Source organism: Neolamprologus brichardi, chromosome 12, assembly GCF_056152115.1.
Source record: "Neolamprologus brichardi isolate AB-2024 chromosome 12, ASM5615211v1, whole genome shotgun sequence".
NCBI classification, from domain to species: domain Eukaryota; kingdom Metazoa; phylum Chordata; class Actinopteri; order Cichliformes; family Cichlidae; genus Neolamprologus; species Neolamprologus brichardi.
Genome location: NC_142115.1, coordinates 10232979 through 10305067, shown reverse-complemented (window position 1 = coordinate 10305067; position 72089 = coordinate 10232979). Strand labels below are relative to the sequence as shown.

General features: G+C 38.0%; 3 protein-coding genes across 3 annotated transcripts; all 3 read right to left on the bottom strand.

Annotated features, from left to right (window-relative positions):
• Window positions 1-12899: 12899 nt before the first annotated feature.
• LOC148100162 (uncharacterized) lies at window positions 12900-24167 on the bottom strand. The gene is made up of 11 exons (XM_087848817.1): window positions 24003-24167; window positions 22350-22485; window positions 17214-17349; window positions 17031-17121; window positions 16499-16919; window positions 16098-16266; window positions 15787-16004; window positions 15336-15407; window positions 14813-14979; window positions 14457-14708; window positions 12900-14213 (listed from the first exon to the last, which is right to left on the bottom strand). The coding sequence occupies exons 1-11, from the start codon at window positions 24165-24167 to the stop codon at window positions 12900-12902; spliced, it is 3141 nt and encodes a 1046-aa protein (XP_087704943.1).
• A 7522-nt stretch (window positions 24168-31689) lies between these two features.
• On the bottom strand, window positions 31690-41718 carry LOC148100161 (uncharacterized). The gene is made up of 14 exons (XM_087848816.1): window positions 41600-41718; window positions 41321-41509; window positions 40833-40915; window positions 38024-38050; window positions 36742-36877; window positions 36560-36650; window positions 36028-36448; window positions 35627-35795; window positions 35316-35533; window positions 34324-34395; window positions 33801-33967; window positions 33445-33696; window positions 32175-33201; window positions 31690-32033 (listed from the first exon to the last, which is right to left on the bottom strand). The coding sequence occupies exons 1-14, from the start codon at window positions 41716-41718 to the stop codon at window positions 31690-31692; spliced, it is 3315 nt and encodes a 1104-aa protein (XP_087704942.1).
• Window positions 41719-49971: 8253 nt separating this feature from the next.
• LOC148100160 (uncharacterized) lies at window positions 49972-67428 on the bottom strand. Its single transcript, XM_087848815.1, has 11 exons — window positions 67330-67428; window positions 58213-58348; window positions 58031-58121; window positions 57500-57920; window positions 57032-57200; window positions 56721-56938; window positions 55525-55596; window positions 55002-55168; window positions 54646-54897; window positions 52558-54402; window positions 49972-50040 (listed from the first exon to the last, which is right to left on the bottom strand). The coding sequence occupies exons 1-11, from the start codon at window positions 67358-67360 to the stop codon at window positions 49972-49974; spliced, it is 3471 nt and encodes a 1156-aa protein (XP_087704941.1). The 5' UTR covers window positions 67361-67428.
• Between the last annotated feature and the right edge of the window lie 4661 nt (window positions 67429-72089).

Sequence of the window (72089 nt, the reverse complement as noted above, 5' to 3'; positions counted from 1 at the left end):
TATATTAATTCCTTTTGGGAATCTTGCTAGTGCAATGTTTAACTCTTTTGAAATCACATCTTGTAAAAGTGATCTTTGATTCTCAAAATTCTTGCAGGTAGAGTCGCGTAGGGAGCTGCTCACGCTGGAAGTGGTGATTGAGGAGGAACCAAGACACGGGGGACCTCACCAGCCAGTGGTGAAGGTTGGGAAGAACAAGGGAAATTCCCGGCCCGAAGTTGGGGTGCTGGCTTGACTGACCTCACTTCCACCCAAGACTGCGTGCTTTGCAGTCCTGCACAGCTGTCAGTGAGCCACGGCTGGATGGCTCATGGGGCTTAGTCAGGCAATCGGAATATGTGGTGGGGCATGGATTGTAATACCACTGCAGGTGAGATGGACGCACCTCTATGATCTTGCCTCGCCAGCTTAAAAGCTGTATCGGGTCCTGTGTTGAGGGTTGTTGCAGAGATGTGAAATAAAGCATGCTGAAACGCTTAAAAATTGACACTGGGCCTTCAGTGGTTTGTTACTGTGGTGCCAAAACCCAGGATTGTGGGCACTGCAGACCCACAACTGGACTGGCAAGGGGAGGAGCACTGCCACTCCCCCAAAGTTTGCTGTTGTACTCACAATGATCTTTTAGCCAATCAGAGAACTGATTTCTGCTATCTTTTAAAGGGTACTGGACCTTGGAAAGCAAGAATACCCATTAGGAATTTTGTGTGTAAATAATACTAAATTATTAGCAAGATTTAAGCTACCATTAGGAAATTGTAGCTTAAATCTATATATATATATATATATATATATATATATATATATACCTTGTAAAAGAAATCAATAAACTTTGACTCTGTACTACTGAATTAAAGGTTTTACAAATGTTCAGATATATAAAGGATTGTTATCTAAGTTGCTATTGTCATTATTAGTAGTGTTAGAAGTGGTTGTAGTAATATATATTATTAATTAGTATCAGATACTTTTATTAATCCCGAAAGGGCAATTTATTTAAAATTATTCACAAAACCTATAAAAATTAATAACCATACAATTAATCGATTTGACCCATGTCAGAATTAAATAGTCTGACAGCTGAATATTAGTAGAAATACATTACACTGCATTTTTTACTTAGTCTTCGGAACAAAATGAGAATCACATTTGGATTCACTTGTAGTTTTCTTTTCTTGTGTACAGTTTGAACCACCATCTTGATGTTACACCAACTGAACTTTGCCATCCTGCATTAACCCAGTGTGAGAATGAAGACACTCCATTTTGACATTTTTAAAGAGAAAAAACAAACTTTATTAAACTTCGTTTTAATGTGCATTTATATGATTAGATGTATTTGTTGAAATGGAGCAGGAGCAAGACCAACAAATAGAATAATATGGCTAAAGCAACTGTTGCAAATAGTATCCACCAGGTGAATGGATCCATTAATCGCTCAGATGTCCACCTACAAAGTTTATGGGAATAAGAAGATGTACATGTTACTGATTTTATTGTATCATTGTGGAAAATATCTGTATAAAACAAAGAAAAACTTTTTCATACCTGCAAAGTTGTCCTGTAGGATTCTCATCTTGTAAGCTCCGACCAATGCTTGCTTCATTGTCAGCATTTTGCATCGGCATTTCCACTGCATGAAGCACAAACATTTGTAGATCTAACACACTGGCACATACCTGACATTCAGAAAGTAGGAATAAGAAAAAAATAAACCAATTTCCAAAGATAAGATGCATACAGATGGAATTATCATTATTATCTTGGAAGGATTGGAAGGACTTGGAAGTAATTTCTATTCTATAAGTGGAAGATCTATCACTCATCTATCAGTAAAAAATTGGAAGAATTACTGATTTGAATTATAAAATTTTAAGATGTAGGGATCAAGATTTTTTAAAAAGCCAGAAGAATTAGTAATTTAGAGTTAAGGAATGGTGATTAGACTTCCCATTTATCAAATCACCCTTCTCAGGACTTCTACTCAAATCACTGTCGATTAGCAAATCAAATAATCCATTACTAAACTAACTTGAAATCAAGGATGATTTTTTTGTGAAATTAATGCGACAAACCTAATTAATGGCATTTGTATATCATCCTTGTAAGTGTACTGCAACTTTGATCTGGAATTACACCTTCTCAAATAAATTAATGAACTATTTAAATAAAGTGTTGTTTTAATCTACAGTTGAGAAATTGGATTTTTAATCTAAAATCCTTCAAGTAATGCGCAGGGCTATCAGTACAAAAAGGACATCAGCACAATGTTTAAATCATTAGTGATTTATATTCTTTAACGGGAAGAACTAGAGATTAATATCATAAAAATGAAAGCATTAGTGATTTTGATTGAACTTACCTTGAAGTAAATCTTTTCCAGTCTGCTGTATTCTTACCACACTCTGACATCACTGCCCCTCCCACCCAAACTCATGACTACAAAGACCTTTCAGCCAATCACATTATTAATTTTGCCTATATTACAAGGTACTAGTACTTGGAATTGAAGATAATTTGCTTGGAGTCTTTTCTGTAATTATAATAAATAACATTCAGTGAATCTGTTTTGTGAATCTTATTAGTGTACTGTAACTTTAATCTGGAATTACACCTTTTCAAAGAAATGAATAAACTTGTTTGTTTTTTTTAAGTGTTGTTTTAATCTACAGTTAAAATGGAGTTTTAATCTAAAGTGCTTCAAGTAGTCAGTAGGTATATAACAGAACTTTATAAGAAGGATTACATTACAATGCTGCTCCTCATGTTGTGATTCAGCTGCAAATCTTTGCATTATATTCTTTCTAAATACCATGAGTGTTGACTTTTCCCATCCTCCATCAGTGTGAGAAAGAAAACACAGGATTTTGCAATTGAACAACAAGAACTTTATTGAACTTTATCTGAACATTGTTGTATATGAACATATGTGTGCAGGTGCATGCATGCTTTTGTGTGTGTGTAGCTATGTTTGTGTGTCTTTATTGGCAGTCATTTTCCTTTCCCATCAGCAACACCGTTTGCCTGCAAAGACAAATGAAGAGAGGAGATTCTTAGTATTTGTTGCAGTAACTCATTTCATCTGGTATTTCACTTGTTGTTGGCTGTGTTACTCTGTTAACTTACATTCACTGGCACACCATCATTGTTGGACTGAGGCTCTTTAACGGCTTCAGAAATCTCCAACTTCCTAGTTTCATCCTGTGACTCCAGGTCATCTTTTTCCACCAGTGGTGGTTTATTGCTTTTCACAGGGTCCTCAGGAATTGGAGTCCTCCCTCTTCTATCCATTTTCCTCTTCTTGTAAGGAGCCCACTTTACTCAGGACTTGCAATACTGTGTTTAATGAGAAATTATTTTTAAAACTACATAAAATATAAACAAAAACATCAAATGCAGTTCAGATGTTTGGTGCACATAGCGTGGCATGTTTCCAAAGACGCACTGCATACAGAGGACATCAGCACAATGTTGGAAGCATTAGTGATGTATATTACATAACTGGAATGTCGAGGGACAGGGATGAAAATTATGGAAGTTTAGCTATTTGTATTGTATCATTGGAAGGACTAAGGATTAGGATCATAACAAAAGGAAAGAATTAGTGGTTAGGATTGCACTTACCTTGAAACAAATCTTTGCCAGTCTGCTGTACTCTCACCACACACTGACGTTATTGCTCCTCCCCCCAAAGTTCATGACGAGGCAGATCCTTCAGCCAATCACACGGTCTAATTTACCAACATAGTTGATGGTGCCAGTACTTGGAATGGAAGATGACTCATTTGGAATCTTTTCTGCAATTAAAAATAAACTAAATATAATTAAATTAATATATTAACAGCTTTTAGGAATTGTTTTAGTGCAATGTTTAACTCTTTTGAAATCACAGCTTGTTAAAATGATCTTTGATTCTCAAAATTCTTTCTGGTAGATACGCCAATAAAATAGCTTCAAACAGACGTGTTTATGAACTCATTGGCAGCAGTACACTAACTAGTAAAAATTAACAACCGTGTGAACGTAACAGCTTAATATAATTTGTAGATAACAATTTATAGTTAAATTAATTTCTTATCTGGCTATTGGACATACAAAGTTATGTTGCAATGTAGGAAAAAACATATAAGAACAACAGAATAGTTGGTGCTGATGTCAGAGATAAACCAGGGTGAAAGGCATCGCCATCTGATCAGTGTGATGTGGCGATTAGGAGAAAGTAGGTGGAATGAACTACACTAAGTGTGACAGGAAAACAATGACAATTAAAATAGAAATAGAAAAGACAATACTACAAAGGAAATAGTGTTATAAATACAACACTTTGTATCTCTGATATGCAGACAGAATCCCAGCCAGTCACAGCACATGGCAGCCCCTCCATGAGCCTGGTAGTGCTGGAGATTTCTTCCTGTTAAAAGGAAGGTTTTCCTTGCCGCTGTCGCCATAGCTTTTGATCTTTTGTGTGAGTGTGTGTGTGTGTGTGTGTATGTGTGTGTGTGTGGTGGTCATGTTTGTATGTCTTGCCTAGCATTTATTTTTCTTTCCCATAATTAGAACGCCTTGGCTGCAAAGACAAATTTATGGTGGTGATTCTAAGTGTCTTTTGCAATCTTTTTTTTTTTTTTATTAATGATTTGTTGTGTTCTTGTGCTCCATGAATTTACAGTAGATGGAAGATCATTGCTCTGAAACTGAGACCCCTGAAGAGCTGCATCAACCTCCCTGGTTCCAGCTTGATCCACTAACTCTGATTGGAGAACCTTCAAATAAATCCATCTTCTCCATCTTCTCCTAAAAGGTAACAACATGGACTCCTAATTCAAGCCTGTTTCCACTGCCACTCCTCCAAAGTTTGCTGTTATACAACAACCGTTCAGCAAATAAGAACACTGAATTCTGCTGTCTTTTATAGGATACTGGATCTTGAAAAATAGGAATATCCATTAGGAATTTAATATGTAACTAATACAACTAACTTAATAACAAGATTTGCACAACTACCATTAGGAATCATTTTATTTGAAATTATACCTTGTAAAATAAATCAATAAACTTTGACTCTGTACTATTAAATAAAATGTTGCACAAATGCCCTTTTTTTTCTTTTTAACTAATCTCACATAACTTTATTATTCCCAAAAAGGGCCATTTTTGTCTGCTCATTCACACAACCTATAAAAATTAATAATCATAAATATGAATCCAAATGACCCCTGTCAGCATTTAGTAGTCTAACAGCTAAAGATTAGTACAAATATATTACATTGCATTGTTTACTTCGTCTTGGGAACAACAATGAGCATCACATTTGGATTCACCTGTAGTTTTCTTTTCTTGTCTGCAGTTTGAACCACCATAAATCTTGATGTTAGACAACCTTTGACATCCCGCATTAACCCAGTGTGAGAATGAAGTCACACAATTTTGATATTTGTAAAGAAATAAACTTTATTGAACTTCCTTTTAATCTGCTTTTATTTTCTTAGATGTATTTGTTGGAATGGAGCAGGAGCAACACCACCACATACAATAAAATGGTTGCAGCTGCAACTGCAAGTAGTATCCACCAGGTCAATGGATCCGACAATCGCCCACATGTACACCTAAAACATTTATGAGGATAAGATGTTAGTGGATGTATTCTTTTATTGTGGTAAGTATCTCTGTGTAAAAAGACAAACTACTCTTGCCTGCAAAGTTCTCCTCTAGGATCCTCATCTTGTAGGCTCAGACCAATGCGTGCTTCATTGTCAGCATTTTGCAGTTGTATTTCCACTGCATGAAGCACAAATAAAAATCTCGGGAATACCATGTGGGACCACTAAATCTCAGGAATCAAACATATGTAGAACTAACACTTGTACATACCTGACATTGTTCTTCCTTCTTCTGCATGTGATGAAGCAAAGTTTCCAAAGATAAGACACATACAGAGGAAATAACCGTTACTATCTTGGAAGTGATTTTTATTCTATAAGTGGAAGACCTAGTATTAGAATGGAAAATTTGAAATCATTAGTGATTTATATTCTTTAACTGGAAGAACTAGAGATTAATATCATAAAAATGAAAGCATTAGTGATTTTGATTGAACTTACCTTGAAGCAAATCTTTTCCAGTCTGCTGTATTCTTACCACACTCTGACATCACTGCCCCTCCCACCCAAACTCATGACTACAAAGACCTTTCAGCCAATCACATTATTAATTTTGCCTATATTACAAGGTACTAGTACTTGGAATTGAAGATAATTTGCTTGGAGTCTTTTCTGTAATTATAATAAATAACATTCAGTGAATCTGTTTTGTGAATCTTATTAGTGTACTGTAACTTTAATCTGGAATTACACCTTTTCAAAGAAATGAATAAACTTGTTTTTTTTTTTTAAGTGTTGTTTTAATCTACAGTTAAAATGGAGTTTTAATCTAAAGTGCTTCAAGTAGTCAGTAGGTATATAACAGTACTTTATAAGAAGGATTACATTACAATGCTGCTCCTCATGTTGTGATTCAGCTGCAAATCTTTGCATTATATTCTTTTTGAATACCATGAGTGTTGACTTTTCCCATCCTCCATCAGTGTGAGAAAGAAAACACAGGATTTTGCCATTGAACAACAAGAACTTTATTGAACTTTATCTGAACATTGTTGTATATGAACATATGTGTGCAGGTGCATGCATGCTTGTGTGTGTGTAGCTATGTTTGTGTGTCTTTATTGGCAGTCATTTTCCTTTCCCATCAGCAACACCGTTTGCCTGCAAAGACAAATGAAGAGAGGAGATTCTTAGTATTTGTTGCAGTAACTCATTTCATCTGGTATTTCACTTGTTGTTGGCTGTGTTACTCTGTTAACTTACATTCACTGGCACACCATCATTGTTGGACTGAGGCTCTTTAACGGCTTCAGAAATCTCCAACTTCCTAGTTTCATCCTGTGACTCCAGGTCATCTTTTTCCACCAGTGGTGGTTTATTGCTTTTCACAGGGTCCTCAGGAATTGGAGTACTCGGTCTTCTATCCATTTTCCTCTTCTTGTAAGGAGCCCACTTGACTCAGGACTTGCAATACTGTGTTGAAAGAGAAATTATTTTTAAAACTACATAAAATATAAACAAAAACATCAAATGCAGTTCAGATGTTTGGTGCACATAGCGTGGCATGTTTCCAAAGACACACTGCATACAGAGGACATCAGCACAATGTTGGAAGCATTAGTGATGTATATTACATAACTGGAATGTCCAGGGACAGGGATGAAAATTATGGAAGTTTAGCTATTTGTATTGTATCATTGGAAGGACTAAGGATTAGGATCATAACAAAAGGAAAGAATTAGTGGTTAGGATTGCACTTACCTTGAAACAAATCTTTGCCAGTCTGCTGTACTCTCACCACACACTGACGTTATTGCTCCTCCCCCCAAAGTTCATGACGAGGCAGATCCTTCAGCCAATCACACGGTCTAATTTACCAACATAGTTGATGGTGCCAGTACTTGGAATGGAAGATGACTCGTTTGGAATCTTTTCTGCAATTAAAAATAAACTAAATATAATTAAATTAATATATTAACAGCTTTTAGGAATTGTTTTAGTGCAATGTTTAACTCTTTTGAAATCACAGCTTGTTAAAATGATCTTTGATTCTCAAAATTCTTTCTGGTAGATACGCCAATAAAATAGCTTCAAACAGACGTGTTTATGAACTCATTGGCAGCAGTACACTAACTAGTAAAAATTAACAACCGTGTGAACGTAACAGCTTAATATAATTTGTAGATAACAATTTATAGTTAAATTAATTTCTTATCTGGCTATTGGACATACAAAGTTATGTTGCAATGTAGGAAAAAACATATAAGAACAACAGAATAGTTGGTGCTGATGTCAGAGATAAACCAGGGTGAAAGGCATCGCCATCTGATCAGTGTGATGTGGCGATTAGGAGAAAGTAGGTGGAATGAACTACACTAAGTGTGACAGGAAAACAATGACAATTAAAATAGAAATAGAAAAGACAATACTACAAAGGAAATAGTGTTATAAATACAACACTTTGTATCTCTGATATGCAGACAGAATCCCAGCCAGTCACAGCACATGGCAGCCCCTCCATGAGCCTGGTAGTGCTGGAGATTTCTTCCTGTTAAAAGGAAGGTTTTCCTTGCCGCTGTCGCCATAGCTTTTGATCTTTTGTGTGAGTGTCTGTGTGTGTGTGTGTGTATGTGTGTGTGTGTGGTGGTCATGTTTGTATGTCTTGCCTAGCATTTATTTTTCTTTCCCATAATTAGAACGCCTTGGCTGCAAAGACAAATTTATGGTGGTGATTCTAAGTGTCTTTTGCAATCTTTTTTTTTTTTTTATTAATGATTTGTTGTGTTCTTGTGCTCCATGAATTTACAGTAGATGGAAGATCATTGCTCTGAAACTGAGACCCCTGAAGAGCTGCATCAACCTCCCTGGTTCCAGCTTGATCCACTAACTCTGATTGGAGAACCTTCAAATAAATCCATCTTCTCCATCTTCTCCTAAAAGGTAACAACATGGACTCCTAATTCAAGCCTGTTTCCACTGCCACTCCTCCAAAGTTTGCTGTTATACAACAACCGTTCAGCAAATAAGAACACTGAATTCTGCTGTCTTTTATAGGATACTGGATCTTGGAAAATAGGAATATCCATTAGGAATTTAATATGTAACTAATACAACTAACTTAATAACAAGATTTGCACAGCTACCATTAGGAATCATTTTATTTGAAATTATACCTTGTAAAATAAATCAATAAACTTTGACTCTGTACTATTAAATAAAATGTTGCACAAATGCCCTTTTTTTTCTTTTTAACTAATCTCACATAACTTTATTATTCCCAAAAAGGGCCATTTTTGTCTGCTCATTCACACAACCTATAAAAATTAATAATCATAAATATGAATCCAAATGACCCCTGTCAGCATTTAGTAGTCTAACAGCTAAAGATTAGTACAAATATATTACATTGCATTTTTTACTTCGTCTTGGGAACAACAATGAGCATCACATTTGGATTCACCTGTAGTTTTCTTTTCTTGTCTGCAGTTTGAACCACCATAAATCTTGATGTTAGACAACCTTTGACATCCCGCATTAACCCAGTGTGAGAATGAAGGCTACGTATTTTGACATTGAACAACAAAACTTTTATTGTTTTTTGCTCAGTGGTTTGTGGATGAACTCATGAAAAGTTGTTGTTATAATAAAGCAGTAGCAAAATGATCACGTACAGTCCAATGATCGCAAAAACAGCAATGAGGATTATCCACATGAACAGTTTGTCCAAACGTCCACATCTGCACCTGAAAGTTATCAGTTTATACAAACAAAATGTAAACATCATTGGATTTATTATAATGTGTAAAATATAAGGGTATAAGAGAAATTGCTCTTGCCTGCAAGATTCTGCTCCAGGATGTTCAGCCTGGTGGCTCTGGATTTGACCAAAGGGTGCTATATTGGGAGCAACACATTGCATCTGCATTTCCCCTGCAGGAATTACAAATGACATTTCAGGAGCATCAGTTGAGACCACTCAATCTGAGAAATCAAAGAGGTGTAGATCGAACACACTGGCACATACCTGACATTCTCACAGGAGGAATAAGAAGGAACAAAAGACCCAATTTCAAAAGATAAGCTGCACACAGAGGAAATATGAATTAGTATCTTGGAAGGATTAGTAATTTCTATTCAATAAGTGGAAGATCTATGAATTAGAGTGAAAAAACTGGAATTGAAAGAATTATTATTGATTTGTATTCTAAAATTGGAAGCCTTAGGGATGAGGATTTAAAAAAAATAGAATTAGTCATTTGGATAGAAGGAATTGTGATTAGACTTACCATTAACCAATTCACACCTCTCGGGACTTCTGGTGACATCACTCTGACATCAATCTTGATTAGCAAATCAGACAATCCATTTCTACAACACTTTGCAGGACACTGTAACTTGGAATGAGGGATAACTTCTTAATGAATTGCATTTGGTTATCATCTTTAGGAATCTTGTTAGTGTACTGTAACTTTAATCTGGAATTACAAAGAAAAGAATAAAACAAATTTTTGAATAAAGGATTGTTTGAATCTACAGTTAAAATGGGACTTTTTATCTATAGTGCTTCAGATAGTCAGTAGGTATACAATATTATTATATAAGGATTTCATTACAATGCTGCTCCTCATGCTGTGATTCAGCTGCAAATCTTTGCATTATATTCTTTCTAAATACCATGAGTGTTGACTTTTCCCATCCTCCATCAGTGTGAGAAAGAAAACACAGGATTTTGCCATTGAACAACAAGAACTTTATTGAACTTTATCTGAACATTGTTGTATATGAACATATGTGTGCAGGTGCATGCATGCTTGTGTGTGTGTAGCTATGTTTGTGTGTCTTTATTGGCAGTCATTTTCCTTTCCCATCAGCAACACCGTTTGCCTGCAAAGACAAATGAAGAGAGGAGATTCTTAGTATTTGTTGCAGTAACTCATTTCATCTGATATTTCACTTGTTGTTGGCTGTGTTACTCTGTTAACTTACATTCACTGGCACACCATCATTGCTGGACTGAGGCTCTTTAACGGCTTCAGAAATCTCCAACTTCCTAGTTTCATCCTGTGACTCCAGGTCATCTTTTTCCACCAGTGGTGGTTTATTGCTTTTCACAGGGTCCTCAGGAATTGGAGTCCTCCCTCTTCTATCCATTTTCCTCTTCTTGTAAGGAGCCCACTTGACTCAGGACTTGCAATACTGTGTTGAAAGAGAAATTATTATTAAAACTACATAAAATATAAACAAAAACATCAAATGCAGTTCAGATGTTTGGTGTACATAGCGTGGCATGTTTCCAAAGACACACTGCATACAGAGGACATCAGCACAATGTTGGAAGCATTAGTGATGTATATTACATAACTGGAATGTCCAGGGACAGGGATGAAAATTATGGAAGTTTAGCTATTTGTATTGTATCATTGGAAGGACTAAGGATTAGGATCATAACCATAAAAGAATTAGTGGTTAGGATTGCACTTTCCTTGAAACAAATCTTTGCCAGTATGCTGTACTCTCACCACACACTGACGTTATTGCTCCTCCCCCCAAAGTTCATGACGAATCAGATCCTTCAGCCAATCACACGATCTAATTTACCAACATAGTTGATGGTGCCAGTACTTGGAATGGAAGATGACTCGTTTGGAATCTTTTCTATAACTAAAATAAACTAAATGTAATCAAATTAAATTAAAATAATATATTAACAGCTTTTGGGAATCTTATTAGTGCAACATTTAACTCTTTTGAAATCACAGTTTGTTAAAGTGATCATTGATTTTCAAAATTCTTGCTGGTAGATACTCCAATAAAATAACTTCAAACAAAAAACGTAAAAGAATTGTTGGTGCTGATGTCAGAGATAAACCAGGGTGAAAGGCATTACCATCTGATCAGTGTGATGTGGTGGAGAAGGTAGTTGGAATGATCGACGCTAACAATGACAGAAAAAAGGGAATTTTTATCCAGTTATTGGAGTGTCTGTTAATGGAAGTGAATACCTCCTGTTAAAAGGCAGGTTTTTCTTGCCACTGTCCCCAAAGCCTTTGCTCATGATGGCCATCATCAGTTTTTTCCTGATTTCTTTGTATTATTTTCGGGTCTTAACCTGAAATTAAGCAGCTCGAGACAACTGTTGGCGGGATTTGTCACTATATAAACAAAATTGAATTGAATTGCATTCACATCTGACAATGAATACTCAATCACCAACTAATTAGATATCTTTTTCTGACTAACTTTTTCACGGTCAGGACCTGGCGGCAGTGTCGTTGCAATTCTGGTGTCCGACCACGGGTCCGGTGGTAGTGAAGGAGCTATGGTGGACTGCCATGTAGCAGTTCCGATGGGCAATGGTGAAGCACGGTAGGTGGTTTGTGATTAGCAGGCCATGCTGGACGTAGAGGTCCCTCCAGTGCTCTGACCTCCAGCTCCGACTGAGCAGGTCACTGGGGTGCGCTGACCTCCAGCTCTGACTTTGCGGGCCATTCCTGCACGCTGACCCCCTCGGGCAGAGCGGGCCCCTCCGGTAGCGCCGCAGCTGCAGACAGTTGATCCAATGGTGATGATGGTGTAGCAGCTGCAGGCGGCGGAGATGGTGGTGGAGCAGACTGGTGGTAGATTCGGCGGTGATGTATAAGCAACAGGCAGGTGAAGTGATGTTGGCGTGGTTATGGCAGGCAGTTGAGAGGATGTGGAGGCGTTCAACTGAGGTGAAATATGACTGCTCAGTTTGGGCAATGGCAGCGATATACAATCCTCAGCAAAACTTTCTAGCTTCTCTTGTTGCTTCTCAATCTTCTTCATGCTTTTTTTCATTTCTTTTGTGTTAATCCAGCTAATGTTATTAATGACATCTACATATCATCCTTTAGCAGCCTTGTCTGTATAAAATGTGAGTTGTTTGGAATTACAATGAAATCCATGAATAATGATTGACAAGCAAACAAAGACACAAAATTTTCAAATTGAACAGAAAAGTCTTTATTATTGCATTTGGCATCATTTGTTGTCAAGAACTTATGTATATCAGTATTTGTCCTTTTTTTTTTAAAAAAAAAATTACATTTTAAAAGTAAAAAATAAAAACAATTCGCAAACATAAAAAGACCTCACATGACCAAAATGAGTAAAATCTAAAAAAAAAAAAAAAAGGAAACAGTCAGAGTGTCTGTGTAAAATACGTAAATAACAAAAAACCTCACATGATCACAAAGTTTTCAAAAATGTAGTAAAACAAACATCAAAGTAAAATCAAAAACAACCGAAAAACTCTTTTCCTCTGAGTAGTTGTATGGCTTTTTATCTTTTGTTGGTATCTTTAGGTGGGTCTTTGTTCTTGTTACTTCTGAGCATCTTTGGACTTAACAACTGTCTGGCAGTCAGGCTCTTTGGTCTTTTTCTTTCTTGCTTGTTGCCCTTTTGCTTTATTTCTTTGCTTTCATCACACTTTGTCAAAGACCTTTTCTGCGTAAGAGATTTTTTCCTCATTTTTGGGTGTGCCAATGGAGACTCATAGCTAGTCCCAGGGCTATCTTCTTTTACTCTAACTGTGTCTTTGTTTTCATTTGTTCCTTCTGATCTCAAATTGCATTTTCCCTCGGTTGTCGTCTTTGTCTGTGGTCCATGTTTATCTCTGCCTATGTCCTCTGTGCTCATTCCTTTTATTTTTTCTGTAGTTTTTCTCACTAGTCCACTGGAAACTTCTTGGTCTATGTCTGTTGTGTTCAACAAGGGACCATTTTCATCTTCAGCTTTGTCTTCTTCATTATCTGTAGTCACTGTTTGCATACTGTTTTCATTTTCACTCAAACTTTCTGGCCTCAAGGCTTCATTGTCTTCATCTATTGTCTCTGTCTGTGTTTGGTTCACACCCTCAGTTGTTTCCTTTGGTCTAACAACATTTTGCATTTTTCTTTGGATTGCAATTCTTTCTGACATAATTTTAGGAGATTCCCAACATTTATTCTTGTTTTTAAGAAATTGAGTACGACTATAGAAATGTCCTGTGTCCTTTGTGGCTTTTCCTTTTCCTTTAGCATTATCTTTACCTTTGGTGGTTCCCAATGTACCTGCTGCTGTAAGGTCAATGGGTTCACAGTTATCATCATAATCTTCACCTTCACTACTCTCTGTAGTCACCATCTCTGACATATCTTCATCACCTGTTGTGTCTTCTTGTACCCTCACTTTTGCTCTTGCCCTGCCACTCTGTTTATGTGGGTGTTTTCCAGATGTGTTTCCTGCTGCCGGGTCAATGATTTTCCTGACTTCATTGTTACTTTCATCTTTGCTGCTGTCTGTGTCAATGGTGTTTGCGTGCTGTTTGGTCTTCTTTTTCACAATTTCTTCTCTTGTGGCATTTTGACTAGACTTTCTTTTCTTCGGTCCAGCATATCTTCTCTGCAACACATCTTTATTGTCTTCTGAGGTTGTAGATTCCTCAGACTTTCTGGTTCTATTGTTCACAGCAAGTGCCTTTGCAGCATTGTTGCGGCACTTGAAGGCTTCGTCCAAGTTTAAATCTGCCTCATAAAACCTTGCTGCAGTTGCATCAGAATGGCACATCATCCGGTGGACTTGTACCTTGCTTTGGGTTCCCAAGAATCTCCCACTCTACAAATGTAAACATTAAATAATGTTATTAATTGCACTAACATTTGACATTTTCAAGATTTGCAGAGCTAAGGACAGAACCACAAAAAGAAGTACAACAGAAGACAATATAAAGAAAAAGAAATGTCCTTCCAACATTAAAACACTGGGAGTAGAACCAGGAAGGGTGACTGTTTTATATCATCCCTCTAAGAGGATAGGAAGGTAAAAACACTGAATCACCATAAAGTGGAAACTACTCACAAAAGTGCTGATGCTGCTCCTAATCATAGAGAAGGTTGGTTTTCCTGGGATACCAAACTTCCTCCATGCATCTTGAAATGATGTCAGCATCTTAGAATAAGGCCCTCCATTGGTGTTGGCAAAAATCAATTGTGATGATCCACCAAGGTATCTGTGGCGGTGGTACACAAAGCGGTGAAACCATATGTATTCGTCTTTCGTTAGGGGAACAAGTGCATGGCCAAATGTTTCTTTGGTCTTGTGCTCTTTTACCTGTAAAAGAATCAGCAACTAAATTACATTGCACACAGTCATTGATGTCGCTGGTAAGAAAACATCTTTAATCAGGGAGAGAAATCATTTCTTAATGACTTTACTCTGATTATCCGCCGGCCATCACCATCCGCTTCAGCAGTGCCAACTTCGTCAACTGTCATATTTGATATGACGGCTCTTCTGTGTCCAGTTGTGCAGATGACAAATCCAGCCAGAAGACCATAGAACCAGTCTAGGTTCACAGTTGTGGGATTTTTCTCAAGCTCGACTATTGAGTAACATAGAGGTTGCACGGTAAGACACAAGGGATAGTTGAGCATATCCCTTATATTGCTATATACTCCCCCTAATATAATCCTATATAAACATCACAAATGCTACTGTTTGTATATGTATTATATATTTGAACAAAAATCAAAAGTCCAACAACTGATTATAAATGAGCAGTCTGTTATAATTGAAAGCAAAAAGTTCTGTCATATAGTTCTGTAAATCTGAGATTCTGAACTATATATACATACAGATTACAGCTGGTAAGTAAATATTATAAAAGAATTCTCATTAACAGAGATATTATTGGGGTTATTAGAGTTGTCCTTATGGAGAAATGAACTAAACACTTACCAAGTGCTTCAGGGATGTGTGTGGTGGCCTTCTTGAGAAAATCAGTGATGTGGACAGGATCTACAAGCATTTCTAAAAGACACAGAATGTTTTTATGTTCCTGTAGCTCCAGTCATGCTCATTCATGCTGCACGCAATGATGTAAATATAAAACAGGTTGTATTTCAGACCTAATACAGATGTTTATGATATATTGAATTGAAATTGCTAATCCAAGCAACCAATGATTTATAAAGAAACATCTTGAAAAACAATAGGGGTGCACAAACATTTGCATACCACTGTACATATACAATGCACAAAAGACATACTTATATACAATTTATACTTAGATCATAACATTTTGAGTCCTTGTTCCTCACCACATCACAGTCATGATATCATGACATTTAAAAATTAGTTATTTATTGCACATGCTAGGTAACAACTAAGTAGTAAAGTTGGATCTTACGTGATTTTTTGATCCGGATGGCTTGCCTGTGGGTTTGTAACTCCCTTCTGCTCTTCTTCATTTCCGACTGAAGTGCAAATAAAGTCCCCTTTAAAGCCTTACGGGAGGCTCTGACCTCTGGCAGTTGTGCATCAATCAGAAATTGCAAGAACGCCCTCACATTTCCAATCCAGATCCTTTTAGTTGTTACAGCATATTTATTCAGATAAGTTGTCCATCTAAAAAAGGCACAAACAAACACAAATCAGTAATCACTTTAGTATTATTGAGATTACTGGACTAAAATATCACAGAAATTTGTAAAAATGTACTCAGTCAGTCTTTCTCTGTTGTCCATAAATGCAAACGTCATTGCAGGGACTTGATTGTGAGACATGAAATATGCCCAGGTACGGACATGATAGACCCGTTGTTTGGCATTTTCAACGTCCCTTTTACTTGTTCCACAAATGTGCTGAAACCAAGCATTCAGGACTTTCTCTGTTTAAAATAAAGTGTAGTAACAACATCGCAATTAGAAGTGTCATGACAAACTGATGAGGTACAGAAAACATTCTTCTAATTCAAGTGGTTGACAATGATATCTGGAAGATATTGCTAATTAGTAGTATCTGTTTAATTAGCGGGATGTGAGTTCCTAAATAGAACAACCAGTTATCCAAATTCACATTACACTACAGAAGAAAAAACATTTTTGCTAAACAATTCATACCAAATTTAGGAAGCCGGGCTGTTGGGTCAGGTTTTATTCTTTCAAATTTCTGGCGCTTTGGGGGGCTGAGAGGTTTGAAGCCAAGTTTATCCTTAGTGGATTTCAGTCTTTTCAGTTTCCTTTTCAGGAGTTGAAGTAACAAATCCTGTTGTTTGCACTTTTTGCAATTCTGATGTTGGACTTGAGCATCATCTAATTGATTGACAGGGGAATGGACTGAGCTGTCTTCTCTAATCTCTGCAGATTCTTCACTGCTATCACTGTTATCACTTCGCTCCTCTTGATCACTGCTTTCAGTCAGCTGCTCTATGTCCAGTGAGGTCACCATTGGAGGCTGTGGATTTGAACGTCTGAGAGCTTTGAGGGCTTTCAGATTAGCCAATCGTTTCGCTGTCCTCATTACTTTCTTCTGATCTGATTTCTGAAAGGGTATAAACAATAGAACAGCAATGTTTGAGAAAGTTAGTGAAACATGTCACATAAGAATGCATTCTAATTTAACAACAAAATGTAAGCTATACAAAACACTAACCTCAATCTCACAGTGGACATTTTGCAAGTGCTTGTCCAGTCTTATACGGCTTTTAGCTTTACATACTGGACAGTCCAGCCTGCCCCTGTAACTGCATATCACATCCATTTTGACAAATGTAACTACAACTACCACTTTAAATTGTTGCAATGTTTTGTCATATACTGTATGACAGTGACTTACACTGTAAAGCAGTAATTTAGCAGTAAATGTAATTCTTCTTTGTTTACAACATGGTGGTATTTTTTTAAATGCTGCCCAACTGCAACATATGGAACAGAGCATATTGGGCATTCTGTCATCTGACGTGGCATTTTTCCTGTAGAGAAGAATACACATCAGAACAGGTGAATTATTTATAATTACTTGCCCGCAAGTCTTCAAATTGAGGTGTACACTTCTCAGTACTTGACCAAATATTAAAGGAATTAAAAGAATAAAAAGTCTGCCACTTTTAATAGGGGATTAAAATAACTTTCAAGTTTTTAGTATTTTTTCTTAAGTTATGGACCAGTTATTTGGAGAACCCTCCTGGAATAACCAGGGACTGCGATACTAGTAAATGAATTGGTATTTTGAATTGGTAAAATTAACCCAATCTTTGATCTTATTTTTGAAAATATTATAACCTGTGAATTGTCTCATTACAACTTTCTCATCCTCAAAATAAAAGAACCCTTAGATCCCTTAGACCCTTTGGCCTCAAATTGTCCCAGAAGAGCCTTTTCAGGGGTTGGTCTAATTCAGAATGGTAGGTTAATTTGCTACATTTTCTCTGAATTAATGATTGTAATTAAGACACTAAAAGGTGAACATTTATTGATTTTTCAATTCCATCAAGGCGCTTGACATCATTATTTTAAAATACATGTACACATGAATCCTCTGCAGATGCAGGCAATGCTGAACCATTTAAAATGGCTTCATTTGACTTAGAGCTTTCATAACACTTCCGTGTATTTATATTGAACTTAAATAAGGTGATTCTGATTTTTTAAAGCAGTATTTTTGCTGACAGTTGTCATTTTTTTTAAAAAAAAGCTGTCTCTTTCAAAAAATAAATAAGTATAAGTTTTGATAAAGAAATATATGTGTAAATATGTAGTTACACCAATGTGTGTATGAATGTTTACGCACCGTTGAGCTTAACTCCCCTTCAGTCTGTCTACAAAATAATGCTTGACTCGTAAAACAATTTGGAGACAGTATGTTCAAAACAAATTCATTATCGGTCTAATCTTAAATTCTTAAAGGTTAAGATGTATACCTCTAAATTCATAATATAATTACAAAATAACTAAAATAATTACTTTGAATGGGGAAATATGTTGTTTAAACTTTTAGTGATATGTATTTATTTGTTGGAATAGTTGTTACTTTGGATACAAGACTTGGAGGAATTGGGGAATAATATTTAAGGATTGGAAGAATTAGAGATTTGAATGGATGAATAATTGATTTAAATTTCACTTATTTTGAAACTAATTTCTAAAAATGGATTCAGTTTGGCTAATCATTACTGAGCCCTTCAGCAAAGAAGAGCTGTTGAAAAAAGATGTTAGTGTGGTTGAATGGCTATTAAAATAAATTCAATAAGTGCTCACAGAGAATTACATAGGTCTTAACGTGTGGTGCTACAAGGTATAAAGGTATGAACAAGTATTGCATTTTGTTACTCACTTCTTCCTTGACTGTAGACTTTAATTATGAAAGACCACCCCCCCCCCCCCCCCCACACACACACACACAGACACACACACACACACACAAAAGAATAACCTCAAGCGGGAAACTAAACATTAGTGATTTATATACAATACTTGGAATTATAGTATTTAAATTCGACACAAGAGATTAGGGATTTGGATGTTCCAGTTGGAAGGAATTAGTTAATTTTATCTAAACTTACCTTTATGTAATTCCACCGTCTTCAACTTAATGAACACTAACAGCTTTGCGTATAATCTATGGGGATCTTAGCATTCAGATCTTTCAACCAATCGTGCTCTCTGCTTTGGTCATGTGATTTCTTACCAATAATGTATATCTGATGAATGAACATAATTTCCACACCTTCCTCTAGGAATTTTGATAGTGTGAAGTATCACTCATTTGGATTTATAACTCAGAATGTCTTTTCAGCACACATTAGTATATATAGATATCCATAACATTGGGGCGACCGTGGCTCAGGGGGTTGGGAAGCGTATCTGTAACCGGAAGGTTCGATCCCCGGGCTCTCTGTCCTGGTCGTTGTGTCCTTGGACAAGACACTTCACCTACCGCCTACTGGTGTTGGCCAGAGGGGCCGATGGTGCGATATGGCAGCCTCGCTTCTGTCAGTCTGCCCCAGGGCAGCTGTGGCTGCAACTGTAGCTGCCTCCACCAGTGTGTGAATGTGAGAGTGAATGAATAGTGGTATTGTAAAGCGCTTTGGGTGCCTTGAAAAATGCTATATAAATCCAATCCATTATTATTATAACATAAACATGAGAAAAATGTTCATTTGGAATTAGACCTTTTAATACATCAAATAAATCAGTGAATAACTGTAATTAGTCGTTTAGTGTGGGTAAGACTACACATGCTTTATGTAAAGCATTATTTTTGCTTTATTTATTCTTAGCCACAACATTGGCCATAATTTTCCTAAATCACTCTCGACATAGTCAGGTCATTCTTGGTCCTAGATTGTTGATTACCTGACAGGTCAACCACAATAAATGCATCTTCAACACAAGGTGTCTGACAAGGTGATCAGCAAAACAGCGGCATCACAAGAGACGGTCCTCTCCCCTTTCTCTTCACCCTCTACATCACAAACTTCAGCCACTGCAAGACCTGCCATCATCAGGCGTTTTCTGATGACTCTGCGGTGGTTGGATGCATCACTGAGGGTGATGAGTGCCAGGCTGTGGTGGACCCCTTTGTCATGTAGTCTGAGCAAAATCCTCTGCAGTTTAAAGTGAAAAAGACCAAATAATTGATTTTGTACTTTAGGAAGACCAGGAAACCGGTGACCCCTGTTTTAATCAAAGGGGTCAATGCAGACATAGTGGAGCACTGTAAATATAAGTACACACTAAAAATAAACTGGACTCGGTAAAAACCACCACTGCACTTGAGAGGGCCCAAGTAATTTTCTGAGGTGGTTGACGATTTTCTATGAGTTTGTTGTGGCCAGTGCCATTCTCTTTGCTGTTGCATGCTGGGGCAGCAGGTTGCAGTTTGCAGATGCCAACTGGCTCAATAAAGTGGTCCACAAAGCCGATAATGTTGTGGGACAGTCTGAAACAAGGACAATGCTCTTAGTTTTGACAGCCCTATTAAAGATTTATATCAGTCTGTACATGCTCCAGAGAGCTTTTCTTCCAATTCTTTAACTGTCACTCGCTTTTGCAACTTTGTATTTTTGTGTTACTCGCAGCAACAACTCCACCTTATTGTTAGTCCATTTTAAAAATGTGGTGCTTTTCCTCAACATTTTGCCGCGACGTTTCAAAAAGCCAGAAAGTAAATAAGCAGCAGACAGAAATGAGGCAGGTCGAATCTTCTTACATTTCATGCACATGCAGTACTGGAATGTAAGCATTTTCAGCCGTTACAATGTGGATGCGCAGCTCTTTGAAAACCACTGAAAACGATAGTGTGGACGGGGAGCGTTTTCAGATGAAAATGCAGTTTTTAAATCTATCTGGGCTAGTGGGGACATAGCCTAAAACTGTCCTCAAACTGAAGAGACAAATCTCTTCAAATCCAGAGACAAGGAGGAGCTGAGAGGACTGATAAGGAATGGGAAGGACAGCTACAGGCAGAGATGGAGAACCAGCTTCAACAAAACAACGTTTGCAAAGTCTGGAGAGGCCTCAGAACCATCTTGGGCCACAAAGATCAGAATTCTCTGATCAGGGGGAATGTAAATGAACTCTATCATTTCTTTAACAGATTTGATTACTCTATGAGGCAGTTTTCAACATCGGCTGCAGACTCACACACCACCACAGCTGCTGTTCCACCTCTGACACCTCAGACACTTCATACCTCCTTTACTCACCCTGCTCACTACTACCTACCCCCAACAACAGCATCCAGCACACATTAACACAAGGCTCCAGCCTGTCTCTCTCAACCACCCAGGTTAGGAGGGAAATGAGGAGGATTAAAACCAAGTTGGCATCAGGTCCTGTGCAGACCAACTGTGTTTGATGATGGAGAACATCTCTAGCCTGACCCTGAGGCTGGGGAGAGTCCCACAGTTCAGAAAAATCTTCTGTGTTGTACCAGTGCCAAAGACCTCACGCCCCAAGAACCTCAACAGCTACAGGCCGGTGGCTCTGACATCCCACCTAATGAAGACCCTGGAGCCTCTGGTCCTGGCTCAGTTTCAGCACCTGGTAAGCTCATCACTGGACCCACTTCAGTGGATGATACTGTCATTCTCCTCCTCACCCACCAGTTTGTATATTTGTGCATTTTATATATTTTTTCCCTGTTAATACTGTTCATATGTATATAGTGCTGCAGAACTGTCATCCCTGTTGGACAACATCTGCCACCCCATACAGGAGAGTACTGAGCAGCTCCTTCGGTGGCTGCGACACCCACGGTGTGGGATGGAGAGATTTAACAGGTCTTTCCTCCCCACTGCTGTCAGACTCCACAACAAAGACTTCAACTGATAAAACACACACATCCACACATGTGCAATAGCAATAACATTAAGTGCATTACTCTTTTATGGCATTGTTGTATTATACTCAGTTGTATATAGCATTTGTATTCAGTGTTATTCTAGTGTATATAGTATTTTATTTACCTCTATTGTGTACAGTTTCTTATTCTTATCCTATTCAAGTGTTTTTCTAATTATTGCTTTGTAAATTTGCACTGTCCACTTTCTGTTGTAACAAAACACATTTTCCCATGTCTGGGACTACTAAAGGTGATCTTATCTTATCTTATTCTAACCCAACCCAAGTGTAATAATGAAGACACAGGACATTAACACTGTTAAAGAAAACATTTATTAGGCTTCATTTAAATGTGTGTGTGTCTGTGTGTGTGTGTGTGTGTGTGTGTGTGTGTGTGTGTGTAATTATATGCATTTCTTGAAATGGAGCAGGAGCAAGACCACCACAAAGAATAAAGTGATTGCAGCAGCAGTGATGAGAAGCATACAACAGGTCCACGAATCAATTAATCTCCAACATGTGCACCTAAAAGTAAGTTTATGATAAGAAAGTGCACATAGATTACTCAAATAAATTTTATATATTATGGAAAAAATTGGTGGATTAAGAAGAGACAAACTGCACTTGCCTGCAGGGTTCTCTTGTAGGATACTCATCTTGTGGGCTCTGAAGTTGACCAAAGGTTGAGTGATTGTGAGCAACACTTTGCAGCCGTATTTCCACTGCATGAAGGGCAAATGACATTTTAGTTCAGACCACTGGATCTGAGAAATCAAACAGGTGTAGATTTAACACACTGGCACATACCTGCCATTCTCAAAGTCGGATTAAGAAGGAACAAAAGACCCTACGTTTACAAAGATAACCTGCATACAGAGGAAATATACATTAGTATCTTGGAAGGATTAGTAATTGTTATTCAAGATCTATAAATTAAAGTGGAAAAATTGGAAGAATTATTGGTTTGTATTCTAAAATTGGAAGCTTTAGGAACTTTGATTTAAAAAACAAAACAAAACAAAAAAAAAAAACAGAAGAATTAGTCATTTGAATAGGACCAAAATCACACTTCTCAGGACTTCTGCTCACATCAATGTTGATTAGCAAATCAAATAATCATTTTCTAAACTGTAACTTGAAATCAAGGTTGAATTTTTTTTTTTGGAATTTTATATGTAATTAATCTCACAAACCTAATTAATGGTATTTACATATCATCCTTTAGGTATGTTGTTAGTGTACTGCAATTTTAATCTGGAATTACACTTTGTCAAAGAAATCAATGAACTATATTTATAAAGTGTTGTTTTAATATATAGTTAGAAATTGGATTTTTAATCTAAAATCCTACAAGTAATGCGCAGGGCTATCAGTACAAAAAGAACATCAGCACAATGTTGGAAGCATTAGTGATTTATATTCTTTAACTGGAAGGACAAGCCATTAAAATCATAAAATATGAGAGTATTAGTGATTTTGATTGAACTTACCTTGAAGCAAATCTTTTCCAGTCTGCTGTATTCTTACCACACTCTGACATCACTGCCCCTCCCACCCAAACTCATGACTACAAAGACCTTTCAGCCAATCACATTATTAATTTTGCCTATATTACAAGGTACTAGTACTTGGAATTCAAGATGATTCATTTGGAGTCTTTTCTGTAATTATAATAAATAACAGTCAATTAATGTGTTTTGTGAATCTTATTAAATGGTCTGTATTTATACAGGGCTTTACTTAGTCCCTGAGGTGCACTGACAGAGGCGAAGCTGCCGGACACTGGTGCCACCAGGCCTTCTGACCACCACCAGTAGTCTTGCCCCAGGACACAACGACCGAGACAGTCTGAGCCGGCAACCTTCCGATTACAAGATGAGCTGCCAACTCTTGAGCCATGATGGCTCCACTATAACTTTAATCTGGAATTACACCTTTTCAAAGAAATGAATAAACTTGAATAAACTACCATGACTGTGGACTTTTCCCATCCTCCATCAGTGTGAGAAAGAAAACACAGGATTTTGCCATTGAACAACAAGAACTTTATTGAACTTTATCTGAACATTGTTGTATATGAACATATGTGTGCAGGTGCATGCATGCTTGTGTGTGTGTAGCTATGTTTGTGTGTCTTTATTGGCAGTCATTTTCCTTTCCCATCAGCAACACCGTTTGCCTGCAAAGACAAATGAAGAGAGGAGATTCTTAGTATTTGTTGCAGTAACTCATTTCATCTGATATTTCACTTGTTGTTGGCTGTGTTACTCTGTTAACTTACATTCACTGGCACACCATCATTGCTGGACTGAGGCTCTTTAACGGCTTCAGAAATCTCCAACTTCCTAGTTTCATCCTGTGACTCCAGGTCATCTTTTTCCACCAGTGGTGGTTTATTGCTTTTCACAGGGTCCTCAGGAATTGGAGTCCTCCCTCTTCTATCCATTTTCTTCTTCTTGTAAGGAGCCCACTTGATTCAGGACTTGCAATACTGTGTTGAAAGAGAAATTATTTTTAAAACTACGTAAAATATAAACAAAAACATCAAATGCAGTTCAGATGTTTGGTGCACATAGCGTGGCATGTTTCCAAAGACACACTGCATACAGAGGACATCAGCACAATGTTGGAAGCATTAGTGATGTATATTACATAACTGGAATGTCCAGGGACAGGGATGAAAATTATGGAAGTTTAGCTATTTGTATTGTATCATTGGAAGGACTAAGGATTAGGATCATAACAAAAGGAAAGAATTAGTGGTTAGGATTGCACTTACCTTGAAACAAATCTTTGCCAGTCTGCTGTACTCTCACCACACGCTGACGTTATTGCTCCTCCCCCCAAAGTTCATGACAAGGCAGATCCTTCAGCCAATCACACGGTCTAATTTACCAACATAGTTGATGGTGCCAGTACTTGGAATGGAAGATGAGTCATTTGGAATCTTTTCTGCAATTAAAAATAAACTAAATATTATTAAATTAATATATTAACAGCTTTTAGGAATTGTTTTAGTGCAATGTTTAACTCTTTTGAAATCACAGCTTGTTAAAATGATCTTTGATTCTCAAAATTCTTTCTGGTAGATACGCCAATAAAATAGCTTCAAACAGACGTGTTTATGAACTCATTGGCAGCAGTACACTAACTAGTAAAAATTAACAACCGTGTGAACGTAACAGCTTAATATAATTTGTAGATAACAATTTATAGTTAAATTAATTTCTTATCTGGCTATTGGACATACAAAGTTATGTTGCAATGTAGGAAAAAACATATAAGAACAACAGAATAGTTGGTGCTGATGTCAGAGATAAACCAGGGTGAAAGGCATCGCCATCTGATCAGTGTGATGTGGCGATTAGGAGAAAGTAGGTGGAATGAACTACACTAAGTGTGACAGGAAAACAATGACAATTAAAATAGAAATAGAAAAGACAATACTACAAAGGAAATAGTGTTATAAATACAACACTTTGTATCTCTGATATGCAGACAGAATCCCAGCCAGTCACAGCACATGGCAGCCCCTCCATGAGCCTGGTAGTGCTGGAGATTTCTTCCTGTTAAAAGGAAGGTTTTCCTTGCCGCTGTCGCCATAGCTTTTGATCTTTTGTGTGAGTGTCTGTGTGTGTGTGTGTGTGTATGTGTGTGTGTGTGGTGGTCATGTTTGTATGTCTTGCCTAGCATTTATTTTTCTTTCCCATAATTAGAACGCCTTGGCTGCAAAGACAAATTTATGGTGGTGATTCTAAGTGTCTTTTGCAATCTTTTTTTTTTTTTTATTAATGATTTGTTGTGTTCTTGTGCTCCATGAATTTACAGTAGATGGAACATCATTGCTCTGAAACTGAGACCCCTGAAGAGCTGCATCAACCTCCCTGGTTCCAGCTTGATCCACTAACTCTGATTGGAGAACCTTCAAATAAATCCATCTTCTCCATCTTCTCCTAAAAGGTAACAACATGGACTCCTAATTCAAGCCTGTTTCCACTGCCACTCCTCCAAAATTTGCTGTTATACAACAACCGTTCAGCAAATAAGAACACTGAATTCTGCTGTCTTTTATAGGATACTGGATCTTGGAAAATAGGAATACCCATTAGGAATTTAATGTGTAACTAATACAACTAACTTAATAACAAGATTTGCACAGCTACCATTAGGAATCATTTTATTTGAAATTATACCTTGTAAAATAAATCAATAAGCTTTGACTCTGTACTATTAAATAAAATGTTGCACAAATGCCCTTTTTTTTCTTTTTAACTAATCTCACATAACTTTATTATTCCCCAAAAGGGCCATTTTTGTCTGCTCATTCACACAACCTATAAAAATTAATAATCATAAATATGAATCCAAATGACCCCTGTCAGCATTTAGTAGTCTAACAGCTAAAGATTAGTACAAATATATTACATTGCATTTTTTACTTCGTCTTGGGAACAACAATGAGCATCACATTTGGATTCACCTGTAGTTTTCTTTTCTTGTCTGCAGTTTGAACCACCATAAATCTTGATGTTAGACAACCTTTGACATCCCGCATTAACCCAGTGTGAGAATGAAGTCACACAATTTTGATATTTGTAAAGAAATAAACTTTATTGAACTTCCTTTTAATCTGCTTTTATTTTCTTAGATGTATTTGTTGGAATGGAGCAGGAGCAACACCACCACACAGAATAAAATGGTTGCAGCAGAAAACGTTTATGAGGATAAGATGTTAGTGGATGTATTCTTTTATTGTGGTAAGTATCTCTGTGTAACAAAGACAAACTGCTCTTGCCTGCAAAGTTCTCCTATAGGATTCTCATCTTGTAGGCTCAGACCAATGCGGGCTTCATTGTCAGCATTTTACAGTTGTATTTCCACTGCATGAAGCACAAATGAAAATCTTAGGAATATCATTTGGGACCACTGAATCTCAGGAATCAAACATATGTAGAACTAACACTTGTTGTTCTTCCTTCTTCTGCATGTGATGAAGCAAAGTTTCCAAAGATAAGACACATACAGAGGAAATAATCATTACTATCTTGGAAGAATTATTGATTTTTATTCTATAAGTGGAAGATCTAAAGATTAGGGTTGAAAAATGGGAAGAATGTTTGATTTGCATGTCTATATTGGAAGCCCTAGTGATTGGGATAAAAACAAAAAACAGAAGAATTAGTAATTAGGGTAGAAAGAATGCTGTCTGGACTCACCACTTAAAAAATCGTTCTTGTCTAGACTTTAGCTGACATCACTATCTACTGGCGAATCAGATTATCTATTTCTGCTGTTATAAGACACTGTAACTTAGAATTGAGGATTATTTCTAAGGAATTGTATGTGTCATTAAAGTAACTGTGTAATCAAATCTTCTAATTTGCATATCATCCTTTAGGAATCACATTAGTGTGAAATGTGACTCTTTTGGAAATCCACATTGTCAAAGACATAACATAATTTATTTTGAATAAAGTTCCGTGTTCTGTGTGATTAAAATGTGACATGCTGTCTAAAAGGCCTAAACTAATTAGTAAGTCTGCAATTACACTATATATACATGTGAGTACATTATAATTCTGGCCCATCACATTTTGACTCAGGTGCATTTTTCCCCCCCATCACATAGTGTTTAAATATCATAACTGTTCATACTGCCCAAAATTTGTCTATTTTCATCATCTATCACTCCAGTGTAAGAATGAAGACTACTTATTTTCACATTGTTAAAGAAATACACTTTATTGAACTTCCTTTTAATGTGCATTTATTTAATTAACTTCTTAAGCCCCAACACCCCTTGATACGTGGGCAAAAGGCAGGAGATCGGTTAGGCTTGGAGCTTAAGAGGTTAAAAGTAGTTGTTGTAGTGAAGCAGGAGCAAGATCACCACATAGAAAAAAAAAGTTGCTACAGCAATTGCAAGTAGTATCCACCAGGCCAATGGATCCATTGATCGCCCACATGTACACCTAAAACGTTTATGATTATAAGATGTTAGTGGATGTATTCTTTTATTGTGGTAAGTATATCTGTATAACAAAGACAAACTACTCTTGCCTGTAAGGTTCTCCTCTAGGATCCTCATCTTGTAGGCTCAGACCAATGCGTGCTTCATTGTCAGCACTTTGCAACCGTATTTTCACTGTGTGAAGTGCAAATGAAAATTTTTGGAATATCATTTTTGACGCAGAATTTTAGAAATCAGATATATAGAACTAACACTTGCACATACCTGACATTGTTCTTCCTTCTTCTGCCTCTGATGAAGACCAGTTTCCAAAGATAAACTGAACTGCACACAGAGCAAATAATCCTTTCTATCTTGGAAGAATTAGTGATTTTTATTCTACAAGTGGAAGATCTAAATATTAGAATGGAAAATTTGGAAGAATTATGGATTTGTATTCTAAAAATTTGAAGAACTAGAGATTAATATCATAAAAATGAAAGCATTAGTGATTTTGATTGAACTTACCTTGAAGCAAATCTTTTCCAGTCTGCTGTATTCTTACCACACTCTGACATCACTGCCCCTCCCACCCAAACTCATGACTACAAAGACCTTTCAGCCAATCACATTATTAATTTTGCCTATATTACAAGGTACTAGTACTTGGAATTGAAGATAATTTGCTTGGAGTCTTTTCTGTAATTATAATAAATAACATTCAGTGAATCTGTTTTGTGAATCTTATTAGTGTACTGTAACTTTAATCTGGAATTACACCTTTTCAAAGAAATGAATAAACTTGTTTTTTTTTAAGTGTTGTTTTAATCTACAGTTAAAATGGAGTTTTAATCTAAAGTGCTTCAAATAGTCAGTAGGTATATAACAGTATTTTATAAGAAGGATTACATTACAATGCTGCTCCTCATGTTGTGATTCAGATGCAAATCTTTGCATTATATTCTTTTTGAATACCATGAGTGTTGAGTCTCACCACAGTCTGACGTTATTGCTCCTCCCCCCAAAGTTCATGACGAATCAGATCCTTCAGCCAATCACACGATCTAATTTACCAACATAGTTGATGGTACCAGTACTTGGAATGGAAGATGACTCGTTTGGAATCTTTTCTGTAATTAAATTAAATTAAATTAAATTAAATTAATATCTTAACAGTTTTTAGGAATTTGGTTAGTGCAACAATTAACTCTTTTGAAATCACACCTAGTTAAAATGATCTTTGAATCTTGAAATTCTTGCTGGTAGATACTCCAATAAAATAGCTTCAAACTGACGTGTTTATGAACTCATTGGCAGCAGTACACAAGTACATCTAATAAAGAAAATAAGAATTTTAGGAATGTAACACAGTTTAATATAATTTGTAGATTACAACCTATAGTCTGACTAATTTCTTATCTGACTATTGGACATATAACAAAGTTATTTTACAATGCAGGAAAGCATGACAGGAAAAGAATGGATGCTGTGATGTCAGATATAAATCAAAGGGATAGACATCTCTATCTGATCAGTGTGATGTGGAGATTAGGACAAGGTATGTGGAATGAACCACATTAACAGTGATCGAAAAAAAGGAAATGTGAAATCAATAAATTGATCCCACACGTTTCCTGTTATCATTATCCAGTGGATCTAAGTGTCTTTTTGACTTGCTCATTTGCTTTTGAGTGAATGTTGTCTCTGTGGATACTTGGGTTTCCTCCAACAGTACAGAAGAGTTTCATGTTAGGCTTATTGGTGATTCCGAACCAGCCATGGATAGAAAATGGTTTGAATGAAAAAAATAAATAAAATAAAGTGCTGTCCAAATGTATGGTTAAAATCTGATGTGGTCGTGGCTTGCAGTACCACTGCAGGTGAGATGGACGCACCTCTATGATCTGCATCTACGATCTAGCCTCACCACCTTAAAAGCTGTACCGGGTCCTGTATCAAGGGATGTTGCGGAGATGTGGAATAAACCATGCTGAAAAGCTTGAAAATGTCACTGGGCCTGCAGTGGTTTGTTACAGTGGTGCCAAAACCCAGGATAGTGGGCACTGCAGACCCACAAGTGGGCTGGCAAGGGGCCGAGCACTGCCACTCCCCCAAAGTTTGCTGTTATACTCAAAACAATCTTTAGCCAATCAGAGAACTGAATTCTGATGTGTTTTATAGGGTACTGGACCTTGGAAAGTAGAAATACCCATTAGAAATTTTATGTGTAACTAATACAACTTAACTTAATTAACAGGATTTGCGCAGCTACCATTAGAAATATTTTTATTTGAAATTATACCTCGTAAAAGAAATCAATAAACTTTGATTCTGTAGTATTGATTAAAGTGCTGTACGAATGTTCACATAAACAATGGCTTTTTATCCGAGTTGCTATTATTAGTTGTTGTAGTATTTTATATTAATGTTCAGAATCAGATACATTGTTAATCCCAAAAAATTGCAAATTGCTCTGCTTATTCACACAACCTATTGTCAGAATTTAAAATTAATAATCAAGAATGTTAACCAATTGACCCCTGTGAGCATTAAGATTAGTTCTAATATACAAACTGCTTCCAATTTTACAGTAGGTCTAATGTCCATCACTGGTCATCAGGTCTCTAAATTCCCATTGTTCTTCTTCAGGATGTTATCCATATTGCAGAGCCATGAGCTTCTCCAAGATCTTATCCATATTGCGTTTAAAAAAACACAGTCTGAGTACTCACAGCCCTGCCCATCGTCTATCTTGTCAGCCAGCCTTGTGGGATTTTGAACAGCTGTAGCCGCTTCTTGTTCTTCTATAGCCCAGGTCCGAGCCAGCTCCAATCAGCCAGAACTCTGTTATCATGGTTCTGAATTGGTAGATGTCGTTCAATGTCCTCCATCGAGAATGAATTGAGCTGCTTTTTGGGAATGACCTCGAAGGGGACTGGAGGCAGCTCCCCAGCATGGTAGATTCAAATGTACTAATGAGACATGAAGAATTGAAAGAATTGAAAAAAGCAAACGGGAAGGTGGGGCACAAAATCAATAACGAACAGCTTGTACAAGTGGGAGGTCATATAGATAAGACCCAGAAGGGGTATGTTTGGAGGTGTGGTCCTGCTCCTGAAGTTCAGACAATGTATCTTGAATAAGTGGAAGATCTAAAGATTAGGGTGGAAAAATTGGAAGAATTGTTGATTGTATGGGAAAATTGGAAGCGCTAGTGATTGGGATGAAAAAAAGAAGAAGAATCAATAGTAATTAGGATAAATACAATTCTGACTGGACTCACCACTTAACAAATTGTTGTTCTCCAGACTTCAGCTGACATCACTCTGACATCACTATCTACCAGTAAATCAGATGATCGATTTATGCTATCTGTTATAAGACTCGGTAACTTTTAATTGAGGATGATTTGTGAGGAATTGCATGTGTCATTAAAGTAACTGTGTAATTCAATCTACTAATTTGCATATTATCCTTTAGGAACCACATTAGTGTTAAAAGTGACTCATTTGGAAATCCACATTGTGAAAGAAAAAACATAATTTGTACATAATCTGCTGACATCACCATTAACATCACTAACTTTTACCAAATCAGATGACTGATTCTGCTATGTATTATAGGATATTGTTCAGATATAATTTGTGAGGACTTCATCCTTTAGCAACCTTGCCTGAATAATATGTGAGTTATTTGGAATTACAGCTTGGAAATGAAATCCATGACTAATGATTGTAAAATATAACTGAAAAATCTTTATTATTGCATTTGGCATTTGTTGTCAACAACTTATATATATCAGCATTTGTCTGTTTTTAACGAGTTTTATTTTAAAAGTAAAAAATAAAAACAATAACTTACCTTAACAAAAAAGAAGACTCTCACATGAACAAGTGAGTAAAATCTAGAAAAAAAACCCTCAGAGCAACTGTGTAAAATAAGTAACCAAAACCTCACATGATAACAAAGTTTTACATATGTAGTAAGACAGAAGATCTGTCAGAAGATCAGAGTAAAATCAACAACAACCAAAAATCTTTTTCTTATCTTTTCCTCTGAGTCTTTGTATGACTTTTTGTCTTTTGTTGGTATCTTTAGGTGCCTCTTTAGTCTTGTGACTTCTGAGCATCTTTGGACTTAACAACTGTCTTGCAGTCAGGCTCTTTGGTCTTTTTCTTTCTTGCTTGTTGCCCTTTTGCTTTGTTTCTTTTCTTTCATCACACTTCGCCAAAGAGCTTTTCTTCATTAGAGACCTTTTCCTCTTCTTTGGGTGTGCCACTGGAGACTCATAGCTAGTCCCAGGGCCATCTTCTTTTACTCTAACTGTGTCTTTGTTTTCAGTTGTTCCTTCTGATCTCAAATCGTTTTTTTCTTTATCCATGGTCTCCATCTGTGGTCCCTGTTCCTTTATGTCTTTGTCCTCTGTTCTCAGTGCTTTGTCTTTATCTGTAGTCTCTGTCTGTGTTGTCATTTCTTCCTCTGTTGTTCCTTCTGATCTCAAATTGCATTTTCCCTCGGTTGTCGTCTTTGTCTGTGGTCCATGTTTATCTCTGCCTATGTCCTCTGTGCTCATTCCTTTTATTTTTTTTGTAGTTTTTCTCACTAGTCCACTGGAAACTTCTTGGTCTATGTCTGTTGTGTTCAACAAGGGACCATTTTCATCTTCAGCTTTGTCTTCTTCATTATCTGTAGTTACTGTTTGCATACTGCTTTCATTTTCACTCAAACTTTCTGGCCTCAAGGCTTCATTGTCTTCATCTATTGTCTCTGTCTGTGTTTGGTTCACACCCTCAGTTGTTTCCTTTGGTCTAACAACTTTTTGTATTTGTGTTTGGATTGCAATTCTTTCTAAGATAATTTTAGGAGATTCCCAACATTTAAACTTGTTTTTAAGAAATTGAGTACGACTATAGAAATGTCCTGTGTCCTTTGTGGCTTTTCCTTTTCCTTTAGCATTATCTTTACCTTTGGTGGTTCCCAATGTACCTGCTGCTGTAAGGTCAATGTGTTCACAGTTATCATCATAATCTTCACCTTCACTACTCTCTGTAGTCACCATCTCTGACATATCTTCATCACCTGTTGTGTCTTCTTGTACCCTCACTTTTGCTCTTGCCCTGCCACTCTGTTTATGTGGGTGTTTTCCAGATGTGTTTCCTGCTGCCGGGTCAATGATTTTCCTGACTTCATTGTTACTTTCATCTTTGCTGCTGTCTGTGTCAATGGTGTTTGCGTGCTGTTTGGTCTTCTTTTTCACAATTTCTTCTCTTGTGGCATTTTGACTAGACTTTCTTTTCTTCGGTCCAGCATATCTTCTCTGCAACACATCTTTATTGTCTTCTGAGGTTGTAGATTCCTCAGAGTCTCTGGTTCTATTGTTCACAGCAAGTGCCTTTGCAGCATTGTTGCGGCACTTGAAGGCTTCGTCAAAGTTTAAATCTGCCTCATAAAACCTTGCTGCAGTTGCATCAGAATGGCACATCATCCGGTGGACTTGTACCTTGCTTTGGGTTCCCAAGAATCTCCCACTCTACAAATGTAAACATTAAATAATGTTATTAATTGCACTAACATTTGAAATTTTCAAGATTTGCAGAGCTAAGGACAGAACCACAAAAAGAAGTACAACAGAAGACAATATAAAGAAAAAGAAATGTCCTTCCAACATTAAAACACTGGGAGTAGAACCAGGAAGGGTGACTGTTTTATATCATCCCTCTAAAAGGATAGGAAGGTAAAAACACTGAATCACCATAAAGTGGAAACTACTCACAAAAGTGCTGATGCTGCTCCTAATCATAGAGAAGGTTGGTTTTCCTGGGATACCAAACTTCCTCCATGCATCTTGAAATGATGTCAGCATCTTAGAATAAGGCCCTCCATTGGTGTTGGCAAAAATCAATTGTGATGATACACCAGGGTATCTGTGGCGGTGGTACACAAAGCGGTGAAACCATATGTATTCGTCTTTCGTTAGGGGAACAAGTGCATGGCCAAATGTTTCTTTGGTCTTGTGCTCTTTTACCTGTAAAAGAATCAGCAACTAAATTACATTGCACACAGTCATTGATGTCGCTGGTAAGAAAACATCTTTAATCAGGGAGAGAAATCATTTCTTAATGACTTTACTCTGATTATCCGCCGGCCATCACCATCCGCTTCAGCAGTGCCAACTTCGTCAACTGTCATATTTGATATGACGGCTCTTCTGTGTCCAGTTGTGCAGATGACAAATCCAGCCAGAAGACCATAGAACCAGTCTAGGTTCTCAGTTGTGGGATTTTTCTCAAGCTCGACTATTGAGTAACATAGAGGTTGCACGGTAAGACACAAGGGATAGTTGAGCATATCCCTTATATTGCTATATACTCCCCCTAATATAATCCTATATAAACATCACAAATGCTACTGTTTGTATATGTATTATATATTTGAACAAAAATCAAAAGTCCAACAACTGATTATAAATGAGCAGTCTGTTATAATTGAAAGCAAAAAGTTCTGTCATATATTTCTGTAAATCTGAGTTTCTGAACTATATATACATACAGATTACAGCTGGTAAGTAAATATTATAAAAGAATTCTCATTAACAGAGATATTATTGGGGTTATTAGAGTTGTCCTTATGGAGAAATGAACTAAACACTTACCAAGTGCTTCAGGGATGTGTGTGGTGGCCTTCTTGAGAAAATCAGTGATGTGGACAGGATCTACAAGCATTTCTAAAAGACACAGAATGTTTTTATGTTCCTGTAGCTCCAGTCATGCTCATTCATGCTGCACGCAATGATGTAAATATAAAACAGGTTGTAGTTTAGACTTAATTTTTTTCAAAAAATTATTTTTTAAGGAAGAAAAACTGGCAATCAGTGCTCACAGTATATGAAAATGAATTGGATTGCCATTTTGAACTTAAATCTTACTTTTCCAATCCAGAATACTAACCCTTTCAATTTATTTATCCTACTTCCTAAACTTTCCAAGTTTACCAAGCTTAGTACTGAATATAACACATTCATGTGAAAAAAAATAAAAACTATCAATATACTAAATTTTGATAGTCTCATTTCCTTGACCATTTTAGTCTTTGTGTTTTTTGACTGTATAGTTCATTTTATCATTAGGTATCTTTAATTTGATTATTAGTTTGCTTATTGTTTAGATATTTTATGTTTTTTCTTTCTGCATTTGTATGTTTAGTTATGTGTTCCCACTGGTTAGTTGCTGGTCACGTCTCCTGTTTTTGGTGACATTTTTCTTTTGTTTAGTTTAACTTTTACCCCTGCTTAATTTTTTTTTCTACATCTGTGGTAGATTCTCTCAGCTATCTTTACTTCCTTCTTACTTTGGAATAAGTAGCTTTGGTGTGCCACTGTTTCCTTGTGGTGACAAACTGTTTTGCTGCCTGCCTGTTTGTGCTACTCTACATTTCCTAGTTTCTGTTTACTTTCTATTTTGTACAATGTATACCCTTGCAGTGTACAAAATATGTACTTAAATACAATTTAACTTATATTATAACATTTTGAGTACTCCTTCCTCACTACATCACAGTAATGACATTATGACATTTATAAATAATGTATTTATTACACATGCTAGGTAAAGACAGTGATGAATAAGTAGTAAAGTTGGATCTTACGTGATTTTTTGATCCGGATGGCTTGCCTGTGGGTTTGTAACTCCCTTCTGCTCTTCTTCATCTCCAACTGAAGTGCAAATAAAGTCCCCTTTAAAGCCTTACGGGAGGCTCTGACCTCTGGCAGTTGTGCATCAATTAGAAATTTCAAGAACGCCCTCACATTTCCAATCCGAATCCTTTTGGTTGTCACGGCATGTTTATTCAGATAAGTTGTCCATCTAAAAAAGGCACAAACAAACACAAATCAGTAATCACTTTAGTATTATTGAGATTACTGGACTAAAATATCACAGAAATTTGTAAAAATGTACTCAGTCAGTCTTTCTCTGTTGTCCATAAATGCAAACGTCATTGCAGGGACTTGATTGTGAGACATGAAATATGCCCAGGCACGGACATATTGGACCCGTTGTTTGGCATTTTCAACGTCTTTTGTACTTGTTCCACAAATGTGCTGAAACCAAGCATTCAGGACTTTCTCTGTTTAAAATAAAGTGTAGTAACAACATAGCAATTAGAAGTGTCATGACAAACTGATGAGGTACAGAAAACATTCTTCTAATTCAAGTGGTTGACAATGATATCTGGAAGATATTGCTAATTAGTAGTATCTGTTTAATTAGCGGGATGTGACTTCCTAAATAGAACAACCAGATATACAAATTCACATTACACTACACAAGAAACAATATTATTGCCGAAGAATTCATACCAAATTTAGGAAGCCGGGCTGTTGGGTCACGTTTACTTCTTTCAGATTTCTGGTGCTTTGGGGGGCTGAGAGGTTTGAAGCCAAGTTTATCCTTAGTGGCTTTCAGACTTTTCAGATTCCTTTTCAGGAGTTGAAGTAACAAATCCAGTTCTTTGCACTTTTTGCAATTCTGATGTTGGACTTGAGCATCATCTGATTGATTGACAGGGGAATGGACTGAGCTGTCTTCTCTAATCTCTGCAGATTCTTCACTGCTATCACTGTTATCACTTCGCTCCTCTTGATCACTGCTTTCAGTCAGCTGCTCTATGTCCAGTGAGGTCACCATTGGAGGCTGTGGATTTGAACGTCTGAGAGCTTTGAGGGCTTTCAGATTAGCCAATCGTTTCGCTGTCCTCATTACTTTCTTCTGATCTGATTTCTGAAAGGGTATAAACAATAGAACAGCAATGTTTGAGAAAGTTAGTGAAACATGTCACATAAGAATGCATTCTAATTTAACAACAAAATGTAAGCTATACAAAACACTAACCTCAATCTCACAGTGGACATTTTCCAAGTGCTTGTCCAGTCTTATACGGCTTTTAGCTTTACATACTGGACAGTCCAGCCTGCCCCTGTAACTGCATATCACATCCAGTTTGACAAATGTAACTACAACTACCACTTTAAATTGTTGCATTTTTTGTCATATACTGTATGACAGTGACTTACACTGTAGAGCAGTAATTTAGCAGTAAATGAAATTCTTCTTTGTTTACAACATGGTGGTATTTTTTTAAATGCTGCCCAACTGCAACATATGGAATCAAGCATATTGGGCATTCTGTCATCTGACGTGGCATTTTTCCTGTAGAGAAGAATACACATCAGAACAGCTGAATTATTTGTTGAATTATTTATAATTATTTGCCCGCAAATCTTCAAATTTGCGGGCAAATAAGAAGTCAAGTACACTTCTCAGTACTTGACCAAATATTAAAGAAATTAAAAGAAAACCTTGACATAATAAAAAGTCTACCACTTTAATAGGGGGATTAAAATAATTTGAAAGTCTTTAGTAAGTGTTTTTAAAGTTTTGATCAGGTATTATGTTTCTAAAGTTAGTATTTCCGCTAAAACAGTATTTCTGCAAAATCATAGTATTTCTGCTATGTTATAGGAATTGTACCCAATTATGGTATTTGTGCCAAAGCATAGTATTCTGCTATATTCTAGTATTTGTGCTAAATCTTAGTATTTCTGCTATGTTATAGTATTTCTGCCAAATCATAGTATTTGTGCCAAAGCATAGTAATGTAACATAGCAGAAATACTATGCCTTGGCACAAATACTATGAGTTTCTCAGAAATACTATGAAGTAGCAGAAATAGTATGATATGTATTCATATCATGATATGTATACTAGTATGTATGTATACTTATAAATTCATAATATAATTACAAACTAATTAAAAAAATTAGTTTTACTGGGGAAATGTGTTGTTTAAAATTTTAGTGTTATGTATTTAATTCTTGGAACAGTTATTACTTTGGATACAAGACTTTGAAGAATTAGGGAATCATATTTAAGGATTGGAAGAATTGGAAATTTGGAAGGATGAATAATTGATTGAAATTTGACTTATTTTGAAACAAATTTCCAAAAATGCATTCAGTTGGATTAATCACTGGAGAGCCCTTCAGCAAGAAGAACTGTTGAAAAAAGATGTTAGTGTTGTTAAAGAATTTAAAGGGTCAATGTCTCTATGCGCTGATTTCTGTATGTGTACTTATTTACTGTAGGGTGTTTGTTCCTTTTTAATTTGACAAAAATAATCTGCCTGGCAGGCAGCCAAAGCCTAGAAAACATTTTTCAATCAAAATGATATGCAGATAGTACGATTAAAATAAATTCAAGAAATGCTCACAGACAATTACATAGATCTTAATGTGTGGTGGTACAAGGTATAAAAGTATGAACAAAAATAAAATAAAAAACATTTTGTTACTCACTTGTCTCTTGACTGTGACAATATTTTACTGTTCACTGAGGAATTATGAAAGGAAACCTAGAAAAATGAAATACAAATAATAGAAAACACGGAAATTTACATTTTTTAAACATTAGTTATTTACATTTAATAGTTGAAATTATAGTATAGTATATAGTATATACTATATATAGTATATAATTATAGTATAGTATAGTAAATGTTACAAAAGACATTAGGAATTGGGATCTTACAGTTGGAAGGAATTAGTGAATTTTATCGCAACTTACCTCTATGTAATTCCACAATCTTCAACTGACAGCACTAACAGCTCTGCACATAACCTATGGGGAGCTTAGCTTTCAGATTGTCAAACCTATCACTCCGTCTGCTTTTATCATGTGATTTCTTACCAATAGCGTATATCTGAACTTGGAATGGAGGATGATTCGTTTGGAATTTTAAATGTAATTAATGTAATTGACATGACAAACATCATTTGCATATCCTTCTTTGGGAATGTTCTTAGTGCGAAGTATCCCTCATTTGGATTAATAACTTATATGATAAAACAAGGTTCAACTTCAAACCTAGAATTTCTTTTTACCATTTATCGCTTATGTAAATTGGCAAAGAATAAATAAATAAAATTCTTCTTCCACCCGTAAGGGCTGTCTATTCTTTGCATATATATATATATATATATATATATATATATATATATATATATATATATATACACACACATATATATGCAAAGGATAGACCGCCCACAGGGGCGAGTGGGGATTTTATATATATATATAAAATCCCCACTCGCCCCTGTGGGTGGTCAATCCTTCAAGCTCGGGTCCTCTACCAGAGACCTGGGAGCTTGAGTATCTTAGCTGTTCCTAGGACTGCGCTCTTCTGGACAGAGATCTCCGATGTTGTTCCCGGGATCTGCTTGAGCCACTCGCCTAGCTTGGGAGTCACCACACCTAGTGCTCCAATTACCACTGGGACCACCGTCACCTTCACCCTCCACATCTTCTCGAGCTCTTCTCTGAGCCCTTGGTATTTCTCCAGCTTCTCATGTTCCTTCTTCCTGATGTTGCTGTCATTCGGAACCACTACATCGATCACTACGGCCGTCTTCTCATGTTTGTCTACCACCACTATGTCCGGTTGGTTAGCCACCACCATTTTGTCCGTCTGTATCTGGAAGTCCCACAGGATCTTAGCTCGGTCATTCTCCACCACCCTTGGGGGCGTCTCCCATTTTGACCTCGGGACTTCCAGGTTATACTCGGCCCAGATGTTCCTGCACACTATGCCGCCCACTTGGTTATGGCATTCCATGTATGCCTTGCCTGCCATCTTGCACCCTGCTGTTATGTGCTGGATTGTCTCAGGGGCATCTTTACACAGCCTGCACCTGGGGTCTTGCATGTTGTGATAGACCCCAGCCTCTATAGATCTTGTGCTCAGTGCTTGTTCCTGTGCTGCCATATTTACAGTGCTCCACCCCTCGGATAGAAACAGGGATCTCAAGTTTCCTGGTCTTCAGTCAATTCTTTGGTCTTTGTTACACTGAACGGCAGAAACATCTGCCGTTCAGTGTGACAAAAGAGTGCACCACAGCCCGGCACTCCATCTCGTCACCCTCAATAATGCATTCAACCATCTTCAGAAGATGTCAGGTCTTAGTGCAGTGATTGAAGTTTGAGGTGTAGAGAGTGAAGAGGAAAGGGGAGAGGACGGTCCCTTGTGATGCCCCTGTGTTGCATTCATTGTGGTCGCTCTGTCAGGTAATCAACAATCCAGGACCATCAGTGGATCGACTAGGTCAAGCTGATTTAGGCAAATAATGGCTTGTGTTGTGGCTAAGACTAAATAAAGTAGATAAAATTATATACAGAGTCTTTGTAGTCCTACTATTCAGTGGTTTATGTAATTTTGTGAAAGAAATGTATGTTACCTTGTAATGGATTCAGTTTGTATAATGATTACAGAGCTCTTCAGCAAAGAACAACTGTTTGAAAAAGATGCTGTTGGTTGTTAAGGCAGTTAAAGGGTCAATGTCTCTGTGTGTTGATTTGTGTATGTGTATGTGCACGTTTAGGACTAAGTTCCTATTTAGTTTGACACTAATAATCACGGTGGCACGGTAGTTAGCACTGTTGCTGCACAGCAAGAATGTCCTGAGTTCAATTCCACCATCAGGTTGGGGTCTTTCTGTGTAGAGTTTGCATGTTTTCCCCGTGTTTGCATGGGTTCTCTCTCTGGTTACTCCGGCTTCCTCCCACAGTCCGAAAACATGCAGTTAGTGGGGATAGGTTAATTGGTCAATCTAAATTGCCCATAGGTGTGAATCTGTGAGTGAATGTGAGTGGGAATGGTTGTCTGTGTCTCTATGTGTTAGCCCTGCGACAGACTGGTGACCTGTCCAGAGTGTACCCCGCCTCTCCCCCTATGACTGCTGGGACAGGCTCCAGCACCCCCCGCGACCCTGGAAAGGATAAGCGGAAGCGAATGGATGGATGGTCTAATAATCTGTCTGGCACCCTGACGAAGCCTAAAAAACATTTTTCACTCAAAATGAACTGAAGAAAGTACAATTAAAATAAATTAAATAAGTGCTCACAGAGAATTATACAGGTTTTAATATGTGGTGCTAACAAGATATAAAAGTATGAACAAAAATAAAAAAACAAAACTCATCTCGGTGCCAAAGAAATCCTCTCTATCCTGCACAAATGACTATCGTCCCATCGCCCTGACCACTGTCATCATGAAGTGCTTTGAGAGACTTGTCATGGCACACGTGAAGAGCAACCTCCCCTGCTCACTTGACCCGCTGCAGTTTGCATACCGGCCAGACAGGTCAACCGAGGTTGCTATTTCCACTGCTTTCCACCTGTCCATTTTCCACCTGGACAAGAAAAATGCTTATGTCAGAATGTTCTTTAGTAGACTTTAACTCAGCATTCAACGATATATCCCCCCGAAAACTGTTTGACAAACTCAGCAAGTTGGGACTGAAAACCTCGCTCCAGAACTGGATATTAGACTTCCTGCCAGAGAGCCCTCAGTCCATCCGAATCAGCGACAACATCTCCAGCACCATCAGGCACAGGAGCTCCTCAGGGCTGCGTTCTTAGCCCTCTTTTGTTCACCCTTCTGACACATGACTCCACCACCCTACATAGCTCTAACCACATCATCAAGTTCACTGACGACACAACCATGGTTGGACTCATCAGCAGCAATGATGAGTCAGCGTACAGAGATGAGGTTCAGCAGTTGACGTTCTGGTGCAGTGAAAACAATCTGTCACCCAGGATCGTTGTCTTCAGGAAGACTCGCTCCACTCACACACCACTCAGCACCCACGGTTCCATAGTAGAGGAAGAGTTCAAACACGCTCTGCTCGTTCGCTCCTTTCACATTTGTCTTCAGCACTCTCGCCCACTCCACGACACACTGCCAGGGAAACTGATCCAGCAATAAGGACAGGTCCAGGAGTCTATGCACAGGAGAACTCCGGTTAGAAAAAACTAAGAAATCACACAAAAAACTGAGATTATCAGAGCTGTATTGACGAGGATAACTCAACGATCCAGCGAAGATGTCTTCTGAGCACTCAGCTAAAATAGCAGCCCAGGAGTACAGGTAATCAGGCAGATCCACAGCGGCCCTTTGGTGGCCCAGAGGTGCCAGAGGTGGCCCACACATTGGCCAGCACAAGGCAAGTTTCAGACACACTGGTGGTCCTGTGCTAGCCCATGTGTGGATTACCCGGCATCTGAACCGAGGACAGTGCTGGACAATGCCAGCCACTCCATGACGTGCTGGTCACAGGAGTACGCTCAGTGAGAGGCTGATATTATCCATAATGCATAACTGAACGACACAGGAAATCATTCCTGCCGGTGGATATCTCTGCGCTACTTCTCCAACTAAAGCAAGGTACACACTGCAATAGTTATACATCCTTATTATCTGCACCTTCTCTAAACAGAAAGGAAAATTTTACACTTTTACATTACCTCAATATCAACCTTATATATTTAATTTGTGCAATATCCTGGGGTATTAAAAATTTGAACTATTTATATCTATTAGACCTATTTTGTTAGATTTTGTAGCCTCATAATATACTGTATTATTTAATGTAGTTTGTCAATTACTGCTCTTATTGTCTTGGAGCAATTGTGAACATAAATTCCTTAGGGATGAATAAAGTATTATTGTCATTCTAATCATATTTTGATTCACCTATAATTTTCTTCCAAGATACTCAGTTTGAATCCCATCATAATGAAGACACAGCCCAATAACACTGTTAAAGAAAAAAAAAAAACGTTATTAAACTTCATTTTAATTGTGTGTGTGTGTTTACTTGTAATTATATGCATTTCTTGAAATGGAGCAGGAGCAAGACCACCACAAAGACTAAAGCGATTGCAGCAGCAGTGATGAGAATCATACACCAGGTCCATTTTATATATTATGGAAAAAATGGTGGATTAAGAAGAGAAAACACTGCACTATCCTGTAGAACACTCATCTTGTGGGCTCTGAAGCTGACCAAAGATTGCTTCATTTTGAGCAACACTCTGCAGCTGTATTTCTACTGCATGAAGAACAAATGACATTTTAGTTCAGACCACTGAATCTGAGATATCAAACAGATGTTGATCAGACACACTTGCACATACCTGACATTCTCAAAGTAGGAATAAGAACAAAGAAACCAATTTTCAAAGGAAGATGCATACAGATGAAATTATCATTAGTTTCTTTGAAGGATTAGTAATTTCTATACTACGTGGAAGATCTAGGACTTAGAGTGAAAAAATGGAAGAATTATTGATTTGGTTTCTAAAATTTGAAGCTGTATCGATTAGGATTTTTTTTAAAAGCCAGGAGAATTAGTCATTTGGATAGAAAGAATGGCCATTATACTAATCAGTTACCTAGTCACACTTCTATGTCCTCTGCTGACATCACCCTCTAACACCATTGTCTATTAGCAAATCAGACAATCCATATTGGAGGCATCAGTGATTTAGAATGTATAATTGGAATGTCTAGGGACTGGAATAAAAATGATAAAAGGATTATCTGTTTGTGTTCTATAATTGGAAGGACGAGGGATTTTGATGCAATCGAACCTCAAGAGTTGGTAGTTTGTCTTGTAATTGGAAGGTTGCCGATTCGAGCCCCGGCTCGGACAGTCTTGGTCATTGTGTCCTTGGGCAAGACACTTCACCTACCGCCTACTGGTGTTGGCCAGAAGGGCCGATGGCGCGATATTGGCAGCCTCGCTTCTGTCAGTCTGCCCCAGGGCAGCTGTGGCTACAACTGTAGCTGCCTCCACCAGTGTGTGAATGTGAGAGTGAATGAATAGTGGAATTGTAAAGCGCTTTCAGGTTCCTGAAAAGCGCTGTATAAATGCAATCCATTATTATTATTATTATTATTATTATTATTATCATAAAAAAATGAAAGCATTAGTGATTTTGATTGGACTTACCTTGAAACAAATCTTTTCCAGTCTGCTGTATTCTTACCACACTCTGACATCACTGACCTCCCCCCCAAACTCATGACTACACAGACCTTACGCCAATCACATGATTAATTTTGCCTATATTACAAGGAACTAGTACTTGGAATTGAAGATGATTCACTTGGAGTCTTTTCTGTAATTATGATTAATAACATTCAATTAATCTGTTTTGTGAATCTTACTAGTTTAGTATAATTTTAATTCGAAATTACACCTTGTCAAAGAAATTAATAAACTTGTTTTAAATAAGGATTTTAATTTACAGTTAAAATGGGATTTTTAATTTCTTAGACTTAGAGAGTGTTTATGGTCATTGTGCCGTTACTTTCACAGCAAAATTGGGTACCTGGACCACAAGGTACAAAATGAAAGAAGGGAAAACAATATACAATGAGGGGAAAAAATTAATAAAAATAAATATATATGTATACATATATGTGTGAGTGAACTATATACATGGGATATGCGTAATATACATGGTGCATGCGTAGGAGACATTGAAACAGAAACATGGGGCTGTATACAAGGGCAAAATCTAATAAATAAAATAAGGGAGGAGGGGCTATGGTCATTTGAGGTGGGGATGGTGATCCCAATAAGACCAAAATATTGCATATGAGCCAAAAATATTGTACGGAACATGGAAAGACTGAGATATTGCACATAGGTGATCAATAGCAGCATCAGAGTGGGTGTGTTGGAGGAGTCTGTTCACACTCTTAGTTTGCATTTGAAGTCCTTCGAGTAGTCAGTAGGTCTAAAATAATATTATATAAGAAGGAGTACATTACAATGCTGCTCCTTACGTTATGATTCAGCTGCAAATCTTTGCATTATATTCTTTCTAAATACCATGAGTGTTGACTTTTCCCATCCTCCATCAGTGTGAGAAAGAAAACACAGGATTTTGCCATTGAACAACAAGAACTTTATTGAACTTTATCTGAACATTGTTGTATATGAACATATGTGTGCAGGTGCATGCATGCTTGTGTGTGTGTAGCTATGTTTGTGTGTCTTTATTGGCAGTCATTTTCCTTTCCCATCAGCAACACCATCTGCCTGCAAAGATAAATGAAGAGAGGAGATTCTTAGTATTTGTTGCAGTAACTTTCATTTGATATTTCATTTCTTTATAGCCGTGTTTCTGTATAACTTACATTGGTGGGCACATCATAATTGCTGGACTGAGGCTCTTTATCAGCTGCATCAATCTTAACCTCCTAGGTTCTGGCGTCCAAATATGTGGACATCACAGTTTGGGTTATTTAGACCAAAATACTAAATTTTGCTCTACAAGGAGCCCACTTGATATCCACTTACGAGGACATTATACTGCCACTGTTCTATCAAAATTTTAAATGAATATCCTCATATGTGGCTCTCATTTTTCTTAGAAACAAAAATCTGGTAATTTTTTGTTTTTACATTCATGAGGTCCCAATCAGCCCAAATATCAAAGAGAAATTAAAAATGCATGCCATGGAAGAGTTCGGGTCATAGGAGGTTAAGAAAGAAACAATTGCAGGAACATAGCATAGTTTTTTATAATTTATAATTTATACTTATACTTAGAGTGTGGCTAATTTCCTATCTGGCTATTGAACATCTAAAGGTATGTAGCAATTTAATAAAAAAAATCTGATGGTACTGATGTCAGTGAAAGACCAAGGGGATAGGCATCTCCATCTGATCAATGCGATGTGGAGATAAGGTAGGTGATTAACACTAACAGTTAAAGAAAAGACTTTTCAACTGTTAATGACTTTTTGTGTTACTACAGGAACTTACAGTGGCTGGCACATCATTGCTCTGAGACTGAGACCCCTGAAGAACTGCAACAACCTCACTAATTCCATTTTGTTCCAGTAACTCCAGTGCATTGTTTACTGCATCCAATATTTCAAAACGCCATCTTCCTCTCACATGCAAGGCATACACTCGGACCCTTGGATCCGAAGTATTCTCCTCTTTTTCCATTGTCTTGTTCTTGTGAAGAAGCCACCTGGTTTAGGGGATGTGGTGCTATGTTGTAAAGCAATACATGCAAAAATTAACAGTCAGATTAAATGTGGTTCATGTAATGTAGTTCTGTATCGAAAGATCAAGGGAACAAAATTAAAAAGTTATTCATTTGGATTGATGGAATTCTGATTGAACCAGCATTCAAATAAACCCCTCTTCTCCATCTTCTGCTAAAAGGTAACAACATGGACTCTTAATTCAAGCCTGTTTCCACCGCCACTCCTCCAAAGTTGGCTGTTGTGCTCACAATGATTGTTCAGGCATTTAGACAAATGAATTCTGCTGTCTTTTATAGGATACTGGATCTTGGAAAATAGGAATAGCCATTAGAAATTTTATGTGTAACTAATACAATAAGATTTGCACAGCTACCATTAGGAATCTTTTAATTTGAAATTATACCTTGTAAATGAAATCAATAAACTTTGATTCTGTGCTATTAAATAAAGTGCTGTACAAATGTCCACATAAACAAAGGTGTTATCTATGTTACTATTATTATTATTATTATTATTATTATTATTATTAGCGGTAATAATAAAATATATTATTAATCAGGATCAGAGAATTTTACTACTTACTGAACCACCTATAAAAATGAATCCAATTGACCCCCGTGTTGAAATTATTTTTAAAAACACATAAAATATAATCAAATACATAAAATATAAACAAATACATTAAATTAAGTTCAGATGTTTGGTGCACATAGAGTGGCATGTTTCTCAGTCATACAGGGGACATCAGCACAATGTTCAAAGCATTAGTCATTTATATTATAATTCTGGAGTGTCTAATGACAAGGATGAAATTTATGGAAGTTTAGCTATTTTTATTACATAATTGGGAGGACGAGGGATTGGGGTAATAAAAAATGAAAAAATAGGGATTTGTATTGACTTACCATAAAATAAATCGTTGCCAGTTTGCTGTACTCTCATCACACTCTGACATCATTGCTCCTCCCACCCTAGTTAATGACGAAACAGGTTTTTCAGCCAATCAGACGATCTAGTTTGCAATCATTGTTTAGGGTAACAGTTCTTGGAATGTATTATTAAATTAAATAATTACAACAGAATCCAGTCTTTAAGGCTGGACCCAAACTATGCTGCAGGTCCCAAAGTCAAACGATTACTGTGGAATCACAAAAATTGTCTAAATTCTTTAATCTTTAATAAAATGATCAGCGTTGCTGCTCTACCAGGTGTAATAATTAAGTTTAACATCCAGGCATCCATCTTTTTTTCCACTCGATAAAAGTTAACATGACGGTTCCCGATGGTAAGGAACAAATGCAATCGCATGGCAGGATGCTGTAAATGGACCAAACTTCAGTCAGGAGAACAACTGAGAAAATCCATCCACAATACGAGGTTAGTCATTAATTAAGAACTTAATTTATCTCAAGGAAAATTCTTTTGTCATACACATGCTCAATCATCAACCACTTAGATGTCTTTTTCTGTGTTTAATGATTGCTGTTAGGGGAGGATTTTGATTATCGATTTATCGATTAAAATAGATTCTAGCTTAGATAATGTTGTATCGATTTATTAAAATCTTGAATCAATTTTTAAATATAATCTAAGGTTAAACCTCTCAAAATTTCAACAACCACCAAACAGCTAAAACAGTGAATTAGAGCAGGTACACGGATTCTGCACACATGCCCCCGACGGATCAGAATCAGTGAGATGTCTCCTTTCTCACCCGACGACACGGAAGCACTCGGAGCTGAAAGCCGACAGTTCACTGATTCTGATGTTTCAGTGGGTCAGCGCTTTGTGTTTACGCCCTTTTTGTGATAGATTCTGAAGCTGCAGGTTGTATCTCTCCAAACAATATTGACTGAACCAGCAGCAAAAGAAGATCCAAACTAAGCTTCAAATTTTACTTCACATAAACATCATCATAAATTTCATCTTATTTTTGCTGCTTTGCTTTCACCACAATAAAAATCACACTTCATGCAGAGCTATCTATCTCTCTCTCTCTCTCTCTCTGTGTACTTCAAAAACAGTTTCCCGTCGAAAAATCTCAGTTTTCTGCATTATTAACTTGCTTGCCATTGTTTACAACGCTGTCAGAAGCTGTTTTTCTTTCCCTTTTACTTACTTCCGAAAAGAGAGCCTAATTTCTGCTGTTCAATCAGCTACTGAACAAATTTAAACTTTTTAAAATTGTGCAAAATTGCAAAATGCTTGGTTTTGTCTCTAATAACACCTCTGTAACTTTGCTCTATTTCACTTCAGCAGCATCATGTTTATATGTTGATTAATTGTTTTCTTTCATTTGTGATCTACTGCAGAATATTTTAAGGTCATCTGCTATAAAATCCCAGGCCAGGAAAATCGCCTTCATGTTTTTCTATGTTTTATTCTCAGTGACTTTAACACAAAGGCATCTGCTGTGATGCTTACACCTTTGATAAAGTCTTGCAAGTGTCAGCTTTCTTTTATAGATATAAAAATATGGAAATGTACTGATACGTGATCAGAATTTTAATATTTCTGACTGTCTGAGGCAAAAATTTAAATCGAATCGATCGATTTGGACATTGTGAATCAGAATCAAATAGATGATACCCAGCCCTAGTTTTTGTCCCACTTGTCAGCTTTATCCCCTAGTCAAGTCCATGTCTGTTATGTTTCCTTTTTTACTTTGAAAGTCTGTGTCCTATGTCAAATTTTTGAGTTTTGCTTCCCCGTTTATTAGGATCAGCTATGCCTCCCTCCCGTTTGCCATCCCTCGGACTGGACATCCTCCACAACATTCGCCTTCACCCTGTTCACCGCTCACCTGGTCAGCTTGGTGGAGGATGTGCAGCCTGGCCCGGCCTGAAGCTCTGTTAGCTGCCCGGCCAGCAGTTTGGTCATCAACTCTACCACCAGCTCCATTTTCACCTCAACAATTACTTCAGTCATTAGCTCAGTCTCCTGTTTAGTCACCCTCAGTTCAGTCACGCTCAGCTCAGTTGCCCTTAGTTCAGTCTCCTGTGTTGCTGCTAGCCAAGTTTCCTGTATTGCCGCTAGCTCAGCCATTAGCAGGGCCTGCACCTCAGCCATGTCTTTTGTCATCAGTCCAGTCTGCAGCTAAGCCTTTAGTTCAACTTCCTGTTCAGTCCATCACTCAGTCGCCCCTAGCTCAGTTACGTGCTCAGTCGCCTTTAGCTCAGCCACTCATTGGTTCAGCCGTCATCTTCAACTACTCATCTTAAGCAGGGAAAACACTTCATAAAAACATTTAATGGTTCTCCAAAGCTGGCCATGTTAGAGACAGTAACTCCCTCCAGGGCCTCCCCAGAGGCTGAGTGCCAACCACCAGCCGACTCTGGACCCCTGGAGGTTAAGACACCAGCGCCAACTACTTCACCTTCCACCTCCGTCCTCTGCTGGGTTTGTTGGTGAACACTTTCAGCTCCCTGAGGACTCCATCCCGCTGTTGCTACCTGAGCCAAACCAATTTGCTGCTCAGCTCCAGCCAGCGTAAGCAATACCAGAGGCTACCGGTTCTGTTCTGTGCTTGCCAGAGGTCCCTGCACCAGCTGGTTCTGCTCTGTATCTGCCAGAGGTCCCTGCAACTGCTGGTTCCTCTCTTTGTCTGCCTTAGGTCCCTGTACTTACTGGGTCTGCGTCTGTCTCCGCTGGAGGGTCGGAGGGTCCCATCCAGTCATCTGCCTCCGCTGGAGAGTCCGAGGGATAACCTCAGCTGTCTTCTGCATCCGCTGGAAGGTCTCAGGAACCACTCCAGCCATCGCCCTCGCCTGCTACGCCACCTCGTCTGGTCCAGCCTTGTCTGGTCCAGTGGTTGCGACACTGTCTTCCAATCCAGCCTCTTCTGGTCCTGTGGTTGCTACACTGCTGTTTGATCCATGTCAAGCACCTCAACATGGCCTCTGGCTGGATTTCATTGCTGTTGAGGGCAACTCCTGAAACGAGGTCATTACTGCCATTGCCTTCTGCACGGCCGGCCTCCGGACCAGCTTTTCACACAGTGGGCATCCTGAGCTGAACCTTTTTGGACTATTGTGCTCATGGCCTACGGGTCAACCCTTGAACCATCAGTGAACTGTTCCCTGAGCTCCTGCGTTTCTCATGGACTTTCTGTTTTCGCCTTTTGGGTCCTCAGTTATTCCTCTACACAGCTCACTCCGCTAGCCGTGAGAAGTTGTTGAAATACAGCAGGAGCAAAATAATCACGTAGAGTGCAATGATCGCAAAAACAGCAATGAGGATTATCTATATGAACAATTTGTCCAAACATCCACGTCTGCACCTGAAAGTTATCCATTTCTACGAATAAAATGTAAACATGATTGGATTTATTATAATGTGTAAAGTATCAGTGTATTAAGAAGAGAAACTGCTCTTACCTACAATGTTCTTCTACAGGATGTTCAGCTTGTTGGCTCTGGAGTTGACCAAAGGGTGCTTCATTGTGAGCTTTCTAAGGAGCTTGGAAGGAAAAGCGCCTGGATTTCATTAAGTTGCTTGCTGATGTTTCACCTCTCTACCAAGAAGCTTCTTCAGTTCTAAGGTCAAACTTATTGCTTATTGCACTGTAGAGGCTGGTGAGAAACAGTATTTCGTTTCAGGCTGGGTAACACCATACGAAATGACAATAAACTTCTTGAGTCTTGAAATGGTGGAGAATCCCAGATTTAAGTCCTAAAGGAGTGACCCCCAGGGGGTCTACGATGACCTAAACTAGGATGACCTGAATTACTGAGAACCTTCACAGATTTATTGTGAACAACACTTCACATTTGCATTTCCACTAATTGGAGCACAAATAATTTTTAATATCTACAGCATCAGTTAAAACCAATAAATCTGAGAAGTCAAACGCATAAAGAATAAACAATAAAACACACCTGCTATGGTCGATGTTCTTTTTCTGTTGTTTTTGTTTTGTTTTGTTTTGTTTTTTGTTTTTTGTTTTTTGTTTTTTTTTTTGGGGGGGGGGATCAATTTCTAAAAACACACTGCATACAGAAAAAAGTAAAAAAAAATTACCTTAATATCTTTCAATAATTGATTAAGATTTCTTTTCTATGGGTTGATTTAGGAAATGGGATGGGGGAAAAAAATGAAAATATTAGACATTCCATTGCCAAAACTGGATTGAAAAAAACTGAATAATTAGTTATTTAGATAGAAGAAACTGTAATTGGGCTTACCATTGAACACATCACAATGTTGTTAATTGTAATCAGGTATAATTTGTGAGGACTTTTATTTGTGTTAATTCAGCTAATGTTATTAATGACATCTGCATATCATGCCTATATAAAATGTGAGTTATTTGGAATTACAGCTTGGAAATGAAATCCATGACTAATGATTGTAGAACAAAGACACATCATTTTCAAATTGAACAGAAAAATCTTTATTGATTTTATTTTTCTCCATTTGGCATTTGTTATAAACAACGTATGTATGTCAATATTTGTCTTTTTTTAAACAACTATTATTTTAGAGGTAAAAAAATAAAAACAATACTTAAACTTAACAAAAAAACTTGCATGATCAAAGTGAGTAAAATGTAAGAACAAAAACAAAAAAAAACAGAGCGACTGTGTAAAATCAGTAACAAAACAACTCACATGATCACAAAGGTCTTGAAAATTTAGTATAATTCAAAAATTGAAACCAAAGAACTCTGAGATCAACAGGATCTAACATTCACATTCTCACTCTGGACATGACCTCCTTGTGTTGTCATTGTGTTCTCATTCCTTCCTCTGTTGTATCTCCTGATCTCAAATCGTTTTTTTCTTTAACCGTGGTCTCCATCTGTGGTCCCTGTTCCTTTATGTCTGTGTCCTCTGTGCTGAGTGCTTTGTCTTTATCTGTAGTCGTTGTATGTTGCCCATTTTCATCTTCAGCTATGTCAATTGTGCTCAATCCTTTGTTCTTTTCCTTGTTTTTTCTTGTAACTTCCCTGAGTCTTTGTATGACTTTTTGTCTTTTGTGTGTATCTTTAGGTGCCTCTTTAGTCTTGTGACTTCTGAGCATCTTTGGACTTAACAACTGTCTTGCAGTCAGGCTCTTTGGTCTTTTTCTTTCTTGCTTGTTGCCCTTTTGCTTTGTTTCTTTGCTTTCATCACACTTCGCCAAAGAGCTTTTCTTCATTAGAGACCTTTTCCTCTTTTTTGGGTGTGCCACTGGAGACTCATAGCTAGTCCCAGGGCCATCTTCTTTTACTCTAACTGTGTCTTTGTTTTCAGTTGTTCCTTCTGCTCTCAAATCATTTTTTTCTTTACCCATGGTCTCCATCTGTGGTCCCTGTTCCTTTATGTCTTTGTCCTCTGTTCTCAGTGCTTTGTCTTTGTCTGTAGTTTCTATCTCTGTTCTCATTCCTTCCTCTGTTGTTCCTTCTGATCTCAAATCATTTTTTTCTTTACCCATGGTCTCCATCTGTGGTCCCTGTTCCTTTATGTCTTTGTCCTCTGTTCTCAGTGCTTTGTCTTTGTCTGTAGTTTCTATCTCTGTTCTCATTCCTTCCTCTGTTGTTCCTTCTGCTCTCAAATCATTTTTTTCTTTACCCATGGTCTCCATCTGTGGTCCCTGTTCCTTTATGTCTTTGTCCTCTGTTCTCAGTGCTTTGTCTTTGTCTGTAGTTTCTATCTCTGTTCTCATTCCTTCCTCTGTTGTTCCTTCTGATCTCAAATCATTTTTTTCTTTACCCATGGTCTCCATCTGTGGTCCCTGTTCCTTTATGTCTTTGTCCTCTGTTCTCAGTGCTTTGTCTTTGTCTGTAGTTTCTATCTCTGTTCTCATTCCTTCCTCTGTTGTTCCTTCTGCTCTCAAATCATTTTTTTCTTTACCCATGGTCTCCATCTGTGGTCCCTGTTCCTTTATGTCTTTGTCCTCTGTTCTCAGTGCTATGTCTTTGTCTGTAGTTTCTATCTCTGTTCTCATTCCTTCCTCTGTTGTTCCTTCTGCTCTCAAATCATTTTTTTCTTTAACCGTGGTCTCCATCTGTGGTCCCTGTTCCTTTATGTCTGTGTCCTCTGTGCTGAGTGCTTTGTCTTTATCTGTAGTCGCTGTATGTTGCCAATTTTCATCTTCAGCTATGTCAATTGTGCTCAATCCTTTGTTCTTTTTCTTATTTTTTCTTGTAACTTCTCTGAGTCTTTGTATGACTTTTTGTCTTTTGTTGGTATCTTTAGGTGCCTCTTTAGTCTTGTGACTTCTGAGCATCTTTGGACTTAACAACTGTCTTGCAGTCAGGCTCTTTGGTCTTTTTCTTTCTTGCTTGTTGCCCTTTTGCTTTGTTTCTTTGCTTTCATCACACTTCGCCAAAGAGCTTTTCTTCATTAGAGACCTTTTCCTCTTTTTTGGGTGTGCCACTGGAGACTCATAGCTAGTCCCAGGGCCATCTTCTTTTACTCTAACTGTGTCTTTGTTTTCAGTTGTTCCTTCTGCTCTCAAATCATTTTTTTCTTTACCCATGGTCTCCATCTGTGGTCCCTGTTCCTTTATGTCTGTGTCCTCTGTTCTCAGTGCTTTGTCTTTATCTGTAGTCACTGTGTGTTGCCCATTTTCATCTTCAGCTATGTCATTTGTGCTCAATCCTTTCTGTTTTTCTGTAGTCTCTGTCTGTGTTGTCATTCCTTCCTCTGTTGTAACTCCTGCTCTCAAATCGTTTTTTTCTTTACCCATGGTCTCCATCTGTGGTCCCTGTTCCTTTATGTCTTTGTCCTCTGTTCTCAGTGCTTTGTCTTTATCTGTAGTCTCTGTCTGTGTTGTCATTCCTTCCTCTGTTGTTCCTTCTGATCTCAAATTGCATTTTCCCTCGGTTGTTGTCTTTGTCTGTGGTCCATGTTTATCTCTGCCTATGTCCTCTGTGCTCATTCCTTTTATTTTTTTTGTAGTTTTTCTCACTAGTCCACTGGAAACTTCTTGGTCTATGTCAGTTGTGTTCAACAAGGGACCATTTTCATCTTCAGCTTTGTCTTCTTCATTATCTGTAGTTACTGTTTGCATACTGCTTTCATTTTCACTCAAACTTTCTGGCCTCAAGGCTTCATTGTCTTCATCTATTGTCTCTGTCTGTGTTTGGTTCACACCCTCAGTTGCTTCCTTTGGTCTAACAACTTTTTGTATTTGTGTTTGGATTGCAATTCTTTCTGACATAATTTTAGGAGATTCCCAACATTTATTCTTGTTTTTAAGAAATTGAGTACGACTATAGAAATGTCCTGTGTCCTTTGTGGCTTTTCCTTTTCCTTTAGCATTATCTTTACCTTTGGTGGTTCCCAATGTACCTGCTGCTGTAAGGTCAATGTGTTCACAGTTATCATCATAATCTTCACCTTCACTACTCTCTGTAGTCACCATCTCTGACATATCTTCATCACCTGTTGTGTCTTCTTGTACCCTCACTTTTGCTCTTGCCCTGCCACTCTGTTTATGTGGGTGTTTTCCAGATGTGTTTCCTGCTGCCGGGTCAATGATTTTCCTGACTTCATTGTTACTTTCATCTTTGCTGCTGTCTGTGTCAATGGTGTTTGCGTGCTGTTTGGTCTTCTTTTTCACAATTTCTTCTCTTGTGGCATTTTGACTAGACTTTCTTTTCTTCGGTCCAGCATATTTTCTCTGCAACACATCTTTATTGTCTTCTGAGGTTGTAGATTCCTCAGAGTCTCTGGTTCTATTGTTCACAGCAAGTGCCTTTGCAGCATTGTTGCGGCACTTGAAGGCTTCGTCAAAGTTTAAATCTGCCTCATAAAACCTTGCTGCAGTTGCATCAGAATGGCACATCATCCGGTGGACTTGTACCTTGCTTTGGGTTCCCAAGAATCTCCCACTCTACAAATGTAAACATTAAATAATGTTATTAATTGCACTAACTTTTGACATTTTCAAGATTTGCAGAGCTAAGGACAGAACCACAAAAAGAAGTACAACAGAAGACAATATAAAGAAAAAGAAATGTCCTTCCAACATTAAAACACTGGGAGTAGAACCAGGAAGGGTGACTGTTTTATATCATCCCTCTAAGAGGATAGGAAGGTAAAAACACTGAATCACCATAAAGTGGAAACTACTCACAAAAGTGCTGATGCTGCTCCTAATCATAGAGAAGGTTGGTTTTCCTGGGATACCAAACTTCCTCCATGCATCTTGAAATGATGTCAGCATCTTAGAATAAGGCCCTCCATTGGTGTTGGCAAAAATCAATTGTGATGATACACCAGGGTATCTGTGGCGGTGGTACACAAAGCGGTGAAACCATATGTATTCGTCTTTCGTTAGGGGAACAAGTGCATGGCCAAATGTTTCTTTGGTCTTGTGCTCTTTTACCTGTAAAAGAATCAGCAACTAAATTACATTGCACACAGTCATTGATGTCGCTGGTAAGAAAACATCTTTAATCAGGGAGAGAAATAATTTCTTAATGACTTTACTCTGATTATCCGCCGGCCATCACCATCCGCTTCAGCAGTGCCAACTTCCTCAACTGTCATATTTGATATGACGGCTCTTCTGTGTCCAGTTGTGCAGATGACAAATCCAGCCAGAAGACCATAGAACCAGTCTAGGTTCTCAGTTGTGGGATTTTTCTCAAGCTCGACTATTAAGTAACATAGAGGTTGCACGGTAAGACACAAGGGATAGTTGAGCATATCCCTTATATTGCTATATACTCCCCCTAATATAATCCTATATAAACATCACAAATGCTACTGTTTGTATATGTATTATATATTTGAACAAAAATCAAAAGTCCAACAAGTGATTATAAATGAGCAGTCTGTTATAATTGAAAGCAAAAAGTTCTGTCATATATTTCTGTAAATCTGAGATTCTGAACTATATATACATACAGATTACAGCTGGTAAGTAAATATTATAAAATAATTCTCATTAGCAGAGATATTATTGGGGTTATTAGAGTTGTCCTTATGGAGAAATGAACTAAACACTTACCAAGTGCTTCAGGGATGTGTGTGGTGGCCTTCTTGAGAAAATCAGTGATGTGGACAGGATCTACAAGCATTTCTAAAAGACACAGAATGTTTTTATGTTCCTGTAGCTCCAGTCATGCTCATTCATGCTGCACGCAATGATGTAAATATAAAACAGGTTGTAGTTTAGACCTAATTTTTTTCAAAAAATTATTTTGTAAGAAAGAAGAACTGGCAATCAGTGCTCACAGTATATGAAAATGAATTGGATTGCCATTTTGAACTTAAATCTTACTTTCCAATCCAGAATACTAACCCTTTCAATTTATTTATCCTACTTCCTAAACTTTCCATGTTTACCAAGCTTAGTACTGAATATAACACATTCATGTTAAAAAAGGAAATATCAATATCCTAAATTTTGATAGTCTCATTTCCTTGACCATTTTAGTCTTTGTGTTTTTTGACTGTATAGTTCATTTTATCATTAGGTATCTTTAATTTGATTACTAGTTTGCTTATTGTTTAGATATTTTATGTTTTTTCTTTCTGCATTTGTATGTTTAGTTATGTGTTCCCACTGGTTAGTTGCTGGTCACGTCTCCTGTTTTTGGTGCCAATTTTCTGTTGTTTAGTTGAACTTTTACCCCTCACTTTCAACCTACCACAGATGTAGACAATTTTGTTGTCTACATCTGTGGTAGGTTCCCCCTGCTTTCTTTCCTTCCTCCTGACCTTTGTATACAAATAAGTATCCATGGTGTGCCTCTGTTTCCTTGTGGTGACAGACTGTTTTCCCATGTAGAAAGTAGATAAAAAGGAAAGTAAACAGAAACTAGAAAATGAAGCCTAACAACTCTGCATTTCCTAGTTTCTGTTTACTTTCTATTTTGTACATTGTATACAGTGGTACTTCTGAAATATCATTGTTTGTCCGCTATATGATATGTTGAAGTGAAATTGCTGATCCGAGCAACCAATGATTCATAAAGAAAAACCATGAAAATTATCAGGGCTGCACAAACTTTTGCATGCCACTGTGTATATACAGCAGAGAAAATATATACTTGTATACAATTTATACTTTAGATTATAACATTTTGAGTCCTCCTTCCTCACTAAATCACAGTAATGACATTGTGACATTTATATACAGATGTATTTATTACACATGCTAGGTAACGACAGTGATGAATAAGTAGTAAAGTTGGATCTTACGTGATTTTTTGATCCGGATGTCTTGCCTGTGGGTTTGTAACTCCCTTCTGCTCTTCTTCATCTCCGACTGAAGTGCAAATAAAGTCCCCTTTAAATCCTTACGGGAGGCTCTGACCTCTGGCAGTTGTGCATCAATCAGAAATTTCAAGAACGCCCTCACATTTCCAATCCGAATCCTTTTGGTTGTCACGGCATGTTTATTCAGATAAGTTGTCCATCTAAAAAAGGCACAAACAAACACAAATCAGTAATCACTTTAGTATTATTGAGATTACTGGACTAAAATATCACAGATATTTGTAAAAATGTACTCAGTCAGTCTTTCTCTGTTGTCCATAAATGCAAACGTCATTGCAGGGACTTGATTGTGAGACATGAAATATGCCCAGGCACGGACATGATGGACCCGTTGTTTGGCATTTTCAACGTCCCTTTTACTTGTTCCACAAATGTGCTGAAACCAAGCATTCAGGACTTTCTCTGTTTAAAATAAAGTGTAGTAACAACATAGCAATTAGAAGTGTCATGACAAACTGATGATGTACAGAAAACATTCTTCTAATTGAATTGGTTGACAATGATATTAGCAAGATATTGCTAATTAGCAGGATTTAACTTCCTCGATAGAATTCAATTAAATTCCATTCAAGTCACAACAACATTTGCCTCAAGGCACTTTATACTTTAAGATAGAGCCTACAATAATAAATAGAACAACCAGTTATCCAAATTCACATTACACTACACAACAAAAAACACTTTTGCTAAATAATTCATACCAAATTTAGGAAGCCGGGCTGTTGGGTCAGGTTTATGTCTTTCAAATTTCTGGCGCTTTGGGGGGTTGAGGGGTTTGAGGCCCAGTTTATCCTTAGTGGATTTCAGTCTTTTCAGTTTACTTTTCAGTTGTTGTAGTTTCAAATGCAGTTCTTTGCAGTTTTTGCAAGTCTGATGTTGGACTTGAGCATCATCTGACTGATTGACAGGGGAATGGACTGAGCTTTCTTCTCTAATCTCTGCAGATTCTTCACTGCTATCACTGCTATCACTTCGCTCCTCTTGATCACTGCTTTCAGTCAGCTGCTCTATGTCCAGTGAGGTCACCATTGGAGGCTGTGGATTTGAACGTCTGAGAGCTTTGAGGGCTTTCAGATTAGCCAATCGTTTCGCTGTCCTCATTACTTTCTTCTGATCTGATTTCTGAAAGGGTATAACAATAGAACAGCAATGTTTGAGAAAGTTAGTGAAACATGTCACATAAGAATGCATTCTAATTTAACAATAAAATGTAAGCTATACAAAACACTAACCTCAATCTCACAGTGGACATTTTCCAAGTGCTTGTCCAGTCTTATACGGCTTTTAGCTTTACATACTGGACAGTCCAGCCTGCCCCTGTAACTGCATATCACATCCAGTTTGACAAATGTAACTACAACTACCACTTTAAATTGTTGCATTTTTTGTCATATACTGTATGACAGTGACTTACACTGTAGAGCAGTAATTTAGCAGTAAATGAAATTCTTCTTTGTTTACAACATGGTGGTATTTTTTTAAATGCTGCCCAACTGCAACATATGGAACAGAGCATATTGGGCATTCTGTCATCTGACGTGGCATTTTTCCTGTAGAGAAGAATACACATCAGAACAGCCTAATTAATTTTTTGCCCACAAGTCTTCAAATTTAGGAGTATACGTCCCAATACTTGAAAAATAAGAAGAGAAATATAAGTAAACCTTGATATATATAAAAAGCCTACCACTTTGAATTGGAATCAGGAGTTTGGTGGCATTTTGATGGCAGTGGGAAGGAAGAACTCCCTTTTAAATGGACGGTTTTTTAAGATTTGGAAGCATCGCAGATATGTGTTCTTAAAGAATTTCAAGGGTCAATGTCTCTATGTGCTGATTTCTGTATGCGTACTTATTTACTGTAGGGCTATGTTCCTTTTTTATTTGACAAAAATAATCTGCCTAGCAGGCAGATGAAGTCTAAAAAATGATACGCAGATAGTACGATTAAAATAAATTCAATGGGTGCTAACAGACAATTTCATAGGTCTTAATGTGTGGTGCTACAAGGTATAAAAGTATGAACAAAATAAAAACATTTTATTACTCACTTCTTTCTTGACTGTGACAATATTTCACCATTCGCATAGGAATTAGGATGGAAATATAAAAAAACGAAATAAGAATAATGGGAAACAGGGAAATTAAAATCTTTTAAACATTAGTGATTTATATTTAATAGTTGGAATTTTAGTATTTAAATGTCACAAAAGAGATTAGGGATTGGGATCTTACAGTTGGAAGGACTTAGTGAATTTTATCCCAACTTACCTCTATGCAATTCCACAATCTTCAACTGAAACACTAACAGCTCTGCATATAACCTACGGGGATCTTAGCATTCAGATCTTCCAACCCATCATGCCCTCTGCTTTGATCATGTGATTTCTTACCAATAGTGTATATCTGAACTTGGAATGGAGGATTACCCGTTTGGAATTTTACATGTAACTTAACTAACATAATTTGCATATCTTCCTTTGGGGATGTTGTTAGTGCGAATTATCACTCGTTTAAATGTATTTCTTATATTATAAAATGAGGTTCAATTTTGAACCTAGAATTCCTTTTTAGCATATATTGCATTTGTAATTTGGCAAAAAAAACCACCCAAAAAACAACAATTCCCCTCTCACTCGTAAGGGTGAGTCGGTCTGTCCTTCAAGCTCAGGTCTGCTATAAGAGGCCCGGGAGCTTGAGGGCCCTGTGCAGTATTCAATTCATTTCAGGTCAATTTTATTTATATCGTGCCAAATCACAACAACGGTCACCTCAAGGTGCTTTATATTGTAAGATAGACCCTAAAATAATACATACAAAAGATGATTGAGATACAAAAGTATCTTAGCTGTTCCTAGGACTGTGCCCTCTGTATTTCTCAAGCTTCTTGTGTTCCTTCTTCCTGATGTTGCTGTCATTCGGAAATGCTACGTCTAACACTACAGCCATCTTCTTCTGTGATTTCCACAGAAGAAAGAAAACAGTAGTAGTCCAGTCGGTTATCCATCAACATTTTTTCTGTCTGCATCTAGAAGTCCCACAAGATTTTAGTTCAGTCATTCTCCACGACCCTAGTGTGCGTCTCCCATTTTGACTTCCAGGGCATATTGGCACAGATGTTTCTGTGTACTATTCCAGCCACTTGGTTATGGTATTCCATGTATGCCCTACTTGCTAGCATCTTGCACCCTGCTGTTATGTGCTGGATTGTCTCAGGGGCATCTTTACACAGACTTCACATGGGGTTTTGTCTGGTGTGATAGACCCCAGCCTCTATGGATCGTGTCTCAGAGCTTGTGCCTGTGCTGCCATGATTAGGGTTTTGTTAGCAGCTGGATAGCGTATGTATGTATATGATTAATTTGTAGTTGACTTTGACTCTGATACTTTGGGTGTCAGTAGGACTACCAAGACTCTGTATAAGTAAGTATATCATTTTATCTACTTTATTTAGACTTACCCACAACACTGGTCATAATTGTTGTATTGTTCATAATGTTTGCACTCCGTGCTGATTGTCCCTTGGTTGAGACCATGCCTGGATCTAAACCTAGTCAAGCTGGTCATGTCAGTACAGACCACAAGTGTCATGGAGGAGTTTGCTGATGTATTCAAGGGCATATTCCCCGGAGAATTCTCTTCTTTGTTTTTGGCCCACTTTGCACCAGAAAGAGGAAACCAGCGGCTGAACAACAGCAGCACTATTAAGCTTGATAAGCTGTTGTTAGAATTGTTTTAATATTCCTTTCTAGACCAGGATCTTTTTCTACGTAGCTGACGGCTGGTAACTGTGCAGGGGCGGATCTAGCAAAGTTTAGCCAGGGGGGCCGATAGGGCATGAACAGGGAAAAGGGGCACAAAGACATACTTTTCTTTCTTATTCTCATTTAAAATGTCTAGCTTTTAATTATTTAATAATTATATGAATCTTACACCCAAAGTTTTAATCTGATGTAAAATGTATAGAAGTCCATTACTGTATATAATAACTGTTAAGTCTAATATACCCTAGTAAGCTGTAGTACTTTTTCCTTTGGGAAAGTACCATCTGTGAATTCTGCAATTCTGTTGAAGAAAGATGTTGAATCTATTTAATTATTCTTGAAAAATAATTTATTTCTGTGAATTTTTTTCACCCTGCATCAAATTAAAGTTGATTACATTGATTAAGCATCATGAGGAAGAGGGTGGTTCCCTATTTTCTTTTGCTGGGAGTTTGCAACCCTATTAGTTAGGTTGCTTAATATTTCTGCTAAGTACTCTTTAAAATACCAGAATAGGAAGGATGGTGCAGGTTTAACTTTATTAGATTGATCAGTGTTGCTGAGCTATGAAATAGTTTGGGTGCAGTGTGTTTTTTTTTTTGTTTTTTTTTAAACATACAGGTATAACAGAATCGCTTAAGTGTTGTTGTTGTTTTTTAACTTGAGTATGAACTTATACAAAAAGCAGCAAGATATTAAAAAAACATTTTTGTTGATTAAAAAACACACTATATCGGATTCATATCGGTATCGGCAGATATCCAAATGTATGATATCGGTATCGGTATCGGACATAAAAAAGTGGTATCGTGCCCTCTCTAGTTTTAAGTAAGCTATTAAGACTCGACTGTACACCGTGTTCGTGTTTTCCTCCAAAAACAATAAGTTCTGTTGGAGCAGCCTTTCAACGCCTCTCTCTGTCTCTCGCTAGCAAACTTGACCCAGACAACAAAGTAAAGCTAGTTTTCAGCTACGAGCCCGACACAGAACCCGCCGTATTAGCCAGAGGTCCCTTTACTACGGTTCGGAGCCGCGAACCTTCAGTAACAGTAATAAATCACAGCAATAGTACATTCATGTAGTTGTAAACAGCATGATAATATATTAAGTAATCCAAAGTATTCAGAATACGTTACTCTCATTGAGTAACGTAACGGAATTCGTTACAGAATACATTTTGGGGCATGTATTCTGTAATCTGTAGTGGAATACATTTTAAAAGTAACCTTCCCAACACTGGTCTCAATCCAGAGAAATGTGTCATAGGTGCCACAGAAGTGAGTTACTTTGGACACAAACTCACCCGGGAGGGCATCCAGCCAGACCCAAAGAAACTACAGGCCATCAAGGACATGCCGCCTCCTGAGAATAATAATAATAATAATAATGGATTGCATTTATATAGCGCTTTTTGGGACCCCTCAAAGCGCTTTACAATTCCACTATTCATTCACTCTCACATTCACACACTGGTGGAGGCAGCTACAGCTGTAGCCACAGCTGCCCTGGGGCAGACTGACAGAGGCGAGGCTGCCATATCGCGCCATCGGCCCCTCTGGCCAACACCAGTAGGCAGTAGGTGAAGTGTCTTGCCCAAGGACACAACGACTGAGACTGTCCGAGCCAGGGCTCGAACCGGCAACCTTCCGATTACAAGACGAACTGCCAACTCTTGAGCCACGATCGCCCAATTCAATAAGAATGAGCTCGAGACAATTCTTGGAATGGCAAACTACCTGTCCAGATTCGCACCACGACTATCAGAAGTACCGCTGCGTCAGCTGCTCAAGCAAGACTTGGAGTTCGTCTGGGATCAGAATCACAACAGAGTCTTCCAGCAAATGAAGGATCTCATAACCAGAGAAGCAGGCCCCATACTGGCATACTACGACATGACCAAGGAGCTACGCCTACAGGTAGATGCATCCAAGTATGGTTTGGGAGCTGTGTTGATGCAGGACGGACACCCAATAGCATATTCTTCAAAGACACTGACCCCAACAGTGGTTAACTATGCACAGATCGAAAAAGAAGCGTTTCCACACCTACATATATGGCAGAAGAGTCATCGTCGAGTCGGACCACAAGCCATTGGAGCACATACTGAAGAAGCCAATCTCTGTAGCCCCTGCTCGTCTGCAGCGCATGCTGTTACAGCTGCAGAGATACGACATAGAGATTGTGCACCGGCCCGGAAAAGACATACCTGCAGATGATTCTGCTGTTCAATGTAAGAAAGACCAAAGAATTGACTGAAGACCAGGAAACTTGTGATCCCTGTTTCTATCCAAAGGGTGGAGCACTGTAAATATAAGTACACATTGAAAAAAACATGGATTGGGTAGAAAACACTACTGCACTCTAGAGGGCCCAAGTAATTTTTTGAGGTGGCTGAGGATTTTGTTGATGAGTTTGTTGTGGCCAGTACCATCCTCTTTGCTGTTGCATGCTGGGGCAGCAGGTTGAGGGTTGCAAATGCCAACTGGCTCAATAAACTGGTTCACAAGGCCAGTAATGTTGTGAGGATGGAGTCGGAGTCCCTCAGGCTGGTCTGGGTAAGGCACATGGTGTCCGAAACAAGCACAATGCTGGACAATGCCAGCCACTCCATGACGTGCTGGTCACAGGAGTACGCTCAGTGAAAGGCTGACAAATGCACCACTGAACGACACAAGAAATAATTCCTGCCTTTCGATATCTCTGTGCAACTTCCCCAACTAAAGCCCTGTACACACTGCCATAGTTATACAGCCTTATTATCTGCACATGCTCTACACAGAAAGGGAAATTTTACACCTTTACATTACCTCAATGTCAACTATATATATTTAATTTGTGCAGTATATTGGGGTTTTTATTATTACAACTATTTATACCTATTAGAGCTATTCTGTTATATTTAGTAACCGTATAGTATATTGTATTTATTTAATTTAGTTTGGTCAGTAACTGTTCCTACTGTCTTGGAGCAATTGTGAGAAGTGAGAAAGGAAAATCTTCTTTTAAAAGGACAAAACATCTGGCAGGACGGGGGAGGGACGGCCATTTGCCACGAATGGTTGGGGTGAGATTAATTCATTTATTTAGGTGTGTTTCTGTCAGGAATGCGTATTCTAAAGAAAATTCCCTTGCTGGTAGTGTAGCAAATTGTCATGGTCTGCGGTGGGTGGCTGGAATTTTCGTAAGCCTCCTGAACCTACCTGGGATCCGCCCCTGGACAGGGCCACCTCCTCCAGCTCCCGCACATCTGGAGCCAATTGCAGGCAATCAAGCCAGAGGGATTTAAGCCACACATTGATGTTCATTCACTGCCAGTTCGTCATCAACCCATGTTGGTAACAGGCCCTTATGCTTCAAGTTCTCTCTGTGATTATCTTGTTAACAAGACTTTCTTGTGCTGCAGTTGCTGGATTCACCTTGGCTCACGCTCTACCTCCGGACTCATGATACCAAGCAATCACTTGGAAAATCACTCTGTGCCTCACCTGCCTGCCCTCCTGCCATCACACTCCATCTGAAGACCCCAGATCTCGGGTCAGCCTTGCAACGCCACTAAGCTCCCCTGGATTCTCGTCACTCCCCTCTCAACACTCTGTGTCCCCTACTGCAACTAAGAATTGCTATACTTACAACCAGTGTTGGGTAAGTTACTTTAAAATAGTAACTTAGTCACATTACTAGTTACTTCTATCAAAAGTAACTCAGTTACTTCAAGTTACTTGTAATTTTCAAAGTAACTAGTTACTAGGGAAAGTAACTTTGGTTTTACTCAGAATTCTCTTGTTAATGTGTTGCTTCCACAACTTTGCCAGTCTTCTAGCTTGCTTACTTGCCACAAGTGCACTGTGCCACCAACCAATAGAAAGGAAAAGATAATGTGCATATTTCCACGAGAGAAATCCCACGCCTGGACCGTCATTGACTGCTGCCATGATTCTAGCCTACGTCACAGCGTCATGTGTGCCTTTTACATCCAACACAAAAACTGCAGTCGTGGTGCTTTGATTGTACTCAGAACTCGGAAATTCTGCCTTCTGAATAGGAAGATGTAGGTAACACCAGACTGCAGATGAGCTGCATACAGGGCTGGACTGGGACAAAAAATCAGCCCGGGCATTTTGACTAGAGACTGGCCCACCATTATAGGAAAAATCATAAAGCCTTTGAATGAAAACAAACGCTGTTGTGACAGTGATGTACACTGTTTTGATGGTATATATGCATCAATCTATCAATCCTTTGTAAGATTCAGATTATTATTTTTTAAAAGCGAGACATTTTAAATGAGAATAAGAAAGAAAAGTATTTCTTTGTGCCCACCTCTCCCTGTTAAAGCCCTACCTGCCCCCCTGGCAAAACTTTGCTAGATCCGCACCTGCACAGTTACCAGGTGTTACTACTTAGAAAAGGATCCTGGAGTTATCTGTCTTTCAGAAACAGTTCATAACTTCCCTTCAACTCATTTATGTTACCAAAAAGGTAAACCTGTTTCTCCATCACCTGTTCAGCTCTGATGATTCAGTAAGGACGTCTCCTGATTTCATCTTCATGTTTCTCTCTCACCAGATAACCAAACCGATATCATGACCAGCAGCTTTTTTGCAGCTGTGGCTCCAGCAAACATCAGCTGATACTAGAAATTAATATTAAATAAATTCTAACAACAGCTGATCAAGCTTAAACGTGCTGCTGTTGTTTAACGTGACTGGTTTCCTCTTTCTGGCACAAAGTGGTCGATAAACAAACGAGAGCCGATCAGCTGATCATTGATCAGTTTTCATGATTGAAGTAGAAACGGGAAAGGGGGGGGGGGGGGGGGAATGAAAGAAGAGGCAGCTGTGCAGTAAACACAGAATAACTCCAGCTTTGTGTCTTTTTCATTGTAGCTGAATTACGGGACAAACTGTTCCTTTTCACCTCAATAAGAAACGCGTAATATTTTCTCTGAAAACCAGACGGGACGATTGGCAACTCTAATAACTTATGAACAAAATAAAGTTCAACATCATTAACTTCATAGCACCCACCCAGCTGTATAGAAACTCCGTCATGCTAGCTAGTACGCAGTACGGAAAAAGTCAGAATAATGAAAATAAACTCCACCTAAACTTGGTTTATATCTGACCCAGATAGACTGCAGGTCATAACTTCTTACCTGAAGTTCAGTTCACACTTGGACCGGCGGCCGCCTCGGGTCTCTTTTCCTTCTGCATCCCCTTTCCCTCATCCACCTGCTGGCCTCCACCACTTGCTAATGTTACAGAATCTGTGGAAGCTCCACGATAGCCACCACACGAAGTAACGAGTAACGAGCCTATCTAAATCCCAGTAACGACTAACGCGTTCCTGATTTTGGCATAATAACTAGTTACCGTGCTCGTTACCACAATAATAACGTAGTTACTGTAACGCGTTACTTAATAACGCGTTAGTCCCAACACTGCTTACAACTTACCACTTCAGAGCTGCCTCCACTACCTCCCTAACTCCACTGTCTTCTCTCTTCAGTGTGACTGTTCCCTGCTCAGCTCCACTCTGCATCTCAGGCCCCATTCCCTCACCCTAGCCACGTTTCCCAGGCCACGCCACGTCAAACTCCACATCTTATTGTTTTTGTCCTTGCTACGTTTCTAGCACTTAAGCCTAATAAAATATTGTTACACCATCTGCTGTCTCTGCTCTGGGTTTCTGCGCCTGAGTCCAGTTCAGTACAGACCACTCGGTCCCGTGACACAAATACTGGTAGCTCCTCATACATAGTTTTAGTTTTAATTCAATATCCTCTCTTTTATAAAATAGATTTTTAAAACGTTTTTTAAATGTTATAAACAATTATTTTAAAATCCAAGTAAACATAAATCCTCTGAAGGTGCAGGCAATGCTGAACAATTTAAAACTTCAGTGTATTTATATTAAATGTAAATAAGGTGATTAAAATTTTTAAGGCAGTATATTTGCTGACAGTTGTTAACTATTTTAAAAAAACTGTCTCTTTCAAAAAATAAGTATATCTTTTGATAAAGAAATATATGCGTGAATATGTAGTTACACTAATGTGTATATGAATGTACTCACTGTTGAGCTTAACTCCCCTTCATGTCCAAAAGACAAATCTGTCTGTCTACAAAATAATGTTTGACTTGTTAAACAATTTGCAGACAGTATGTTCAAAACAAATTCATTATTGGTCTAATCTTAAATTCTTAAAGGTTAAGATGTATACTTCTAAATTTATGATATAATTATAAAATAATTAAAGAATTACTTTGAATGGTGGTAAAATGTGGTGTTTAAACTTTTAGTGATATGTTTTTAATTCTTAGAATAGCTATTACTTGGGATACAAGATTTAGAAGAATTAGGGAATAATATTTAAGGATTGGAAGAATTAGAGATTTGGATGGATGAATAATTGATTTATATTTCACTTATTTTTAAACAAATTTCTAAAAAATGGATTGAGCCCTTCAGCAAAGAAGAACTGTTGAAAAAGATGTTAGTGTTAAAGAATTTAAAGGGTCAATGTCTCTATGCGCTGATTTCTGTATGTGTCCTTATTTACTGTAGGGCTATGTTCCTTTTTGATTTGACACATATAATCTGCCTAGCAGGCAGATGAAGCCTAAAAACATTTTTCACTCAAAATGATACGCAGATAGTACGATTAAAATAAATTCAATGGGTGCTCACAGACAATTACATAGGTCTTAATGTGTGGTGCTACAAGGTATAAAAGTATGAACAAAATAAAAACATTTTGTTACTCACTTGTTTCTTGACTGTGACAATATGTCACCATTCACGTAGGAATTAAGAAAGGAAACCTAAAAAAAATGAAAAAAAAAAAAAAAACGAAATAAGAATAATGGGAAACAGGGAAATTAAAATCTTTTAAACATTAGTGATTTATATTTAATAGTTGGAATTTTAGTATTTAAATGTTACAAAAGAGATTAGGGATTGGGATCTTACAGTTGGAAGGACTTAGTGAATTTTATCCCAACTTACCTCTATGCAATTCCACAATCTTCAACTGAAACACTAACAGCTCTGCATATAACCTACGGGGATCTTGGCATTCAGATCTTCCAACCCATCATGCCCTCTGCTTTGATCATGTGATTTCTTACCAATAGCGTATATCTGAACTTGGAATGGAGGATTACTCGTTTGGAATTTTACATGTAATGTAATTGACTTAATGAACATAATTTGCATATCTTCCTTTGGGAATGTTGTTAGTGCGAAGTATCACTCATTTGAATTTATTACTTATGTTATAAAACAGGTTTCAATTTTGAACCTAGAATTTCTTTTTAGCATAAATCACATTTGAAATTGGCAAAAAACAAAACAAAAACAAAACACAATTCCCCTCTCGCCCATAAGGGAGATCTATCCTACAAGCTCAAATCTGCTACCAGAGGCCTGGGAGCTTGAGGGCCATGCGCAGTATCTTAGCTGTTCCTAGGACTGTGCACTTCTGGACAGAGATCTCAGATGATGTTCCTGGGATCTGCTGGAGCCACTCGCCTAGCTTGAGAGTCAGCACACCTAGTGTTCCAATTACCACTAGGACCACTGTTACCTTCACCCACCATTCTTCTTGATCTCTTCTCTGAGACTTCTGTATTTCTCAAGTTTCTTTCTTCCTGATGTTGCTGTCATTCGGAAATGCTACGTTTATCACCACAGCTGTCTTCTTCTTTTATTCCATCACCACTATGTCTGGTTGGTAAGCCATCACCATTTTGTCCGTATACATCTGGAGGTCCCACAAGATTTTAGTTCGGTCATTCTCCACGACCCCAGTGGGAGTCTCCCAATTTGACCTTGGGACTTCCAGGCCGTATTCAGCACAGATGTTTCTGTATAGTTTTCCAGCCACTTGGTTATGGCGTTCCATGTATGCCCTGCCTGCTAGTAGGGGTGGGTTTTGATTATCGATTTATTGATTAAAATAAATTAAAATTAAAATGTTTGTGTGTGTGTGTGTGTGTGTGTGTGTGTGTGTGTGTGTGTGTGTGTGTGTGAACCGTTCGATACAGTGCTTTCGGTTCTGTACACATATGTATTGAACAATACAACATTTTTTTATTTATTTTATCAACTTTTCTTCTGACGATGCTGTCTGTGTTGAGCGCTCAGTGGATCTGCGTTCGACTACTCTGCCTAGGCAGCACTGTCGAGTGCAGATCCATTGAGCGCAGCGCAAGCTAGCAAGACAGAAGCTAAACTCGTTGCAACATGGCAACTGTCTCAACGCTACCCGAAATTGAACCTCCCCCACCCTCATTCAGATCTGGCGTTTGGAACTATCTTGGTCATCTGAAGCATGACCCTGATGGTAAACGCATCATGGACAAATTAAAACAGTATGTCGGATGTGCCACGCAATGCTCAATTTGTGGGAACTAGTGCGTTAGCGCAGTTAGCTCATTAACATCCAGCCCCAATCACGGGGCAATCCGCAGTAACTTGTTAACAGAGATTTGCCACGTTATGGCATTAATGTCATTTTAACGAGATTAACGCTGACAGCACTAGTAGGAACACAACGAATGTGACTGCACATTTACTCCGACATCATCCTAGTGCAAAGACAAGTGGAAGCAGACAAAAACAACAAGCATGCATGCTACAAACTTTACCCGAGTCATTTAGACAGCCGTTAGCACATGAATCTCCTTATGGGGACCTGATATGTTTAATATGCTTCTGAGAATATAGCCCAGAAGAAGGGTATAGTATAGCTTTTATTTTGGAAAGAGCCATTTCTGTGTAATAAACTCTCTTTTCCAAAGATCTATCTCAATCAGATAGATTTTTTGTTTGTTTGTTTCAGCAACATTAAATTTAAAAACTGTACTTTTGAGTTCAAATATATATATATATATATATATATATATATATATATATATATATATATATATATATATATATATAATTTTGAAAAATGAAAAAGGCATGAACATTTTTTTTGTATCAAAAAAATATCGAACTGTGTCACCAAGTCAATCTTTGCGGGGTGCCGTGGTTGGATGCATTATTGAGGGTGACGTATGCCATACTGGACTCCTTTTGTCATGTGGTCTGAGCAGAGTCATCAGCAGATACCTGTGATCCTGTGTATCTGCTGTGACACTGTAAATATAAGTACACATTGAAAATAAATTGGATTGGGTTACAAACACCTCTGCAGTATCGAGGGGCTAAGTCATATCTATTTTCTGAGATGGCTGAGGATTTTCTATGAGTCTGTTGTGGCCAGTGCCATCCTCTTCGCTGTTGCATGCTGGGGCAGCAGGTTGAGGGTTGCAGATGCCAACTCACTCAATAAGCTGATCCACAAGACCATTAATCATACACCAAGTCCATGAAACAATTAATTTCCAATGTGCACCTAAAAGTTCAGTTAGTGGTAAGAAAATGCACATAAATTACTCAAATAAATTTGATATATTATTGAATATATCTCTGTATAACAAAGACAAACAGCTTTTGCCTGCAAGGTTCTTCTGTAGGATATTCATCTTGTAGGCTCTTAAGTTGACCAAAGGGTGATTCATCGTGAGCAACACTTTGCAGCTGTATTAATCAAACAGATGTAGATCTAACACACTGGCACATATCTGACATTCTTACAGGAAGAACAACAGAAAGAACAAAAGACCCCAGTTTCCAAAGATAAGCTGCGTACAGAGGAAATAATCATTAGTATCTTGGAAGGATTAATAATTTATTTTCAATAAGTGGAATCTCTAGGGATTAGAGTGGAAACATTGAAAGAATTATTGATTTGTATTATAAAATTGGAAGCTCTCCAGGGATTGGGATAAAAAAAAACCCAGAAGAATTAGGAATTGGACTCTGGTATCCATTCCATCCATCCATCCATCTATCCATCTTCTTCCACTTTATACGGGGCCAGGTCGCAGGGGCAGCAGCCTAAGGATTGAAGCCCTCCCTCTCCCCAGCCACCTCCTCCAGCTTATCCGGGGAAACACCAAGGCATTCCCAGGCCAGCCGAGAGATATATAATCTCTCCAGTGTGTCCTGGGTCTGCCCCGGGGCCTCCTCCCAGTGGGACATGCCCAGAACTCCTCACCCAGGAGGCATCCTTGTCAGATGCCCGAACCACCCCAGCTGGCTCCTTTCGATGTATCGAAAGATGGCTGAACTCCTCACCCTATCTCTAAGGGAGAGGCCAGCCACCCTTTGGAGGAAGCTCATTTCCGCCACTTGTATCCGAGATCTCGTTCTTTCGGTCACTACCCACAGCTCGTGGCCATAGGTGAGGGTAGGGACGTAGATCGACCGGTAAATTGAGAGCTTCGCTTTTACACTCAGCTCCCTCTTCACCACGATGGACTCATGCAGCGTTCGCATCAGTGCAGCCACAACATCAATCCGCCTGTCGATCTCCGGCTCCCTTCTCTTATCACTCGCAAACAAGACCCCGAGATACTTGAACTCCTCCACTCATCCCCGACCCGGGAAGGGGAACTCCACCCTTTTCCAGCTGAGAACCATGGCCTCAGATTTGTGGACAAAGTGGACAGTGAAGGGGCCTCTCTAATGTGCTGGGGCAGATTGTTCCAAAGATTAGGAGCAGCAATAGAGAAGGCCCTGTCCCCTGTGAGCTCTCTCTTTGACCTGGGCACCTCCAGGAGCAGCTTGTCAGTTGACCTGAGAAACCTGGGGGGTGAGTGAGGATGAAGAAGCTCAGAGAGGTAAGGTGGGGCAAGACTATTTAAACATTAAAAAATGAACATTAGAATTTTAAAATGAATTCTAAAATATACAGGCTGGAGTGAAGCGAGGATGGGAGTTATGTTCTCTTTTACGAGTTCTGGTTAAAAGTCGTGCAGCAGAATTTTGTACCAGCTGCAGATGAGAGAGAAGACTAACTTCTGACTAACTGACTAACTCAAAAATACAATGCATTAAGGTAATCTTAACAAGATGAAATAAAAGCATGGATTACTGTTTCAAAATGCGACCCGGATAAAATAGGTCTTACCTTTGCCAATCGCCTTAGGTGATGAAAACTGGACTTGACTGTAGCACTAATTTGAGTGTCCAACTTAAAATCACTGTCCATCTTAAAACCCATGTTAGGAACAACAGGTTTAAAATGCCAGGGGTCCCAAGTCAATAGCGGATCAATCACAAGGTCTGCTAGGACCAAACACAATCACTTCAGCTTTGCTTGAAATACATCTTAAGAAATTTAGGGACATCCAAGATTTAATGTCTTCTAGACATGCTAAACGTTGCTAAACAGAGAAGGCATCTTTCTGCTTGAGGGGCAGATAAATCTGACAGTCATCAGCCTAATAGTGGAAGGATATGCCATGCCTTCTGAGAATAATTCCCAGGGGATGTAAATATAATTTCTTTAAAAAAAAGCAGACCCTAAAATTGAGCCCTGCGGGACCCCAAAATGAAGAGAAGCAGAAAAGGACTCGTGCCTTCCAAAGTTAACCCTAAAAGTTTTTTTTCAGAAAGATAAGACCTAAAACAAT

What these genes read in the sequence shown, in the direction of transcription:
- LOC148100162 (XM_087848817.1), bottom strand. Translation starts at nt 24,167, where the DNA reads ATGGATAGAAGAGGGAGGACTCCAATTCCTGAGGACCCTGTGAAAAGC. An exon ending in AGCCCGGCTTCCTAAATTTG is followed by an intron (nt 16,267 to 16,498) that starts GTATGAATTGTT and finishes TATTTTAAACAG; the next exon opens with AGAAAGTCCTGAATGCTTGG. An exon ending in GGAGCAGCATCAGCACTTTT is followed by an intron (nt 14,214 to 14,456) that starts GTGAGTAGTTTC and finishes TTACATTTGTAG; the next exon opens with AGTGGGAGATTCTTGGGAAC.
- LOC148100160 (XM_087848815.1), bottom strand. Translation starts at nt 67,360, where the DNA reads ATGGTGACATATTGTCACAGTCAAGAAACAA. An exon ending in GGAGCAGCATCAGCACTTTT is followed by an intron (nt 54,403 to 54,645) that starts GTGAGTAGTTTC and finishes TTACATTTGTAG; the next exon opens with AGTGGGAGATTCTTGGGAAC. An exon ending in GACCACAGATGGAGACCACG is followed by an intron (nt 50,041 to 52,557) that starts GTTAAAGAAAAA and finishes TTTCCTTCCAAG; the next exon opens with CTCCTTAGAAAGCTCACAAT.
- LOC148100161 (XM_087848816.1), bottom strand. Translation starts at nt 41,718, where the DNA reads ATGTGTGGGCCACCTCTGGCACCTCTGGGCCACCAAAGGGCCGCTGTG. An exon ending in ACACATCCCTGAAGCACTTG is followed by an intron (nt 33,968 to 34,323) that starts GTAAGTGTTTAG and finishes GTTACTCAATAG; the next exon opens with TCGAGCTTGAGAAAAATCCC. An exon ending in ATGGCCGGCGGATAATCAGA is followed by an intron (nt 33,697 to 33,800) that starts GTAAAGTCATTA and finishes ATTCTTTTACAG; the next exon opens with GTAAAAGAGCACAAGACCAA.